The 72,089-nt window shown below is 35.8% G+C and overlaps 3 protein-coding genes across 4 annotated transcripts; 1 reads left to right on the top strand and 2 right to left on the bottom strand.

Moving 5' to 3' along the window:
• Window positions 1-231: 231 nt before the first annotated feature.
• GNPNAT1 (glucosamine-phosphate N-acetyltransferase 1) lies at window positions 232-12,282 on the top strand. Of its 2 annotated transcripts, XM_069464924.1 has the most exons (7): window positions 232-427; window positions 731-893; window positions 5,190-5,357; window positions 6,050-6,112; window positions 8,356-8,483; window positions 9,384-9,445; window positions 11,381-12,282. In XM_069464924.1, exons 3-7 carry the CDS (start codon window positions 5,204-5,206, stop codon window positions 11,526-11,528), a joined length of 555 nt encoding a protein of 184 aa, XP_069321025.1. In that variant the 5' UTR covers window positions 232-427; window positions 731-893; window positions 5,190-5,203; the 3' UTR covers window positions 11,529-12,282. The 2 variants fall into 2 exon arrangements, with proteins under 2 accessions (XP_069321025.1, XP_069321024.1); XM_069464923.1 differs by lacking the exon at window positions 731-893.
• Window positions 12,283-17,497: 5,215 nt separating this feature from the next.
• STYX (serine/threonine/tyrosine interacting protein) lies at window positions 17,498-49,183 on the bottom strand. Its single transcript, XM_069464921.1, has 11 exons — window positions 49,058-49,183; window positions 38,303-38,335; window positions 36,904-36,957; window positions 33,390-33,487; window positions 31,434-31,494; window positions 31,000-31,036; window positions 30,544-30,583; window positions 30,405-30,455; window positions 29,279-29,351; window positions 19,782-19,875; window positions 17,498-17,788 (listed from the first exon to the last, which is right to left on the bottom strand). The coding sequence occupies exons 1-11, from the start codon at window positions 49,112-49,114 to the stop codon at window positions 17,715-17,717; spliced, it is 672 nt and encodes a 223-aa protein (XP_069321022.1). The 5' UTR covers window positions 49,115-49,183; the 3' UTR covers window positions 17,498-17,714.
• Window positions 49,184-50,677: 1,494 nt separating this feature from the next.
• PSMC6 (proteasome 26S subunit, ATPase 6) lies at window positions 50,678-71,788 on the bottom strand. Its single transcript, XM_069464920.1, has 14 exons — window positions 71,671-71,788; window positions 70,582-70,661; window positions 70,449-70,488; window positions 70,184-70,236; window positions 67,184-67,251; window positions 66,838-66,952; window positions 64,694-64,781; window positions 62,480-62,541; window positions 62,275-62,398; window positions 61,859-61,920; window positions 59,571-59,691; window positions 59,359-59,439; window positions 54,732-54,803; window positions 50,678-51,771 (listed from the first exon to the last, which is right to left on the bottom strand). Exons 1-14 carry the CDS (start codon window positions 71,753-71,755, stop codon window positions 51,653-51,655), a joined length of 1,170 nt encoding a protein of 389 aa, XP_069321021.1. The 5' UTR covers window positions 71,756-71,788; the 3' UTR covers window positions 50,678-51,652.
• Window positions 71,789-72,089: the final 301 nt, after the last annotated feature.

Genomic DNA, 72,089 nt, shown 5'->3' with positions numbered 1-72,089 from the left:
AAAGGCCGCGGGGACGCAGCAGGCGGCGCAGGGCAGGGGCAGCCCGAGTGCAGGGCGGGGGCAGGGCGAGCGCAGGAGGAGGGAGGGGGCTGGTCCCGAGCCCCGCCCCGCTCCGCGCGCGGACACCGCCTCAGGCCCCGCCCCTCGCTCTCGGGCGCGGGCGGGTGCGCCTCCGCCTCGGCCTCGGCCTCGGCCTCGGCCTCGGCCTCCGCCCCCAGCCGCAAGCGGCGCCCGGCGTGAGCCGGCAGGGGCGGGTTGGAAGGCGTCGGAGCTGCCACGTCTGGGCCGCGGTTCCCCACTGTGGCGCTGAAGGTGGAGGAGGAGGTGGGGCTGGCGCTGAAGCCGGATCCGGATCCGGTGCCGTGCACACCGGTGGGGGAGAGTCCGACGCGCCTGGCGAGGAGCGCCGACTGCGGGGCCTCCGCGGGTGAGGAGGGGCCGGGTGTCCTGGGGTCCGCGGTGGGCCTGCCTTCAGGTTTATCAAACAGGTGTTTCGGCTGCCGCGAGCGAGGCGGGCTAGGCCCCCGGGGGTGCTGTTGGAGAAGGCGGGCATTCACCTTCTCCAGCCGGGTGCACATGGGGGTGCAGAGCGCGGTTCCGAGCAAGTTGAACGGACTCGGCGCTTGGAGCAGAGGTTAAGGATGACGGCCGGCGGTCCTGCCGTGCGGGGCTCTTGGCCTGGCGAGGCAGGAGCAGGGATTGGGATCGAAACTAACTCTTCGCTCACCAGGCTTCGGCGTGGGAGATGGAGACAGTTGCTCGCGGTCTCTGCAGCCATCCCTTGTGAAGGGGCACGAATGCCTCGGGCCTGCCTTTCCGGGGCGCATCCCACGGTGGTCGGGAGCCGCTGAGGACACGCTGCTGCTCCGCAGAGCACCTTCCACACCGGCTAGGTCGGGGCTTTCCCCGGGGTATGGAGGGACATCCTTTGTCTCTTTTCCCTGGGCTTCTACCCCTAGAAACACCGAGTACTGTACTCTGATTTCTGTTTTAAGAGCTGTTTTATGTAAGCCAAACTCTTTAAAAAATTTCATACGAAATTGAACGGGCGATTATGGGATTCATTTTGTTAGGATAATCACTCACGAACGAATCGTAGAGTGAATTTCAAGATATTTAGATTTATTTAGGCAGGATTCGCTGAATGGGGGATACAGAGCTACCTGTCTGGTACGATGATGTCAAGAGTGGCACCTATTGAGTATAGTCATCTAGGGCTCAAGATGGGAAAACGGCGTAAGAGGATTCTACTCCCACTTCACTCATTTGCTGTGTTACCTTGGGGCACGTCTTGGAAGTTCCATGTGCTCCAGCTTCCTCATTGCCACACTGGGAATAATGCTCAGATTGTAGAGATCAGGTAAACTACCAGAAAATACTTTTGAAAACTCGTGGAATCGCATAACTTAATAAATGTGGCCAGGCCTGTTAAAACCATTGATGAAGGAAATGTTCTTTAGCTTCAAAATGTAGTCAAATTATTATTGAAATGTGTATAAAGGAACCCTAATGTTTCAAATAGCAGGAGTTCCCACCTCCCCCAGTCGCCATGTACTGAAGTAGGATGCCTGAGAAGCTCTTGAGACATACGTAAGGCAGTTTAGATTTGGCCTTAGATTATGTTTTTTTAAATTTGTATAAGGACTTTTAAATCTTTATCTCCAGTGTCTATTACTTGTTGCTCTCAATTGCTTGCTTCTAGCAACAGCTTCTCCCCATTTGTATTTGAATTTGATAAAGAGGCTGGGAGAATTGTGTCTAAAAAATACTCAATCGAGTGAAAATCTCATGAGGTAACTAGTAAAAATGAGTTTGGTGTATGGTTCTTGTGGTAACACTTATATGGCAGTTTGGGAATCTTTTTTTGTCTAGATTTTCTGAAATGTGACTTACAGGTGGGTCTTATAAAATTTGTTATTCATTCACTAGGCATTTATTGGGCTAGGGTTAGGCATATATGAACCCTCTAATTGCATGTTAATTTAGCAGTTGAACAGAAAAGCTTCTTGAGGAATATTAAGGAGGGTTAGAGTTTACTTTTTAAAGTTAATCTAAAAACTTTTAAAGTTAATCTAAAAACTAAAAAGAAGACCCCAATGATGAGATTGAGCTTAAAACAACTGTGCATTTTATTTGCGGACATTTCCTAGTTTTGTAATATCCGAGGCACCTTAAGATGCTAAAATATTTCTTTTGTAAGCCAAACAATTACTTATTTGGTTCTTTACTGAAAGTCTTTGGAATTTTGTATCCACTCACATCTTGCTTTTATCTTGCCTGGCATGTTAGTTTGGCACCAGCAGAATTTTACTATTTGAGGACAGAATGAGATAAAGTGAGTCTTAAATGTGGCTCTGTTTTGCAAAATAGTTTATAAAAATTTTGATATTAATTTCTGATTGCCTGGTTAATAAGAGTCTTATTTCTCTTCAGAATGCTTTGTTTAATGCATTTTGGCTACTGTGAAATTCCCGTTTTCCAAATATAGGCTCCAAATGCTGCTCTTGACTAAATTTTTAACCCTTATACCCCAATAAAGTAGGGAATTTATCCACACTAGTGTTATCTTCAGTGCATCTTCAGTTAAGAGCACAGAGTCATACTGGCTAGCAGGACTGGCTACATAATTTGTGGTAATCCAGATTAACGTGCAGGGCTCTTTGTTAAAAAATTATTAATAATTTCAAAGCAGTGGCAGCAGAGTATTAAACTAAGTACCAGGTCCTGTCCAACTGCACAGGTCCAGTTCCTGTGAAGCTGGCCCTGTTGCTTCATTTTGAATCCTAACTCTGTTCCTAACTGACATTGTAACCATGGGCAAGTTATTATGCCTGCTTCCTTGTCTGTAAAATAATACATAATAAATAATGATACACCTTTCATTGTATTTTTAAGAGTTAACAAATATATTCAATAAATGCTAGCCAATATTAATTTTTATGATCATTGATGTTATAAGGCCATCTGGTTAAAGAAAAGTACAGGAAAATCTTAGTATTTACTGGTTAAAATCCATTAGTTAAAGGCTTCATAATCCTAATTCTTCTCCTGTGTACCTCTCCCCTCTCTCACGAAAATTATTAACCCTATTTTGTGTGTTTTCTAGACTACGTTCTGTAAACTCAAGCATCTTTATAGGAAAAAGGAATCTAGTTTAAATTTTGTTAATGTTCATCTAAACTCCCTTTTGAGCTTTCCTTAAACTTTGTGTTTACAATTATATGTTAAATAGCATGATCAAAATGCTTAAATAATATGCTGCTTTGAGGAACTTACATTTTTAATATTTTCTGGCTTCTGCATTTAAAATGTATACATTTTACTTTATTCATAAATATTTAGCCTGTTTATCTGCATACCTGAAAAAACAATGTCATTACCCACCTTTCATATGAGATTACTAACACTAAAATGCATGCATTAAAATTAACCTATTAAAAAACTGTTTTGAATGGATGGTAAACTTGTTAAATTTGATATGAATGATTAATCATCACAATTTATATCCTTTCATTAATGTTTTTAGAAGCAGGAATAGAGCTTTGTAGCACAATTTGCTCTGAATCCTTTTTGAGGGGAAAAAACTCAGTATTCTACATAATAAACTATGTTTTTATTCTTTCCTATCCAAGAATGCTAACTTTTGGTTTAACATAAACACAAAAGATAACCTGCCGTTCTTCTTGTAGTCCCTGTACCCAGCACAGTGCCTGATTCATGAATTAATTTAAAGGTGAAAAAAATTAACAAGAACTTATAAACTTGAATTTTAAATGTATCGCTAACTAGAATATATCTTGTACTTGCAGTATGCCAGGCACTGTTAAGTGCTTGCTTATATACAGTAGTTCATTTCATCCTTCCAATAATTTCATTTCTACTTTACAAACGAGGAAACAAGATTCTAAGAGCTTAATTACTTTATCACACGGTTGACCTTTGAACACCAGGTCTGACACCAAAGCTCATGCTCTTTCCATGCCTAGGTTTACATCCGGGCTCCACTAATTTTGTGACCTTGGGCAAGGTACTTAACATCTCTGTGCCTGCATTTCCTCATCAGTTAAAATGGAGATAACAATCACGCCTACCCTGTAGGATTGAAGTGAATATATTAGTAAAGCTCTTTGAACAGTGCCTGGCACATAATAAGCACCAAACAAGTGTAAACTTCTATTACTACACCACACTACCTTCCCAAAGCTTATACTATATTACAGCATTACTTATGTAGTTACATAAGATTACACAGGCAGAAATTTAATCTACCTTTAAGGAAAAGTTAAGAATGTTTACCCTAAAGCATATTAAAGTGGGACCAATTGGGAGTTAGGTTATGGGGCAAGTTGTTCTGTCATTAAAATATAGTTTCTTTAACTGGGTATAAGAATAGAAATGAAAGCTGGAGGCTGCTTACGGTCTAATACAGGTTGAGCATCCCTACTCTGAAAATCTGAAATGCTCCAAAATTTGAAACTTTTTTTGAGTGCTAATAAAATGTCACAAGTCGAAAATTCCGTACCAGACCTTATGTACAGACTTTGTTTCATCAACAAAATTATTTAAAATATAGGGTGTCCCAAAAGTTGCCATATGTAGGAAAAATGGGAAATTGTAGCTAAATGTAACTTTACAAGATATTGATTACAAAATTTTACAAAATTTTTCTTTTGGAGACTTTTGGGACACCCTGTAGTATATAAAATTACCTTCAGGACTGGGCACGGTGGCTCATGCGTGTAATCCTAGCACTCTGGGAGGCTGAGGCCAGAGGATCACTTGAGGCCAGAAGTTCAAGACCAACCTGAGCAACAGACCCCGTCTCTACAAAAATTAGCTAGGCGTGGTGGTGTGTGCCTGTAGTCCCACCAGACTGAGGTGGGAGGATCGCTTGAGCCCAGGAGTTTGAGGTTGCAGTGAGTTACAGTGACACCACTGCACTCTAGCCTGGGCAACAGAATGAGACTCTATCTCAAAAAATATAAATAAAAATAAAAAAAGTTTAAAACTTATTAATTTCATTTAGTCACAATCTGTAGTGGCATTTGACGTTAGACTCAGGATAAAGTAAAATATCTTTTATATCTGTTAAAGAATGCTTCTGATTGCATAGTTAAGAAATTAACTTTCTCACAAATCGTAATAATTTTCCTAATTAAAATGCCTTAACATTTCAAATTTTATTTTAGATCTTACCAGAAAGATGAAACCTGATGAAACTCCTATGTTTGACCCGAGTCTGCTCAAAGAAGTGGACTGGAGTCAGAATACAGCTACGTTTTCTCCAGCCATTTCCCCAACCCATCCTGGAGAAGGCTTGGTTTTGAGGCCACTTTGTACTGCTGACTTAAATAGAGGTATGGTCTCACTTTACTTTACCAATCTTGACTAGAACTATTGTGAGCTAGCCTTCCATTTTTTCCATAAACATTATGATGCTAATTTTAAAAAAATATTTAACTTTTGGACTTTTTTGTACTTAATTTTTAAAGTGACCAGGACACTCAATTCCAATGTGTATATGCCATGCTAAGACCAAATATTACTGTAAATATTTAAAATGACTTAAATATAAAAACCACTCCTTCCTAATTAAGCCAAAAAGGCTTCTCATAAAAATTGTATCCTCAACAATGTTATTTATACTTTATTTCACAAGTAATACATTTGGTCATAGTGAGAAACTTAAAAAGTAAAACCAAATCACATATTTGGGAAAATTTGGCATCCTTTGCATTGAATTTAATGCAAAGTACACTGAAAAATGCATGCGCTGGTTCTGTAAATATTGTATATTAAGGTCAGCACTTTTCCACAAATCTTAGGCAGGGAAAAGCACTGGCAAAACCTATTATTCTTTGTTATATGTAGTGATTATAGAAAGAGCAGGTTTTAGTTTAACCTTTTTTAATAATAATTTAAAAAGATGATTATGGAAAGTTCTTTAAAAATAACTGCCCAGAATCCCACCAGCTTAGCATAGTGCTTCTGTTCATATTCTGTCTTCCTTTTGCTCTTCTCGTGACTTGAAATTTGTTTCTCAAACTAGGTTTTTTTAAGGTACTGGGTCAGCTGACAGAGACGGGAGTTGTCAACCCTGAACAATTTATGAGTAAGTACTATAGCCTCTTTCCTGAATGAAAAAAAAGGGGGAAACAAGAAGTGCTTGTGTTTTTGTGGAAGTTATTCAAATAACAGATTAGCTCTTTTCTTATTTAAATGTTTAATGTGGCTGAGTTGTTCTAGAATCCAAATGTAGTGATAACCTTGTTTGGCAAAACACCTGACTACTTTAGATAACTACTATAGCATAGGACCTAGGTGGCAGCTCTATAGATTTTTTTGTCTTTATTGTAGTACAGGCAGTCCCCAGGCTATGGATGACCCAACTTACAGCGTTCTGTTCTTATGAACAGGCTCCACATAAGGATAATTTTTAATTAATTAACAATTTAGGAACTATAATAGTTTCTTCTGCCCATGTAAACAAATCCACATGGCATACACGGTTTGTTGGCACAGCATCTGTACACTAGTGGCTCAGTCTCATTGTTTATAGTGTGCCTTACACATAGCATCACTTTTATCTTAATTTTTTATTCAATTTTGTGAGTCTGTGTTTACCCTTACGACCATGCTTCCAGTCCACTGCAAGTCCAGGTAAGCCTGCATCGAAGAGAAAGGTGATTACAATGGAAACGGAAGTAAAAGTAATTAAGGATTCAGAGAAAGGCCAGATGCCATCATTCATTGGGAAAGCATTAGGCCTTAATTGCTCAGCTATCAGAACAATTATAAATGGAACATGTGAAAGGCAGTGCCCCAATGAAAGCAGCAGTTATTACTAAGCAGCATAGTGGATTAAGTATTGAAGTAGAAAGATTATTACTGATTTGGTTAGAAGATCAAAATAAGTGTAACAATCCTATTAGCCTAGCATTGATGCAACATTAGGTGTTAACCTTTAATATTCTTTTTTGAAATTCCTCCTATCTCCCATCTAAACTTTTTGTATGAGTTTGTTTTTGTGTTGTTTGAATTAAAGAGCACAATCATTTCTGTAACTTATTATTACAGTATACGGGTATTAGTCTTATTACAGTACTAACTGAGCCATTATGGTTTTGTTATTACTATTACTACCTTACATGTGCTGTTCATTAGGAATCTGAGTTACATACAACATATTTTATCTTTAACCCAGGGACTGCCTGTATTTCCTTTCATGTGGATAGCGCTAGTTTATTCACAGAAATTTCATCACAAAATCAAAAATGTAAGAATATATATTTTAAATTTTTGGTTCATTATAAATTTTAAGGTTAGCAGGTATCTTTGTGTTAGTCCAACCCCCCTTTTGTAGACGTATGAATGAGAAAATGGGAATCCAGAGAGATCCAGTGACTTACCCAAGATCACAAGTAGTTATTGGTAAGGAAAGGACTGAAACCTTCCTAACTCCATTCAGCGCTCTAACACTGCCTTTTCTTGTTTTCTGTAATTCTTCATTTCCTTTCATAGGTAGTTTTGTTTAGCACCCTGACCCTCCTGAGAATGAAGACCACATTCCCTGATTCACATTATTTTCCTTCATTGAACTTATTTCTTCTTTCTACTTATCTAGAATGACACTCTGGAAATGAGAGACTATTCAGCTCAGTTTTTATTCCTGAATTCCTCCATTATGCGTATCAGATTAGATGAGAAACCATGTTATTTCAGCACTATAAGTATTCAAAATCAATTTAAGGGGAAAGTATCTTTGCTCCTATTTGCTATGTGACTTTGGAAAAAAATTTTCACCTCCCTTGCAATGGACTTTCAAAGCAAACAAAAACGGTGATTGTTTCTAAAGAGCAAGCCATGTAATCATGAAACACTTGCTATCACAAAGGGAAGACTGAAAACTATACCAAAAGACTAGAAATTACAGAATGGTGCCATGTAAACATGCTCTTGTTAAAATTTGCCAAGTTTTTGTTTTATTTGAATGTTTGTTGAGTGTAAAGTTTAAAGAAATCTATTTAATAATAGAGAAATTGGAGTTTTCAGTCATTCGTCATAGAAATGGCAACATCTACAATTTACTGATAAGTGCTGTTCATCTGAAATCACTGTATTAGTCTTTACTTTGCTAGCAGGTATTTTAAATGTATGGACTATATTCTAATTGATACCGATTGCTGATATTTCAGTCCTTTTTAGTAATGTAGTATTTTCTTTAAAAATGGAAAGTAATTATGGTAAAATAACTTTAAATATTCAATAATTAAGTCAGTTAATCCTAATATTTTTCTAGTACCTAATAAAGTTGAACGTTCACTAGGTAACACTTTTGTTTTCCAATTTCCACAGAATCTTTTGAGCATATGAAGAAATCTGGGGATTACTATGTTACAGTTGTAGAAGATGTGACTCTAGGACAGATTGTTGCTACGGCAACTCTGATAATAGAACATAAATTTATCCATTCCTGTGCTAAGGTATGTACTCACATTTACTCTTACGAGTAAAATGGACAGGTGTTTTCTGGCAAAACTGATTTTGCATTAGACAAATCTATTTTCTCACTGCTTTTCATTGCTTCTTAGAAATCCTTTAGTAATAGGCATTTTTCCCAGTGTGTTCTGAGAGCTTTCAGGAAGAAAATGTATTAATAGTATGAATTGTTTGCTAAAATTGTTCTGTAAGGTGTTAGATTTGAGAAACCATGTGGTATCATGCAATGTAGCAGTAATGTATAGAATCCCCAATGTTATTTTTTCAAAAACAATACTTTGAATGTACTGCATTAGCACAAATTTTTAGCCACTTTCAAGTAGTAAAATGGTTCAGAATACCATGTTCTGTTGCAATTGTGATACTTCTAATGCTTGTAGCACCCTTTCACCCCTCAAGAACTCACATGGAATAGTAAACAACAAAACCCCTTAGGTCAACCAATAAGAACAAGATAGGAACACTTGGAATGTGTTCTGTAAGGCTTATTGATTTTGGTGGGGTTTCTGTACTAGAAATTAATAAATTTTATTTGGATGTCTGAAATAACTTGGCATGAAAGAAGGAGCAGAATGAGAGATGTACTATATTCATGACAAGATTACATTTTGGTGATGTGGATTTTGGCATTTGCTTTAAATCAATGGGGTGGGGAGGTTGGGGACATAACCAAAACAAGATCAGGCCACAAGTTGATTCGTTATACTAGTTCCTCTAATGAGTAAAAAGGTGGTTTTGTTTTTTTGCCTTTTGGTTTTTGTGAAGTTCAAGGTTACAAAAAACATACTTATTTCTTTTTAATCAATAAATTCTTATGAAATCCCTTGTTTTAGCTAAAACTAAAACTAGATGCTTAGTCCTTTAAACCTTGTAAATATTTTCAGAGAGGAAGAGTAGAAGATGTTGTCGTTAGTGATGAATGCAGAGGAAAGCAGCTTGGCAAACTGTAAGTAGGCAGAAACAAGGTAACCCTGGATAAATTATATTTCTTACCAAGATAACTTGTTTTAAAAAGTTTTCCTGTTTGAGGTTCTTTTTGGGTTTCATTAATTTGGAACCCATTCTCACTCTATAACTTAGACTGAATTTAATGAATAAATAATGATAATTGGAACCATACTCCTTTCTAGATAGTAATGTCTAGTAGTATTCTTACACTAGTAGGAAACAAACTTTTGGGCTAGTCAGGTGATTTGCCTCAATTTCTGTCATATTTAAAAACAAAGGAAATACTCAACTATTACAGAATAGTCTGTGGTCTTGTTTAGAAATGTATACTGAAACAGGCTTCACTGTATAAGCCTCTATACATTTCTCTAACTCTTTAAATGTAAAAGCTTATTGCCTATTATCTTTAAATGTAAAAGCTTATTGTCTCACTCTGTTGCTCAGGCTAGAGTGCCATAGCGTCAGCCTAGCTCACAACTCACACACCTCAAACTCTCTGGGCTCAAGCAATCCTCTTGCCTCAGCCTCCTGAGTAGCAGGGACTACAGGCATGTGCCACCATGCCCGGCTAATTTTTTCTATATATATTTGTAGTTGTCCATATAATTTCTATTCTTAGTAGAGACAGGGTCTCGCTCTTGCTCAGGCTGGTCTCGAACTCCTGGGCTCAAATGATCCACCCGCCTCGGCCTCCCAGAGTGCTGGGATTACAGGTGTGAGCCACCACACTCGGCCTATTACTGCTTTTTAGTATTATCTCTTCTGAGGTTTAAGGAATTCACTCAATAAATATTAAGCACCTGCTATGTACTAGACACTACCCTAGGTAATTTGGAATATATTATCACATACAACAGACTAATTTTTGGTATTCTAGTCCATTTAACTTCGTCATACCTTTTATAATTTTGTAACTTCAATCAATATCTTGTATTTCCAAAATGACATTTTTCAGTCTATTCAAACATGAGAAAATCCTTCAAATTTTTGTAGAACTTTCATAGTTTTTATACTCTAAGGCAGTTAGAACCACATCTTTATACTGGGCTTGGATTCTTTAGGGATTAGTAAAGATGTATACTTTTTTGCTTTGTTTCCACTTCATATTAATAGACCAATCTTGAGTTAATCTGATACTTTCACAAATATTAAAGTAGCTTTAAAAATAAAAAAAAAGGTATTATGTATCCATTTTATGTGGGAATGTTGACTGCTCCTAAGTAGTTTAAATAGATTTAGGATAAAGACCTTTCACAAAATAATTTTGGCAATATTTTTAATTAAATTAATTGAGACAGGGTCTTGCTCTGTCACCTGGATTAGAGTGCCATGGCATCAGCCTAACTCATATAGCAACCTCAAACTCCTGGGCTCAAGTGATCTTTCTGCCTCAGCCTCCCCAGTAGCTGGGACTACAGGCACACACCACCACACCCAGCTAATTTTTTTCTATTTTTAGTAGAGACGCTGTCTCACTCTTGCTCAGGCTGGTCTCAAACTCCTGACCTCAAGCCATCTTCTGGCCTTGGCCTTCCAGAGTGCTAGGATTACAAGCGTGAGCCACCGTGCCCAGCCTGGCAATATTTTTTTAAAGGTTGTGTTAATACGAATGTAGTAGTGTTACATGAATCTTAGTGTTAACATGAATCTTAAAATTTAGTTTTAAAGAGGGTTTGGGGTGAGTTTAGTATTTATCCTATTTAATAAAATGCTAGAGATTACTAAAATATATTTGAAACCAAATAAAAGTGCTTTGGGGATTTAAATGATTATCAGTTACAATTTGAATATTTAAATGAATGCAGTGGGAAAGGCCATAATCTAAACCGATTGTTAAAAAAAAACTGAAGTTTTAAGACATGAATTCATAGTTATAAAATCCATTTTTATTAATATATGTTGTCTTCCCACCCTCCCCTTTTTAAAATTTCAGGCTATTATCAACCCTTACTTTGCTAAGCAAGAAACTGAACTGTTATAAGATTACTCTTGAATGTCTACCACAAAATGTTGGTTTCTATAAAAAGTTTGGATATACAGTATCTGAAGAAAACTACATGTGTCGGAGGTTTCTAAAGTAAAAATATTTTAAGAAAGAAAACTGTCAAAGGCGCTAATGCTACAAGGCTATCCTTTTCCTAGAGTTAAAATATTCTGTTGCTGCAACCCAGTGACCTCCATAAATACCGGACTGAAGAAAACATTGTAATACTGCAAGTATGACATTTAGAAGATTACTTGGGCTAGTGGGACATTCTGTGAGTTTAGATTACAAATGATTATTATAAAGGGGATGATTTTTAACCAAAGGAATATATTTTTAACTTGAATCTTTTCTTGCATTGTATTTTTCTAAATTCTGGCTTCATTTCTTGGTAGTCAAAGAGTATGGGTAGTAAAGAGTTATATGTCTGCTATTTGTACTGCTTGTTTAAAAAAGTATATGTTGAATAAGGCTGTTTCTTATAACATGCATAAAATTAAATATTTTTGTTTCAAAGAAACAGATCTAAATACACTTAGGGGCATATCATTTCCCACATAATAGTTATATATTCCCACTAATAGATAAATTAGTTATTACACCTGAATATAGTACAGTCCAGTATTTGTTGATCCTAACTTGGGCAAACAACCTCGTGAGAAGAAGAAATGAAAATAACTTATAAAATGTGACAAGATTCATAGTAAAATAATTGAAATGTTTTTCTGAATGTTTACATAGTTCTAGGTAGATAAAGTACTACCTGTCTTCTCTGTGAAATATAATTACCATTAAAAATACCTAAGAGCAATTATAATGGGACATCTAAGGTACTTTTTAATAGTGAATTAGTAAATCTCGACATATGTATTTCTACTCTCATTTCTCTTTCATAAGTACCTGAAGCCTGTCTTCTGAGTAATATCTTTATGAAAATGGAATATTATAAAATTGAGTGGAATACAGTGTTTAAAAGTGTATCATACTGTATTTTTCACATTCTTAAAATGATGATGGAAGCTTTTCTTTTTAATGTGATCATAATGGTACTATTATTCTGGTCATTATCCTGTTTTGATTTTATTTATTTTAATTATTTTTAAAGTTGAAGAATCACACTTTAAGTTCTAATCTTTTCCATTCCATGTTACAATAAACCTGTTCATGTGATGAATAGTCTTTTGTTAGAATCCTCTCTGTGCTTTTCTTGAATTTTCTGTTGAACTATTAAGTCATGGTTCATAAAATTTGAGTTTTGTATTCTGTGTAAAGTAAACTTAGAAAGTAAAGACCATGTGTTTAGCATCGCTTGGACTCACACCACCACAACTGGATTTTAGATTTCTCTCCATGCAGTCAGCTAAAGTAAAGCTGGCTTTCCAAAACAATCGAAAATCCTTTACCAATAGTGCACGAATCTGCTTATGACCTGTGCAGATGAACTGATCTCTCTCCACTGAAAGCAACAAAGCTAGTTATGTCTTTTCAGGAGCCTTACAACATTGGCAGACAGTAGTTTCTTAGGTAAATTTTGCTAATAAAAAATCCATGTTAAAAAACAGGCCTGGGGCCAGGCCCAGTGGCTCATAACCTGTAATCCCCGTGCGGAGGCTGAGGCAGGAGGATCACTTGAGGACAGGAGTTCCAGACCAGCCTGGGCAACATAGCAAGAACCTGTCTCTACAAAAACAACTTAAAAATTAGCTGGGCGTGGTAGTACACACCTGTAGTGCTAGCTACTCGGGAGGCTAAAACAGGAGGATTCTGTGAGCCCAGGATTTTGGGGTTACAGTGAGCTGTGATCATGTCACTGCATTCCACCCTTGGTGACAAAGGAGACCCTGTCTCTTAAAAAAAAAAACCTAGTAAAAGGCAAAATTAAATGCTCTATTACATTTCTTACTGCTGAACAGTTTGAAGTAGAATTGTCTATAAGGTTGGTATTCAATAAATCCCTTTAAATAATGTTCTTAAGGTCTTCTCTTAAATCCGCCAGAAGGAAATTGTTATAGGTAGGGTTTAGTAAATAAAAATTGTGTCATCGAAGACAATAGTGATCTGTATTTAGCTTTAGTTTAATAAGAGTATATTTATGATTTCCTAAGCCCTATTGTGAGTAAACCTCAGCATGAAAAAATGCTGTATAAAACACTTAATACATGAAGTATATTCACCACATTTTTGAGCATTCTTTGCTAATGAAAAGGATAGTGAAGTGGCAGTTGTGATTTTTTTTTTTTTGTGTCCCATGTTTTGTGTATTTGTACTTCATTGACCGTAAGATGCACAATAACATCTCTGAAACCTGGATGCATTTTATGATCAATGCCTTGTCATAGTTTCGTTAGCAACATTTTGCCCTTTAGTGGTACCTAAAATAATGATGTAGTTGTGATGAAACCTTAGCGTTATTTGATGAAGCACTGATTATAGGTAGGCTGAGGGGGGAAAATGGTACTGTAAAAGCAAGAAGTATTTTGTTAATGGGCTGGATGGAAGCTGTTCTATGGATGACCTACTCTTTCCTTCAGAATTCTCTCACCTCCAACTACAACTTGCTCAACTAATCCTTAAAAATACTTGAGCTGGAATTTGAGGCTTTCATGGACTATTGACCATAATTTTCTGTGTCTGTGTGACCAAAGGGCTTTGGAGAATACTCTTAAGTACTTTTCAATATCCAGTGTTTACTCACCCTTCTTAACCTGTGGGAGTAAAATTGGGTTACTTTTATCTGGAAGGTTAACAATCTAAGTAAAGAAGTTCTGAGGCATAAGCAGTATGAAAGAGCTTTTCAATCTTTTTGAGGTATAATGGCACAACAGTTTTAATACAACCACCAATCTTCACAAAATAATTTTAATACTTTGTGCCTGGGCTAGCAGCATCTTGCACTGTGACATTCCTATACATACATAAGCATTTTATCCAAGTACAAATGTTAAAAGCAGAGTAACTTAAGCAATTGCCTATACAAAGGTAAATAGACACTATAGTTATTTTTCATCTTGAATCATTTTTGCTGCATAGTAAATTGCAATTACATGTCAGTATAATGTTACTGATCTATAGAATACACTTTGAACTGTGAGGTATGGCAACTCCCTATGAGAGAGAGCTAACATGTAAACCTGAATATTGAGTGATTTTTTTTTTTTTTAGCTGCCACAGATGGGAAAAAAAAACAAAACAACAAAAAAATCCAGCATTCAAAGACTCTAGAAACAAAAATCTTTTAGTAATTCTCAGCTATTTCCTATCATTTCCTTATTGGACCATTGTTGGATGGACAAAAAAGTAAATACTGAAGTGAAGCTATGTTTGTTATGGGATTATGGATTAAACCAGTTATTTAAAAAAAAAAATCCGCCAGGTAACTGCTCATTTACTTTACATCAAGTTGAGATCCTGATATATACATCTCAACTTTATAATTCAAGAGTTCAGTTAAATACTTCTAATTCACTTGAATTACCACGGTAATAAGACAATTAGAAACCTTATATTTTCTTAAAAAGGACATGCTTAACATTTTTCTGACATTACTTCTAAACTCAGATGAAGCACAAAATCCTCCCAAAATGAATATTCTGCTCTAAAAGTTAAGTGGTTGAGAGGTGGGAGCAAAAGCTATCATTGTTTAACACTTCCAACATAGGGCAGATACAAAAAAACAAAGGTAACTGCTGTTTAAACATCTAATTGATAACAAATTAACACGAACCAATGAACTCAAATAAGAAGGTAAGAACACTGCCATTCCAGTTTAAGTATTTTCAATATTTAAGTTTCATACTTTCAAAAGAGGACAGTAATGCAGTTTCCCTATGTTTTGATGTAATTCCACTTTAACTTCTGTGCCCAGATTACATATTTAATGTTAAAATTGGGTGGTCACTCACATTATTCAAATACTCGAGAAAATAAATCATGATTGCTTAAATTTATCATGGTTATCTATCACAAAACATCAATGGAAATAAAGGAATCACAGAAATGGAAAGGCTATCAGGAGAACTAGTTGAACATAGATCCAAGAAAAAACAAGTCTGCAATGTTCTTATATGAAAGAATAAACCTCATGTTTTGTCCACATTAATATTGTATTCTAGATGATGACAGTCCTTTTTTCTAGTGTTTGTGAGAGACTATCTTTAATAAACAGTGCTGGGCAGGCACTTTTGTGACAACATAAATATTATAGTGGTTAGAAAAGGTGGAAAATTACCAGCTATAAAATAATACTGATAACCAAATATGTATTTTTGACCATACTAGAAGATATGTTTATGAAACTTATCAAAAAAAATCTTAACTGCCTCATTTTTAAAACCTAAATTCACTATTAGGATGGTTCTTTTAAACTGAGTTTATGCTGAATGAAGCATCACAGATTATTAGATTATAAGATCTTTGCTGACCTATCCAATAGTGATCTATATACAGGAAAGCTGTGTTATCTGGTAACTTTACCAACTGGAATTTTTGAACACTCAATACAAATCTTGACTCCACAAGACCACTGTACACCAGATGACCTATTCACACAACAGAATACCAGACCACAATGGGATTAACAATGTTTTCAGGGTGCTAAGAGAAGGGAAGGGAAATCAGAAGAGGAATACCACCTGGGTCAACAGTAATTAACTCTTAATTAACAGCAATTTTAATTTTCACTCTCCCATATGTTGGATAAAAAAGCTTTTACTATATTACTACATCATAGGGAGGAATGCAAAGCAAGTAACTTGGTGTAATAGGTTACTTTGCATAGTGCCTCTTGGTGACCAAGGGAATGTATAGAAATCATTCCCATCAGTAAAGCACCTCAAGAGAGGACTGAGAAAAGTGAGATACAAAGGAGTTTTGTTTGTGCTACTCTAAAGTCATCAACTATAAAAAGTTTAAAACACTCTTCTCTTCCCTCACATCTTACTTAAAATAGCAAAAATGTTTCTCTTAGAACAATTTTTATACATATAAATAAAAACATGGAGAACCAAAGATCCATAAAGTGACTTCGCTAAAGAAAATTATGGGGGAAGTTTGGATTAACTGACTGTAAAGAACTGATTAAAATGCTAATTGAAAGTACACTAGAGTCTCCCACAATCACTTTCCCCAATAATTATGCATGTTCAAAGAAAAGCTTCTGTCTGAACTGGAACAATCTCACAGAATCATGAAGACAATAAAAAATGGAGTAAATGTGTTCCATATTCCAAATAATTTACTGAAGTCTCTTCAAGCCTCATACTTTCAGTTAACTAGTTTATGGTTTAACAAGAAATTACAGAAAAATATTAAGATCTTTTCACTGTTCTATATACTAATTTAGAGATCATGAGGATTTGATTATTATTATTTTTTTAAATGATGCAAGGCACTTTTCTTTTTTGGGCTTCATTTAGAAAAAAATTAGTGCTACATTGGTCTATTATATTCTATTTAGAACCATTTTGGACACAAGAAAAAAGAGCTGGTCAACACTGAAAAGAACAAATACAACATTTGGCTGTTACCACAAAACAAAAACAAAACAAAACAAAAAGGAAAGTCACTTGAAAATCTATCACTATTCTTGTTTTAAAAGCAAAACACATTCCTTTTATCATTAAAACTTGGTGGTTTTTTCTATAGAATAAACAAATTAGGAAGGTAACAGGAAGCAGTAATTAGACCATGTTAAACTAGAGATAGTTGGGTAGTGTCATGATTTAAAGATCATTAAGGGGTCAAGAAGTTTAAAAAACAAACACTAAAAAAGAAATGTGGCAGATTCCTGCATTTTGTTAATGTTTCTGTAAGAGGCTCCATCATAAAACTGAACTGTAAAATTATTTTTAAAATGTTATAGAACAAAAAATGAATTTTTAGCAAACCTTAGGAAATTCTTGTTATAAATTACCCAAACTTTATAAACAAATCCCCTCTAACTTGCATTTTGTTTAAAGTAATAACTTTATATCATACAAATAAATTTCAAGTATGAAAAGTGCATTATTGCAATAATACCTCTTTGCAAATCCAAAATTCTTGGTTTATAATAAAACTTGTAAAGTGTTTTTTTTAAAAAGGAAAAAGGAGTATAACCATCAGTGCCATCTATTGCAGAAGTCCAACATCTTAAAATGTTGCTTAACAAGTTGCAGAGAAACATGTCTGGAAGCAACATATAATTGAAAAGAAACTACTTGTTTTTACCATTTTACATTATTATTGTCTCTAGTATTTTCTCCTTCCCAAATAGAAATTCACACTCTATAATTTTGCTCTTCGGTCAGCCATTTTGTGCAGTCGCCACTTGCATATTTCCAAAATCATCATCTTCTTCATGTGTTCTCTTCAAACTGCCTAAAAGTTATTGCATGAAGATAACATAAAATGGAAACTTAAATAAATTCATGTTAGAATGTTACAGCCAGTAAAAATTTGTTTTTCATGATGTGATACCATATAAACACTATGAAAATTCCCTGACTGAATTTATAGCAAACTTAAGTAAATTGTTTTGTTATAAATTACCTGAATAGGCTTTTTCTTCATGATAGGATATATTTTCCCTCCTGACAATTAAGTATGCCTTACGTACTGCATATAATAAACAATTTTTAAAATAGACCCTTTAAAGTGATGATACATCAATGTTTGGTTACTAAGTTTGTGCTTTTTAGGCACCATAAACATGTGACTTAGGACATAAGATTTAAGAAATGAATCATATTTATATGATTTTTTGCAGATATAATTATCTTTTTGCTTTCATAGATACTACTATGAGGAGTAGCTGAAAATACTTTTCCACTGAAGCTGTGGTTTTTATGACCAACAAGTCTAGGGTTGGAAGGCACATACTAGAGGAAGAGATTTGCTTTTATCTACTCTTCACATCCAGAGTCTGCTAAATACAGAAATTTCCTACATAGAATCAAAACTATCCCTATATGCCCAACAGTTATAATCAAGAAATTTGAGTCTCAATGGAAGAAAACTTTAGGGAACAGTTAAACCAGCAGAGGATCTGCTATGTGTTTTGCCTAACAATGGCATGGCCTTAAATTTGTGCCCTAAATATCGTGTTAAATCATGGTAATAATGTTAATTCAGAGGGCAGATTCTAACATTAAGCTGATATTTCACTGTAAGATTAATAAGGATAAAAATGTAATGTCAATACAAAGGGTAAGTTGGAAGAAAATATCCTGGCCATTAAGCTAAGTCCAGATGCTGTGATTAAGTTTCAGATGAAGTGCTGTGCTTCTATGGGAACTCCAAATGACTTGGAGTTGGAGGAGAGCACGTTAATCATGTTTTCCTGAGATGACGACATCTGAAGCAAGAATAGGGAAACCGAATGTGATGCATTTTAGGTGGAGAAAAGAAGATACACACAGGAAACCAGCAGTAGGTTCGGCTTTCTGGAGTACAGATTTAAAGAGAAACAATAAGAGACAGAAATTGAAAAATCAGAAAGGCCTTTATCACCTCTGGCTTTCTATATATTTTCTTCTGTAGGAATGAAGACACTGACAAAGGAAAAAGATATCATTATTGGAAATATCTTTCATGAAAATAAGTCTGGCCACAATGTCCAGAACAGACCAAATAGCAAGAATTTGGAAAGAAGTCCAATCTGGATCTGAACTAGATTAAGGTTACCACTAAAAAAGGGAAGGAATTTTAAAGATGCTGATGAAACAGACCCTATTGGATTTGGAAAGTAATTAGACAGAGGTGGCAAAGACAAGAAAAGAGTCAATGATAACTAGGAAGTTCAGAGTGAGGGATTAATACATAGCTTTCAGTATAGGCAGTACAGTATGTGGAAAGAATTCTATACTTTTGGATAAGATCACCTGTCCTCAATTTCCAGGTCAACACTAACTAGTGTTAACTTTGAAAATGAGGTGGTTGGGATACTTCTGAAATAACAAAGGAGGGGAGAAAGGATTGAAATATTCATGGCAAGAGAAAAACAGAGGTAGTTCACATCAGTCACCCTACTGACCTTGAAACATATTTTCATTTATTAACCACCCTTTATTTTTAGTAAGATCACCTAAGTGTGTGTTTGGGGTGCCTTCTCCAGACTCCTCCTAGTATGTTACAGCTATACTACTTAAGAGACTTAAAATTACACCAAGAAGATATCTGATCTTCCAACCAGCATATTCTAATTGATGAGGCACAATTTACAGTGGTATACACACAGCAAAAGCTCATTATAATACACATTTATTCATCATAAAATTAATCCTTTTGAAATTATCTTATTTTAATTCAATAGCTTACCAAAAGTTGTCTAAACAATTAAAATAAACTTTCTCCAAAAAGAAAAAATCCTTACCCGTGGTTCCAGAATGAACAGATAAAGACCTTTCTATCTGGAGTGGTGACATCATCTGTATTGTTAATTTTGCTAGGTAGATGGCTTCATATTCCTAAAAAAGATTATAATTAACTTGAATATACATTTACATTCTTGGATACCCAGCAATTAATGTGTACATTATTGGTATTCTTAGTTTACAATGAAAAATCTGGTGCCACACGTTGTAAGAGAAATGGAAGTTTAAAATTTCTACCTCATATTAGTAATTTCACAACTATCAATAACTATAAATCAAGTCAGGCCAACAGCTTGCACTAGGGTTATCGCACATTGAACTGCCAGTCAGTATGTGTCCTATGCCACTGGGGCACTAACTATAATGATCTCTGACTTCATCTGTTAAAAAAAATAAATAAATAAAAACAACCAAAAACCAAAACTGGCAATATCAGTAGTCCTCTGCTTCCAGTTAAAGATGGAGGAATAAAGGCATTTTTGTTCCTCTCCCCTTTCTGCAAACAAGGAAAACATTTGATGCAACTAGGAAACATCCAAGTAAGGAAGTGATTACCACCATGGGTTAGGATAGTGGTTATTATTACAAAAGGAGAGAGTTGTACTTGGAAGGGGCATCAAAAGGACGTTTAGGGTACTGGTAAACATCTAATTTCTTGACCTGGGTGATGGTTGCATGGATGTTTATTTACATTTTATGCATTTTTCTATGTGTATTATATTCCACAATAAAATTTTCAAAAAATGGAACCATGTGATGAGGCACAGAAGATGCCTGTCTCTGAAGGTATCAGACAGAGCAGGTACAGTTCATAGTTCTCTAAAAAAGGTGGCAGACCTAAGATAAAACCAAGCCCTTTCATAGTATGATAAAGTCAGGAAGTATGAGTGGGCTATAGGAGGAGGCAGGGCATACTAAGGAAAACATAAACACCCACCTGACAGTTTTGCAAGAAGCAGCTTGTAAGTATAGTAAAGTGGAGAAGAAACTGGGTTGCTTGTAGCCAAGCATCAACTGATCTTGGATAGCTAAAAGTAAAGGCTAAACCAGTAATTCTAGTCTGGCTATACAGAAGAATCACCTGAGGCACTTTAAAATCTATATACCCAGGCTCCACACTCACTGATTTTCATTAAGGATTTCTCAGGTGACACAAATGTGTATCCAGTGTTTATCAATTTAAACAAAACAAAGCTGTGACATAAGGTGCTCTACTTCTTACTGAGAGAGTCATGCCACCAGAGAAGACTGGGAAAATTCAAGCTATCTCCTTCCCCAACCATTCCTCTGGCCCCTTCCCTACAACTTTTTTCTTGAGCAAAAAGCTAATCTAAAAAGAATAACTCCAGTTCAAAGATGAACAATAACCAGAAAGGAACCAGTGTAGGTCTTAATCAAAGTTTTTGCAAGGAAAATAAAGAAAAGCTATATTATAACCAAAAGGCATAAATGACACATCATCAAAATTATACCATGAAGCAGATAAAAATTATAAACCAATCAAAGCAAATATGGCTATTATGGGACTGGTGTGCATCCCCTCAAAATTCATATGTTCAAGTTCTACCCCTCAATGTGTTGGTATTAAGTGATGGACAGGGCCTTTGGGAGGTAATATGGTTAGATGAGGTCATAAAGGTAGAACCCCCATGATGGATTGGTATCCTTATAAGATATAAGGATACTATGCACCCCAGCCCCCTTGTGAGGACACAGCAAGAAGGCAGCAATCTTCAGCCAGAAAAGCCCTCACCAGGAAATGAATCAGCTAGCACACTGATTTTGGACTTTCCAGCTTCCAGAACTGAGAAATAAATGTGATTCTTAAACCACCCACTCTGGTATTTTGTTATGGCAGCCTGAGTTGCCTAAGCCAATGGCATTTCTGAAATGAGTTCAAAGAAGAGATAAAAGGACTCATGGAAGAAATATGACAACAGAAGTAGATGACATATCAACTATCTATGCTCAACAAAGAAATGGAAGAGAAAAAAATACAAAGCCACGGAAATAATGAATAGTAGAATCAACAAAGAAAATAAACTATACCATGCAGTTCTGGGAAAATATTAATTTCTCTTTTTCTTCTGGATTTTTCCAATTTGCATACAGATAGGCTATACTCTTCCATCCTAGAAAACAGACTCTAAACCCTAGTTCTCTCTCTCATTACTATTTCTGTTTTTCCCTTCAAAGCAAAATTCCTAGAATTGCCTATCCTTCCTGCTCGAATTCCCTTCTTCCCATTTTTTCCTTGAACTCTCTGCAATTATGCTTATCCTCTCTGCTTCAAAAACCCTGTCAAGGACACCAGTGACCTCATGGTCATAATGTAATGTCAATTCTAAGCCCTTATATAACCCGTTAACAACCTTTGACACAGTGGATCACTCCCTTCCTTCTTCAACACTTTCATTTGAAAAACATCCTAGACACCGAACCTTCCTGATTTGCTTCCTACCTCATTGGCCACTCCTTTTCAGTCTCCTCTGCTAATTCTTCATCTCCCCAATCTCTACATGTTTGAGTAAACTAAGGTTGATGTGGTGGCTCACGCCTGTAATCCTAGCACTCTGGGAGGCCGAGGCGGGAGGAGAGCTTGAGCTCAGGAGTTCGAGATCAGCCTGAGCAAGAATAAGAACCCTTCTCTACCAAAAATAGAAAAAAATTAGCCAAGCATGGTGATGTGTGCCAGTAGTACCAGCTACTTGGGAGGCTGAGGCAGGAGGATTGCTTCAGCCCAGGAGTTTGAGGTTGCTGTGAGCTAGGCTGATGCCACAGCACTCTAGCCTGGGTGACAGAGTGAGACTCTGTCTCAAAAAAAAAAAAAAAGAATATATATATATATATATATATATATATATATATGCGCGCGCGCGCACACACACACGTATTTTTTAAAATTCTTCTCTATCCACATTCCTCTAGTGATCTCACCCAGTCTCCCACTTACATGCAGCTGCCTATTCTAACAGCCCTCCTAACCTTAACATAAACAAAACTGAATTCTTTGATTTTACCCCTCATTCAGCTTTCTCCATATCAGTAAGTAGCAACTTCTCTTCCAATTGTTCAGATTAAAAGGCTTAGACTCATCCTTATTTCCTCCCTTTCAGAAACAACATCCAACCCAAAGGCAAATCCTATCATCTATACCTTCAAATAAACCAAGAACCTGATCTCTTCTCACCTCTTCCCCTGCTACCACTTTGGTTTAAACCAATATTTTCTCCTCACTGGATTATTCCAACAGCCTCCTAACTAGTCTGCTTACTTTTGCCCTTGCCCCCAGTTCTCCCAATAGTTTACACTCACATACTAGTCAGGATGATCTTTTTATAAGAAGTCATTCTCTACTTACAATAAAAGTGAAAGGCTTTATGTAGAATGGCCCATAAAGGCCTACAGATGTGGCCCCTTACCTCTCAGATCTCATCCTCTACATCCCATTTGCTTACTTTGCTAGAGACACACTGACCTTTTCACAATTCCTTGAAAACACTACGTATACTACTACCTCAAGGCACTTGCACTTATTATTCCTCTACCTAGAATGCTTGCCCCCAAATATGTGCATTTCTTCAGGTCTTTGCTCAAATACCACTTTCTCAGTAAGGACTTTTCTCATCACCTCTTTATTTTTTTTTTTTTTTTTTTTTTTTTTTTGAGACAGAGTCTCACTCTGTTGCCCAGGCTAGAGTGAGTGCCGTGGCGTCAGCCTAGCTCACAGCAACCTCAAACTCCTGAGCTCAAGCGATCCTCCTGTCTCAGCCTCCCGAGTAGCTGGGACTACAGGCATGCACCACCATGCCCGGCTAATTTTTTCTATATATATTTTTAGCTGTCCATATAATTTCTTTCTATTTTTAGTAGAGATGGGGTCTCGCTCTTGCTCAGGCTGGTCTCGAACTCCTGAGCTCAAAGGATCCGCCCACCTCGGCCTCCCAGAGTGCTAGGATTACAGGCGTGAGCCACCGCGCCCGGCCCTCATCACCTCTTTAAAATGCAGTTCTTGTCCCACCCTCCTTACATAGCCTTATTTTTCTTGGACTCAATTATATCTGACCTAAAACATTTGACTTGTTGTCTGATTCTCCCACTAAAATAAGGTTCATGAGGTCAGGGATTTCTGTCTGCTTTACTGCCAGTGCCTAAAACAGTGCCAAATAAATGTTTGATAAAACAATGCAGCATGAGACATGAAAGACAAACTTGAGAAAAATCAAGCAGAAAGAAAAAAGAACAAAGTTGGAAATAATTACAGAGAAAACAGCAGATATGGAAGGTGAAATGGAACCAACATAAACTATATTGGGGGAGGGGACAAAATATGAATCAGGACAACAACAAAAATGACAAATACATAAGAGAAGAAAATTTTCCTGAAATAAAGGAAGGCTTGAATCTAAGTGGCAAGGACACACTATGACTCAGAAAAACTGATACAGAGCAATCAACAAGATATGTCTTGATAAAACATCTTATGTTCACCTATACAACCACCTCTCTCTGCTCCAAGTCAAGTAACCTAAGAAGGAAAATTTTAAAAATTGGTCTGTCCCCAGACTTCTCTAAAACAGTATTTAACATCAGGTCTGTGTCCAAAGCCATCAGGGAAAAAGTATTAAAATGTATTAATCTAGCCAACTGTCATTCAAACATAAGGGCAACATGGAAGTGATTTTTGAACTTCAAAGAAAAGAAAAAACAAACATAAGGGCAACAGAAAAATATTTCCCAATATGCAAAGACTTAGGGAATATTGTTTCCATGAACTATTCTTGAAAATAACATCCAAAGACATTCCAAGAGTTGAGCAAAGAAGCTGGGAATTGGTTGAATCCTATTAAACGTATAACTAAGGATAAACAACTAGAGAATATGGTTGTAGAATATTTTATACTATAATAATGTAGAAAAGGTATAATTTTGAGAAATATAGGCGGTAGTATAAGTAGATGATTCTATACTGGTCAAAACTATTTAAAACTTAAATAACAAGAGGCACAGTATTTAAATATTTATAAAGGTATAGCAGTGGAGGGGAGGGAGAAAAGTAGAGGTATATAAGTTTTCATTTTTTCATAGTAGAGAATCAACTGCTATTTACATGTGATAAGAAACAAACATTGAAACATATATAAAGTTATAACTGCATCCATTAGAACTAAAAATAATTTAAAACCTTAAAAATTATCAAAACAACAAAAACATTATCAAGAATGCAAACTATAGCAAAAGGTTTAAAAAAGGATGCATTTGAAACAGAAACCATAATACAAAATCAAATGGTGGACAAAAGCCTATCTGTCATTTTCAGTAAGTCAAAGTGGGATAAATTCACCTATTAGAGAAAAGGTGGTATTGGATCAGATAGCAAAACTTTACCATAGGCCATATTTAAGAAATGCATCTAAAACAAAGTGATTTAGAAAGGCTGAAAGAAAAGGAATGAGGAAACAGGCAAATGCAAGCAAACAAAAAAGTAGGGTTCACGATAGTATTAAACAAGGTTATTGCAAGGTAAAATAATTGAAACCGAAAACGGTACAACTAAAATGAAGACCTAACTTGAGGTTTTATGTACCAAATAATAAATACATCAACAAAATTGTCAAAAAAAAAAAAAAAGAGTGAATAAAAAACAAACACAATATAGTAATAGATTTCAATTCACCTCTCTCAGCCCAAGACAGATCAAGTGGACAAATATATCGAACTTTATCCCCTGAAAACAGAGAATAAATCTTCTTTTCAAATGCCCATGAAATTCATAAAGACAACTATATATTAGACCACAAAGGAAACTTCAAAAAATTCAAGAAGTATCAGAACCATTGTGATTAAAATTTAATAAAACTAAGTACAAACAAAAATAGTAATTAAAAACTCCATCATCTATATATACAGTTAAAAAAATCTCTTCAACACATTAGATAAAAATAAAATGAAAACCAAAATCACAGAATATCAAGCTATAACAGTAAAAATAATGCATATCAAAATCTGTAGCATATGACTAATGCAATGCTAAGAGGATGATTCAGTCTTGAATTCTTCAATGAATGAAAAAAAAAAACTGTTTCCAACTCAGGAAATTCATGAAACAACAGCAGCAGTAGCAACAACAACAAATCCCAAGGAAAGCACCAAGCAAGCAGAAATTTGAATACAGAAAAATGACATGAACCAGCTAGATTTAAAAAAAAAAAAGAAGAAAGCACACAAAATCAGAAACAAGAATGGAAAAATAACCATGGAACCAGAAGATACTAAAATACAAGATATTATTTTCCTACATAGATATTAAATCTATGTAGAATTCTTATGAATGATTATACAGAAGATTATAAAATCATCCAAAGTGACCTGAGGAGTATCAGAAAATCAAACCAACCAACCAAATGAATAAAGCTGTCGGAGAATTGGTCCACTTTTAAAATGTATGAATGAATGAAATAACTGAATTAAATAAAAACATTAAGTTCAGATGTTTTCACAGGTGCTGTATACTCAAGCATCAAGAAACAGACACTCCAATCTAATTTAATTTCTTCCAGGGCACAAAAGAAAGGAGAGCTTCCATTTTAAATATGAAAATGCTGTGATAGATACTAAAACCAAAGAAGGGTAGTACAGAAAAAAAAATTACAAACCAGTATCATTTATTAAACTGATTCCAAAATCCTGAAAAAAACATTAGCAAACAGAATCCTGCAACAACCAAAAGGATGATTCAATATTAGAAAATCTAATATGTGATCCAATAATTCAACTTAGCATATTAATGGCTCAAAGGAGTAAAGCTAGTCATTCCATAAACACTTTTTTTTTTTAAAAAGGCAAAAATCAGTATCTGTTTCTGATAAAAACTCTTAACAGAGGAATAAATAGCTACAAATACACAACCCTCCGCCCCCTCCAACACTAGAAGCATTGGCATTAAAATCAAGAATAAGGGGGCGTGGTGGTGTATGGCTACAGCTCCTAGCTACTCCAGAGGCTAAGGCAGGAGGACTGCTTGAGCCCAAGAGTTCAAGTCCAGCCTGGGCAACATAGCAAGATCTTGTCTCTCCAAAAAAAAAAATTATGAGCACTATCACCAGTATTACTTATCCTTGTTCTGATACAATGAACATCCAATGAAAAAGAAGTAAAAATTAAATTGGACTCCAAGGTGGCAAAATCATCATGATTTGAAATGAGATGAAAAGATAATCAACTGAAAAATTTTTTAGAATCAATTAAGAGTTGAGTACATTTGCAACTGAAAACTTAATAAAAATTAATAGCTTTCCTACATATAAATAACCATGTAGAAAACATACTGGAAGAAAATACAATTTTACTTATAATGGGAATAAAAGAAAATACCTAGGAATAAACTTCATAAGAGATGCTTATGTTCATACAAAGAAAACTTCAAAATTCTAAAGGGCACAGACGTTGACCTGAATAAATGAAACAATCTCAGAACACTAAAAACTTAAAGGTGTCAATTCCTTCTGAACTATAAACGTAGAGACAATATTATTAAAAATGCCTATAAGACTCTTTCCAATAAAGTTCACATCAGAAAATAACTGTAGGAACTCTTCAGGAAGATTCTAGAACATTCATGAGGGGATCTTGAGCCATAAAATAAATTATTTATGTAAAATTACAGTATTTTAAACTGATCCAGATGCAGCAATAAACAGATCAATGGAACAGAATACAAAGTCCAGAAGTAGACCCAAACAAAGATCAGAATTTTGGTATATAATAAAAGTGGTATTTCAGGCCAGGTGCTGTGGCTCAGGACCGTACTCATAGTACTCTGGGAGGCCAAGGCAGGAGGATTGCTTGAAGTCAGGAGTTCAAGACCAGCCTTAGCAAGAGTGAGACCTTATCTCTACAAAAAATACAAAAATTAGCTGGGCGTGGTGGTGTGCACCTGTAGTCCCAGCTACTGGGGAGGCTGAGGCAGGAAGATCACTTGAGCCCAGGAGTTTGAGGTTGTAGTGAGCTATGATGCTACTGCACTCTAGCCAGGGTGACAGACTAAGACTCTGTCTCCAAAAAAAAAAAAAAAAAAGTATTTCAAATCAGTGGGCTACCAATAGATTTCCTTAACATACAAAGAGCTCTTACAAACCAGTGAGAAAATGACCAACAGCTTGATAGAAAAATAGGCAAAGAACACCAACAAACAATTCACAGAAAAATAAATACAAATAACCCACATGTGGGAAAGGACGTCCAAACTTATTCAATCAACAGGAAGCAAATTAAATCATAAGGAATTGCCACTTTTACCATCATGACAGCAATGATCAAAAAATTTGGTGAATGATTTTTGGCTACTGGTATTGATTAGGGTAGGAGGAAACAGTCATTCCTTGTTTCCTGATGGTGTAAATTTACACTATTTCACCATTTTAGAAGCAATTTAGAAACATCTATCAAATTTCAAATGTACTCTAACCCAGCAATTCCACCATAATCAATTATTTTACAGGTATACTCACACATGTACGCAAAGACGTATCTATCAGGATATTTTTCCACTATGTTTATAATCATGAAGGGTAAAAATAAACTTAAGATCCTTAAATAAGGAATGGGTTGTACAAAATCGTGATGCATATGTATTCTACAAATATTAAGCAGGTAGAGTATATGAGCTGTTATAGAATGATCTTCAAGATATACTGTTCGAGACCAGCCTGAGCAAGAGCGAGACCCCATCTCTACTAAAAATAGAAAGAAATTATCTGGTCAACTAAAATATATAGGAAAAAAAATAGCCGGGCATGGTGGCACATGCCTGTAGTCCCAGCTACTCAGGAGGCTGAGGCAGTAGGATCGCTTAAGCCCAGGAGTCTGAGGTTGCTGTGAGTTAGGCTGACGTCACGGCACTCACTCTAGCCCGGGCAACAGAGCGAGACTCTGTCTCAAAAAAAAAAGTAAATTAAATACTTAATTTTGGTAACTGAAACCCATTGTGCAAGCTCTTGATTATGTGAACTTTATTCCTGCATAAGTGGATGTAATTAGCTAGAGCACATTGTTCAGCCTGTGATTTTCTCTCTTAAAAAATACTGAATACCTGGTCTAATCAGATTAATTCAGAGGTTTATGTTGTTGTTTTATTCAGTATGTCTGCCAAGCATCAACAAAATTTGAAATAATATAGGAAAGATAAACATAGATAATAGAAAAAGCTGCCATGTTTAGTATACTTAAATGCTCTCTGTCATCCTCTGTATGAGCAAAATGGAGAAAATTTAGAAATTTCTAATTATTTTACTTAAGGTTTAACAATGTGCCTTTAACCCTTTCTTCCTTGCCAATGGCAGCTTTTAAAAGAATACTTTTAAGTAGAGACGTAAACCTGAATAAAGAATCAAATTAGATTATGGCAATTTTAAGTAAATTCTATACCTAAATTACATGGACAAAAGATCTTAAGTAACTTTCTGACTGTCTTAAAGAGGAAGAAAAGTGAAGTTACCTGAAGTTGATGGACAAATCCAATATTAGGATTAATACAAAATCTTCTTTCTTGAACATAAGCAAATGCCTCTCTTAAAACAGGAAGAGAAAAAATTAATCTGATGGCATTGTTTCATGAACTAAGTTTCCCAGAATTTACCTAGAGTAAGAACTTATCTAAAAATTTACCTAAAACAGGAAGGCACAATCATACAGCTTATTAACAGTAGTGAGTTGTAGTAGAAAAAGTATGGTCAGACTAAATAATCACAGTCCCTCTGCTCACAAGCTGTGTGTCCTACGGGAACTTGCTCACCTTCTCTAAACTTTATTTTTCTTATTTATTTTCACTATTATTACTAACAAGATTCCAAATAATAAAGAGAATATATAAAACGTGAAGTCCATCAATGCATGTTAAATCTTTTTTTCAATTAAATAAAGCATTTGTAGTCAATTAATATTCCTTTAAGAACTGACACTTTTAAGCAAAATTTTCTGTTACAATTTAAACATAAAGCGGGAGCGAAATACAAAGAGTTGTGAACGATTACTACAAGATTTTTAACAGGTACAAGGCAAACTGAGGAAGGAAATACCATACACTAACCAGGTTTCTGTTTTGTTTTGGGGCAAAAATCTCATGATCTTCCCCTTTAAAAATCTATGTAGTATATTTGGAAAAGATGATTTTTGATAACAAAGACTACCTTAAACTGTGAATAGATGCTACAAACAATTCCTAGGTAATTTTTCATTCAACTGTTGTTAAAGGAGAGCATAACAAATTAGCCTTTTAAAAAATGCAAACACTAACACTTATGTGCAAGTGTTTTTAAACTCAGAACCAATTCCCTTGTGGTTAATCCACCTATAATGGGTTAATCCATCTATGTTACCTTGGCTTCTCAAAATAACAAATTAGCACTAGCTCCATAAAACCACAAAAATATTAGCCTAAGCAGATATATACAGATAGATGAATTAGGTTAAGAGAATAACCATGGGATAGAGGGTCTGCCTAATCAAGAATGACTACATGAAAAAATCAGGGGACTATTAACTTCAGACTCCCAAGCCATTTCTATTAAGTTTCATTTTAACGAGAATTTAAATTGTGGCCAGGTTTTAGAGTACTTTCTTACCTGTACTTCATTCCAAACGTTTCCATAATATATGCAATAACAAATGCAGCACTAAAGAGGGAGAAAAAATTTTTAGAAAAAACCAGAAAGCACAACTCATTAATTAAATGTTAGAGAAAGATTATCTCTAACTCCATACCTTCTGGAGATCCCTGCATTTCCATGCACAAGAACTTTTCCTGAAAAACAGTAAAGTTATTCTGATAGAAAAACACCTGAGTCAGCAGCTGAAATACAGCAAAACCACCTATCATAGTAAAATAAATCTTTTGTTATTTTACATTATGTACATACCAATTGGATATCTATTAATTTTCAAACTTTTATAATTTATTTTTGTTAACTGTGTGGAGAACACAACAGACTTTTAGATTAAAGAAATTTAAAGCTCACAGAGAATTTGAAAACAGTTCTATAGGGATATTTAAGAAAGCTTATCCAAATGAAACAAGTAATTGGGAAAATACAAATTTGGGTGTAGTCTAACATATAATTATAACTTCCACATCCTGGATTTAAGACAAATACCAACTAAAAACTTAACAAATAATCTCCTAAAAATAAACATTAGCTAAGTAAAGAAAATATCATTTACCTCCAGTATGTAAGCTCTCATCAATAAATTCTTTACTCTGAAGGCAAAAGACAACGTGTTACAATAAAACATGCAGATTACCGTCAGCATAAAATACATAAGGAATCAAAATGAAATCCATTAAGAACAATTTCCATCTAATTTATATGTATAAAAATTATCTTAATTCAAGAATTTACAAAATGCTACAAATGGAATTATTATAAGTAAAAAAAAATTATACAGGGGCTAAAATTTAATTCAAATCTAATAAAGTCAATGTGTCATTTCTAAAATTTCTGGAGATCATAAAAATATTTTCTACAAATAATTTTCTTTAAAAAACAATCACACAATTTTCAGTCATAACAAAGTAAAAGTGGTAAGTTTTAGAACGGACAATTAAGATGTTAAATCATAAATTTAAATGATATTTTTAAAATACTGATACCTACCATAGGGAAAAAACGTATTATATTTTCAACTGGATTATCGGCAATATCCAAGACTAAATATCTGAAAATAGAATATTTTGTGATAAGCACACTTTAAATAAAACTATTTATAAAAAAATTAACTTTGAATATTTCTTCATAACCATGAAAAGAATGCAAAACAACATTCAAAATATCATATTCCCAAGAACTGGGTCATAGATTTTATACTGCTTGAAGGAATATAACCTTAAACATTGAAAGCCTTAAACAACATGTTAGCATCTCTGATATTTTAGTATAAAACAATCCATATAGTTAGAAAAAAAAAAAAAACCCACAAGCAGGAACAAAACTTTCCTCTAGATCAGAGTGGACCTAAAAAAAGACAAAAAGTACCCCTAATGGTTACCGTTTTTTTATTTCTACCAATTTCCCTAAGACCAGGAAATTGTTCTTTAAGTGGTCCTGTGACCCCTTCTCATAACCCTACAGAGGACATTTCAGAGAAAACACAAAGGCTGAATTAGAAGGAGCTAATAAAAACAGAAGGCACTACTGATGGAACTGTTCATGAGTCAAAGATTCACTGTTTGAACTAATCTTTAGTAAAGAAAAAAACAGCTAAGAGAACACCTAAGTTGAAATTTTATACCTCAAAAAACATTTAAAATAAGGCATTATTAATATGCTAGGCTTATTTTATTTTGTGAAAAACTTCAATTTCTAACCTAAGACCACCTGTTTATTAACACAACTGTAGGTAATTAACTCAGTTATGAAATCAGTTAAGGTCAATTTTGCTTTAAAAATTACAGTTCTTCAATGATCATTTAGGTGTTAACAACTTCAAAAAAATTCAGGGCTTAATACAGAGAAGGTGAAGCTCAGTATCTGAGGTAAATCCAATGTTTAACCCATATGAATTCTGACAAAAAACTGTATCCTAAAGTGATTTGAGTAGCCCTGTTGTACACAACAATGTTTCAGAGAAAAAAAAAAGTTAACTCAGAGTCAAACTAAAATATTTTAATGCATGCCATTTTCCATGTCAAGAACTTCTAGTAGAACTATCAATCTATAAGAAGTTAGTATTTTTAAGTCTAAGCAGAAATGGTTCTTCTATCAGGATAAGGAACCTGTTCAAGGAACATTTGGTTAATGTCAAATTAAAACTACATACGACACCATTTTTAATCCATCAGACTTGGAAAAATATTAAATACTTTATAATTCTGTCTTGGAGAAATATCAAAGGAAAAGTCACTTTCACACACTCGATAGAGGGAATGGAAACTGATACAACTCACTGAAGGGCAATTTGCAACATCTACCAAAATTTAAAATGCTCATATTCTTAGATCCAGAAATTCTATTTCTACAAATTTATCCTATCAATATACCCATATATGAATTAAACAACATGTACAGGGATAGTCATTATATGCTACATATACTAATAAAAGTCTGGAAACAATGTAAATGTCCAACAATAGAGTGACTAAATTTTAGTATAGTCATACAATGGATTATGATACAACTCAAAAAGAATAAAGCAGCTTTATCTAAGTACTGATATGAAGCAATATCCAAAAAATACAATGTAAAAAAGCCAGTGTAAAAAAAGGAAAGTTATCTATAAGACTATGCTCATATATATAACGTAACATTGGAAGGATACTCAATAAAGGGGTAACAGTATTTGACTCGAGGGAGAGAAACTGAATATCTAGGGGATAGGAATACGGAAACCTACTTTTCTGTATATTCTTTTGAACCCTTAGAATTCTACATTATGAGAATGAATTATTTAAATATTTTAAACAAAATTTATTTTAAAAATTATGTACTGGATGACTCATCTTTACAAACTAGATTTGTACCAAAGAAAGTCTCATGGTATAAAACCTGAAATAAAACTTCATTAAATCTTTGCTACCCTTAACATATTTTATAAGTCATAGCGATAATTCTTACCTAAATAATTGTTGAAAGTTTGGTTTAATAAAGTTTGCTTCAATATTTTGTCGTATGCATATTATATGGGTTATTCCATGTTTCTGTAGTATAGGTAGCTGTGAAAAAAAAAAGAAAAGTAAAAAGGGGAGGGGCAATATAAAACACCATCATACTGTAACACAGATGTTTAAAAATATACAAACTCACATTTGAGCCTTAAATCCAGAGTATTAAAATTAAAGCTAATTTTATGATAACATACCTGAAGTGATCAGCAAGATATTTCAATGATTCAAGATTAATACACTAAATGTCTTCAAAAGGTTAACAGGAACACTTTACATCTATGATTTTAGAGCTTCATAGGACCTTTATGTACGGTGTTTGGCATAGAGTTTGGGACACACAGCAAGTGTTTAGTAAATGGTAGTCATATACATTGACTGCAACCTTTATTCTTCAGAGGGGACCACTAAAACACAACACAGTTACCTTACCAAATACTCGAACATCACTGACCTAGTTAACAGCAAGACCCGAGCCCAAATCTCTAAACTACTCCCCATTTCCCCCAGTATACATTTTCTATTACAAGCCAGAGTTAATTTATATAATTCACAGAGTCTAATTAACCCTTCACCATTTAAAAATTCTTCTGAAGTGTGAAAATGGCAACTCCAATGACATTATATTCTATTCAAGGTTGCGTCCCACTTATCAGAAATGCTTGGGACTAGATGGAACCAGAAGTGTCTTAGATTTCAGACTTTGAAATATTTATATATACATAATGAGATATCTTGGGGATGGGAACCAAGTTTAAACACAAAATTCACTATGACATCATGTCAGCATTTACAAAGTTTCAGATTTTGGAGAATTTCAGATTTTCGTATTAGGGATACTCAACCTACATTGCTTTTGGCTGTATACTTAAAAGCAATTTAACATGACAATTCTAGACATTACCAAGTAATAAATTTTTATGTGCAAGTGAGTATAGGTTTCAGTGAGTTTATAGATGACATGTTATTTTACTAGCTAGAACGTTAAATTCCATGACAGTTAAGGTTTCTGTTCAAGATTCATAGTAAGTATGTGCAATATATGTAACATAGGTTCAAATTAAGTATCAAGTATATGTCACATAGTTAAGTTGTTCAATACATTAAGTAACAAATCATGCTGACATGAGAAATCAGAGTAACAGTGAATTGCCTATGCCTCCTTCAGTTTATAATTCTATATATTTAATTCCCACTTTCTGCATTAAATAGCCCAGAACAATAGTACTAATAATTCATGAGAGAAGTAAAAAATAATTTGTGTTATGAATTGAATGTTTGTGTTACCCCAAAGTCATATGCTGAAGCCCTTATCCACAAGATGTAATGGTATTAAGAGGTGGGGCCTTCGGGAGCTAATTAATTTTAGATGAGGTCATGAGGATTAGTACTTTATAAGAAGAAAGAGAAAAGAACTTGCTCTCTTTGCCATGTGAGGTTACAGCAAGGCTGCAGGGGTATGGAAGCCAGGAAGAGGCCCTCATCAGAACCAGACTATGCTGACACCCTGATCTTCCTAACCTCCAGAACTGAGAGAAATAAGTGTCTGTTATTTTCAGACACCCAGTCTAGGATATTTTGTTACAGCAGCCTGAGCTGACTGAGACAATACAGTCTTCGAAAGTATTAAATGTTGATTTTTGCAACAAATTTTCTTATGTCAGCATAGTTTACAGTTCAATTATCTTTGTATTTCTTGAATACATTCTGAGTTAGGGAAAGTGAGGTACACATTTGGTAGGATTAATCATTAAACAATCTTCTATATTTACATTTATGGTGACCTTCAAAATGAATTCAACATTCATTCCTTGGTTTACATTTGATTAGTGGATTTGTTTATATAAAGCAAATTATGTCCTTACCTTGTATCTACAAACGGTTGAAAAATTTTACAAAAAGATATAATTCACTAGTTACCAAGAGCCAAAATTTGTCCCTGTTGAATAAACTGTATTTGAATGTAATAAAAGATATGCTTAAGTCAGCTGGGCACAGTGGCTCAGCCTGTAATCCCAGCAATTTAGGAGGCCCAGACAGGAAGATCGCTTGAGTCCACAAATTTGAGACCAGACTGGGCAACATACCAAGACCCTGTCTCTAAAAAAAATAACAAAAACTAGCCAGGAGCACTGTGCACCTAAAGGCCCAGCTACTTGGGAAGCTGAGGCAGGAGGATCATCTGAGCCTAGGAGTTTAAGGTTGCAGTGAACTATGATTGTGCCACTATATTTTAGCCTGGGCAAGACCTTATCTCTTAAAGAAAAAAAGAGTTATGTTTACGTAAGTGAATCTTCAAAAAGGAGTTTATTCACTTAGGTTTCTTTATCTCCATTATTTTATTTCTTTTTGGATGATGGTATCTATAATTACCTGCACTGTCCTTTCCCTAGCACAATTTTACCAACTCGCTGTATTTCCAACTTAGCTGTAGGTCATCAAAATGACCAGGGTTACTCTTGGTCATGCCTCAACAGTCAAAAAACCTTCTAGTTTCAAGATGAATGTTCTTTTCAAAACTCCTAATCTCCTAAACTTCATAAGAACATAGAGATAGCATATTATTACTTAAATATACTAACTCCTAAATAGGCAAAGTATTAAAAAAGACATTTGTGATACAATGTTTGACACTGTAACTCAAAGAGAATTAGTAGTATTGTCATAATTCATAGAGCTGAATGCTTTAGAAGTGGCAAGAACATTGCTCTACATACTAAAATGTAATCTACCCATTTTAACTGAAAAAGTCTATTACAGTTTGACTACATAGGACATCAATACAGGCTGAATATCCGTTCTCTGAAATGCTTGGGACCAGAAGTGTTTTGGCTTTTGGAATATTTGCATTATACTTAATGGTTGAGCATCCCTAATATATAAATCTGAAATCCGAAATGCTCTAGAGCATTTCTTTTGAGTGGAGCATTTCAGATTTCAGATTAGGGATGCTGAAGCTGTATAGTACAATGCTTTCCAACCTGGAGCACCCAGTCCTCTAAAGTCTAGAAAACCAGAAATAAGATGAATCATTTTCAATTAAAAAACACAACCTCTTGACCCTTGATAAAGAATGGTTAACTAAAATGTTAAAAGTCCTTATTTTGCAACTTTAACTGTATCTCATTTTGTTCCAAAGCTATGATTAGCAATTATAGATGTCTAATGTTTCAGAGAGTAAATAAATTATTAAAGGTCAAATGTTTGGTAAATCTTTCAAACACATGCATTTCATGAAAAGAATAAAACATAAAACCTTATTTGTGATTTGTGCTGAAACACTTAAGAACCATGGGTCCAATAAAATTGGGAAAGAGGAAGGTACTACAGAGTGACAGATACTATTAACATATAGTATTTCTGGATGTTTCCTTAAATAAAACTCTTTATTACTATTAATAAAAAACTTATCCAAGAAAACTTGGTTAATAAAGTCTCTCTTGGTAAACCTAACCTAAAGTTCATACCTTGCTTTTCATAGCAGAAGAATATGGGCCTAAGAACAATCCAGGTAAAATTTCCTAGGAAAAAAATGAGATATTTACCATCAGCAATTTAAATCTATACAAAGTATGTACCATACAATTGAATTTGTGGGGGTGTTTTCATAGTTGTTATGATAATTTGCTTAAAAGTTTGTTATTTAGGGAGCATTTCCTAGCCACACTGAGCAAATGATTTGGAAGAGAAATACAGATGTGCCTTTATAATATCAAATGAGACATCCCAAGTTTAAATATAGTTCTGAAAAAGTCAGATATTTGAACTTCCACAGTGCTTTTTGTAAGAAGTTTGGGTAGAATTAGTACATTGAATTATTGCCTTTTAGATTAATAAAACCTCTCTAATTTTACTTCTATTCTCTGCTATCATCTAGAAACAAAATAGGCATAAAAGAAATCATCCCTTTGGAATTACACAAGACCTATTCAGCCAAAACAAAAGCAGTACAAGACAGAACAGGATTAGAGTTATTACCTACAGTTAACAGAAGCAAACTCTTATTGCAAGGTAAAAAGTCCAATATCAAACATTTGCCTGTTGATGAAGTTTCAATAATTTAAATTAAATACCTTCTAAATGCTCAATTCTCATTTATTCTATGTAAAATCAATATAGAAAGCTTTCAGTCTGGATATATCATACTCTAGATACTAATATAATAGTGTAATTTTGTAGTTTAGTTCTATGAGACATCATAATTATTTGTGTATAGGACTGATTTCTCCCACCAGCTTCTTGTGGGCAAAAATTACATTTTACTCATCTTTCATTCCTCATAGTACCAAGTTATAATGCCTTATGGGTAGGTACTCACATATCTTTAAAAAGTGAATTTGCATTAAGAGAGAAAGATAACAGATTTTTAGAAGTAAAGGTATTCCTAAGAATGAGACATTGCTTACTCCTGGGGCTAGCACAGTTGACTGTAAACGGTTAAGAAATGAAAAAGAAAACAAACTGCTATTAGGGTTAGCTACCATTTTAATTCATTCCAAACTGCAAGCATTCAACTCAGTCTTCTGGGCAACTTAATTATGGAAGTTGATTGGAAATCAGACACAAAAATGAACAACTATTTAAATGTCTGATCTGCTATACAGTCAACTCTCCTAAACTTATCTAAGCTAGACAAAGAAAGCAAACTGCTTTCAAAAGGAATAGATATAGTATCCAATTTTTCAGATGAAGAAAAAGAAAGTGACTCATTTGGCACATACACATATTACCATGTTCCTCGTTCTAATCTATTTCCCATCTTTTTAAGATCTAAGGTTAACTTCAAATAATTAAAATACCTGACTAATATTTGTTTAATAATGACAATAATACAGGCTGGCTTGAACAAACAAAAGGTTTTCATACCTGCATCTCTCGTCTCATAGGGTAGGTCCATTCCTTAAAAACAGAAGGAAAGCATGATAAAAGTAAATAACATTATAAAAAATATCCTCCAATTAAAGGCTAAAGAGATGACATACAAGTATGTGAATTTTTTAAAATTACGTTATACTTTAAGAACGTTATATAAAAATGATTTGGTGGGCTTCACAAACACCTGAAAATTTAAGTGACAGGAAAGAAAGATTAAGGTTTTCATTAAATAACCGGGCTTCCAGAATTACTATTATGTTACTTCATGCAATGGATGAAATAGCTCATTAATCTTTAAAAAAGATATTCCAGAAGATTCTCCCAAACTGATCCTTTAAATCAGAAATGTCAAATAGACTTTTTTGTTGTTCATGCCAACTGTAATCAACTGGCAGTAGATACCCAAACACTGTGTGGAGCAAGACTCAGGATGAAAACAATGTCTGATCAATGAGCAATATCTACAATATATGAAGAACGGTATTTGATAGGTATTTGCCATCCCTGACCTAAAAAAGCCAAATGCTTACCAGAGAGCCTTTCCCATGTCTCACTTGGTCTGTCTAGTTCAATTCCCTTCACACCAATCACAAAAGAGAATTTTGCCTTTGTAATGCAGACCAATATAAAGAAGTTGGAAAATAATGCAAAATACCAATGGCAAAGACAGAAAATATAAATGTTAGCAAAAGATAAAAGCAGTTATAGCGAACTGAAATGAAGAATCAAATATAGTACGGATGTCCTCATTTGTAAATGGATCGCATTCCAAAAGTTTCTAAGTTGGTTGCTTAAAACTCAGAATTATTAATGGTAATTAGGTTTCCAAAGCAGTCTGAAAAAGTTTTTTTTTTTTTTTTTTTTTTGAGACAGAGTCTCACTCTGTTGCCCAGGCTAGAGTGCCATGGCGTCAGCCTAGCTCACAGCAACCTCAAACTCCTGGGCTCAAGCAATCCTCCTGCCTCAGCCTCCCGAGTAGCTGGGACTACAGGCATGCGCCACCATGCCCGGCTAATTTTTTATATATATTTTTAGCTGTTCATATAATTTCTTTCTATTTTTTTAGTAGAGACAGGGTCTCGCTCTTGCTCAGGCTGGTCTCGAACTCCTGAGCTCAAACAATCCGCCTGCCTCGGCCTCCCAGAGTGCTAGGATTACAGGCGTGAGCCACCGCGCCCGGCCTGAAAAAGGTTTTTTTTTTTTTTTTAACCCTTTATTTTGAAATAATTCTAGGATTGTACATAAAAATTGTAAAAACAGTAGAAGGAATTCCATTTACCCAAGTTAGAAAAGTATTTTTAACACAGAAGGTAGAAATGATACACATCTGTAATGAAAAGAGAGAACAATACTCCTACAATGACAGTCAGTAGTTTTTTTTAATAAGAGAAATAGAAAACATTTTTAATCTTGAAAATAAGATTTACTCAGCAATGTAGTAGAAGTAGAGTATAAATGCATTTGTGAACAAGAGAGTGAAAAAAAATCCCCAGATAAACATACACCGCCCCATCCACGAAAAAATACCGAGCAATTAAACAAAGGATGTCCTGAGAGGATCTGCTAATCTTTCATGGCCCTAAATTTCTGTCTGTGTTTTTGTAATGGAAGTATTAAAAAAGAGGTGGTAAACTGCCTAACTCTGAATATAGAGCTCAATGAATTGTTACAAATGTGTACACCTACATAATCACCACCCATATCAAGATTTCTATCATCCCCAAAAGTTCCCTCATGCCTCTTTCTCAGTCAATACCCCATTCTTCAGAGGTGACCACTGACTTCTATCACTACAGATTAGTCTTGCCTATTCTTGAATATCATACAGATGGTCACGCAGCAGTACTATTTTATGTCTGGCTTCTTTCACTCAACTTAATGTCTGTGAGATTCATCCATGTTGTTATCAGCAGTTTGTTCCTTTTTATTGCTGTTCAGCATACCACTGCATGAATATTCCACAATTTACTAATCCTCCCACTGGCAGAGATTTAAGTAGCTTCTCGTTTTAGGCAATTATGAATTAAGGTACTACGAAAATTCTTTTACATGCTCTTTGGTGGATATACGCATTCATTTCTCTGAACCACAGGTATTAAATGAAATTTATGGAAAGCCATTGTTTTGGAATGAGCTCCTGCACTAGGCCCAACAGATCACATATATGACACCAGGATGCAGTCACTCATGCTTAGTATCACGTAATCAAACTGAACTTTGAAATGGGCCAATTTTTGGAAAGAAAAAAAAAAAAAGATTCACAGGAACCAATCAGAAGGGGATCCAGTTAACCTGAAGTGGCACAATAAGGAAGTCTTCTCTGTTTAACCCTATAAGGAAAGTAACTTTGCAATGACCTATCTACTTTTTTCCCCGTTTCTGCTTTCTTTAGCCATTTTCTGTGTGTAAAGCCAATCTCCCCTGCTCAGCTCACTGAAGTGCATTTTCTAAATCTTATGAGATGCTGTCCAATTCACGAATCACTAATAAAAGCCAGTTTGATCTTCAAGCTAAACATGTCGTAATTTTGTCTTGACACAGAATAGGTCTATGTCTGGCTTTACTGGACACTGCCAAGTTTTCCAAAACCATTTTACACTCCCACCAGCAAAGTATGGGGGTTCTAATTGTTCCACATCCTCACCATGGCCTTATTTTAAATGGTAATATACTTGAAAGATGTAAGATAAAGCCTAGGATCTACTCAAAGTGGGAAATCAGATCAAGACCAAAAAGCTGGGACCCCAAAAGGCAACATCTTCAGTAAAGAGAAGAAAACAAACAAACCATCACATCCCATAGAAGTGAGTACTTTTGCTTTTCTTAGTTTTGGCTTTGAGTAGAAGGTGGCAATAGTGGTGGAGTGGGGTCTTCCTAACCACAGTATGGCATCCACTCAAGTTTGGGGTTAGAATTCAATTACTTTTGTAATTGAGGCCAAGCGAGAATTTAATGTCAAGTTGTCCTGGGTAGGCAGTGTCCCTGCATTCTTGGGAGAAGCAAATGCAACTCTTTCTGGAAAAATACACCCTAAACCCACACCAGAAATAATTCATACAAATAAAGTCCAATGAGTTCACAGTCAAAAATCGATTTTAAAAACGAAAAGGAATGAGCCACCACAGGAAGAAGCAACTGAACCACACTTACAAAGACTGCAGATATTATAAGTAATAATAAAAAGTATAAATCATTTGAAGAAATGAGAATATCAAAGTATAACCAAGGACTAAGAAACTGATTTTTGAGTGCCAAATAGAATATGCAGAAATGAAAAGTGTAACTGAAATTAAAAATCAGCAGATAAGTTAAACAGAAAACAGGACATAAGTAAAGAATTTATGAACTAGAAAAATGGAACTGAAGAAATTATCTAAATTCTGAGTTAGAAAATCTGAGCAGTTCATAGACACAAAAGATAGAGTAACATCTACAGAATCTAAGTTCCAGATGAATAAAGAGAAAATAAGGCAGAGATAATTTTACTAAAGATATGAGAATTTTCCAACACTGGTTAAAGATTCTAAAAGCCTCAGTTTCTGGCAGCCCAATAAATCCCAAGCAGGATAAGGGAAAGAAATACACAGGGAATCAGTGAAACAGTAACACACCAAACACAAAAAGAATTTCTTTTTTCAGACAAAAAGCAAATAGAACAATAAAAAAGAACGGAGTCCAGAAGAACTATACATATGCAGTCAATTTTTGTGAAACTCACCAAGATAATTCAATGGAGAAAGAAAAGGCTTTTCAACAATTGGTCCTAGAACAACTGGACAGAGGTTTAGAAAGTAAGATGAATCTTGATCCTGATCCCACATACAAGTTCTATATGGTCACAAACTTTCACGAACATATGAACATAAATACAAAAATGATAAAACAACCAGAAGAAAACACAGGAGAATATCTTTGCAATCTTAAGAAAAACAAAGATTTCTTAGCAAGGGCCCAAAAGACTTAATCAAAAAAGACTTGACTAAGTATAAAGGAGAAAAAAATTGATAAATTAAATTTCATCATAATAAAAAACTTCTGCTCAACAACATACACTACTAAGAAAATGAAAAAGCAAACCAGAATGGAAGAAAACATTTGTTAATTTACACAACCAACAAAAGACTTGTATCGAAAATACATAAATAATTTCTTTAAATCAATAATAAAATGACAAAAGACCCAATTTTTAAAAAATAGGCAAAAAATTAAGCAGACATCTCTTACCATAGTAGATATATAAACAGTGCTAATTAGCACATGAAAGAAAAGGTATTCAACATCATTAGTCATTAGGGAAATGCAAATTAAAACCACAACAAAATACCACTACACACCCATCAGAATGGTTAAAGACTGACAACACCAAATGCTGGTGAGGATGTGGGAGCAACTGGGATTCTCATACACTGCTAGTGAAATGTAAAACGAAATATTAAACATATACCTACCCTATTATCTAGCAATTCCACTCCCAGGCTTTACCAAAAATAAATGTAAATAAATATCCACAAAAAGACTTGTACATGAGTATTTACAGCAGCTTTATTCATCATAACCTTAAATAACATGAAAGATGGTCTTGGGGTATGAGTGTGTATGTGGAAGATAGATTTAATTATAAAAGTGAAAAGCAAGTTGTATAGCAGAAGAGAATGAAAAAATATTCCTATTCACAAGACAGATAAGCATGCAGACTTCCTTAGGGAACATTAGGATTTGCTGTAGTAACTATAGATCCTTTGAAACTCAAAAAGCTTTCTCACAGAAAATTTCATTTGGAACTATTCCTGGTGCTATCATCAGATCCTGACTTAGAGTCCACCCTCTTTGTTACTCTAACCCCAATTACTACTTATATAACCTTAAACCTGCCCTGTCTACGAATCCTGCTAACGCTTGGATCAAGATTTTATGTCATTCATGCTCATAGTCTTGCTCTCTCAGATATCCATCTATCTGAACATGTGTCTAATAACCAAGTCTTGCCTCTATCACACTCATTCTTAATCTCACTCAGCCTGCTCATGCTGCTCTTAAACTCCATCACTTTAGAGACTGCAGTATTAATGGGGGAATCCCCATATAATCACCAATGATATATTATAAATAAGTTAACTATTGTAGCTAATTAGTAGAATCAATTTCCCAAACTTTATTTATTAGCCAAGCAGCTCAACCATATTTACCAAACCAAAGCAAGCCAGGTAAACCAAAATCAACATAGCTGGAAGGTACCATATATTAAAACATCCTTCAGAATCTCTCCTCCTTTCTCATAAAATGCAGTTACATGATCTATAAAATTGCATTTGGATAGGAAAAAATGTTACAAAAATGTTCGAAGACCCTAAAATAAATGCATCAATGAAGGATATACTGTAACCATTAGATAAAATAAAAACTTAATTCTTATCATCAGATGGATCAGGTGGATTGAAACATGAACTTTTAGAAATACAGTAGTCCCCAATTATCCATGGGAGACACATTCCAAGATGTTCAGTGGACCTCTGAAACCGTGGGTAGTACTCAATCCTCTATCTACAACACTAAGATAGAATACAAATTTTATATAGGTGGGGGGTTGAGGGGGGAATCATGAGAATACTATACCTGAGCTGAAACAAATCACAAAATAGAAAAATCAGTATTAGAGTTTCTCTATAAATAAGTCTTTTTCCTTTGATTCCCATACCTAGCTCAACTTCTGCTTAAACCAAAGGAGGAAAGGAGATTTTTTTCACTCAAATAAAAATAGAGGGCTAGGAGGTCAGGGGAATGGAGAAGCAGAAGCGCATTCAAGTAAGACACTTCTAAATTACTGACTTTAAAACCTGGCTGCGCATTAGAATTGTTTGGCTCCATTCAACACCAGGCTCCACTCAGACAAATTAAAACAGAATCGGCACCAGTAAAGCCCCGGTATGGGTATTTTTTAAAAGCTCCTTGGGTGAGTCTACTCTACAGTCAGGCTTAAAAAGCACCATTCTAAATAAAGGATCTAGGAGAAGGATCCTCAGACAGAGATATTAAGTCATTCTTACCTTTAATTCTGTACTATGAGAACCAAAAGAGAAAGGAAAATGGAAAGGGTAACATTTAAGTTGCTAAACTGCAATTGAAATAAATTACATTTCACTTTCTATCTGAAGAGAACACATTAATTTTTGAATTATAAAATCAATACCCCTAGCTATACAAATAATCTGCTTAAAAACTGATACTATAAATTGTTCTTTTTTACTTCCTCACAACTAAAAAACTACTGTTATCTTGCCTCAAGTAAAACCAATCAAGATTCTTTCACTAATTGAACAAACATTTAAGTTTATGGTATATTCCAGACACTGCGTTAAATAAAAGAAACAGTGGCAAATAAGACAGGAACTAATTGGTGACTAAGCTCCTTATGAAAGGTTCAAGCTACAATGGAAAATAAACAATGACCAAAAATTATAAGTATGATAACCATTATAAAGGTAGGTATAAAAGTATCAAGTGCTACAGTACCTGGTGAACTGAACTAGTCCGGAGGACAAGGAGAGGAGCAGGAAGAGTTGGCAAAATCAGGGAAAACTTCTCTGAAGAAATTTTGCCTAAACTGAAAACTAACCCAAGAGTAAGTCATTAATTAGGTGAGTGCAAGGGAAGTGCTGGCAGCCATGGCTGGAGAAAACAGCAAATGCAAAGGCCCTGAGGTGGGGAGGAAATTAAAGCATTCCAGGAACAGAGAGAAGATGAATATGGATAGGGCTTACACAGAAATGAGCGAGGGGAAGAGTAGCTCACAATGAAGTTAGAGAGGTAGACAGATGCCAGATCACACAGGACCTTGGAGATGATGTTAAGAGTTTGAAGATCATCCTGACAACAATGGGAAATTATGGAAAACTTTTAAACAAAGGAGTGACAATCTTTTTGCAAACTGACTGATCTGCACTAAATTTTTGTTAGCACTCTCCTATATAAAGAATGCCCTGACCAGTATTTCAAGAAACTTGGAAGTAATATTTTTATAGAGGTGCTAGAATCATCATAGCCTGATCATATTAATCATTAAAAGCGATCACTAAAATCTACTTGAATTTCATTTTTACTAAAGCAAGATTTGGACTGTAATTTGTCTTTCCATGTAGTACTTCCTGTGTGGAAGAAACAATGCTGGTCGATCACCCTAACTACATTAAGACCATTTGACACTTTATGTATCTCGCTGGAAATAAGAAAATTAACATTCTGTTTTATTAGTCAGTTTATTATGAGTTACTATATGCACCTATTTAATACTTTAAAATTACATAACTATGTAACTATTTATGTGGCCCCTATTTAGAATTTTATCACCTGGAAAGCACCCTCTATCTGTGGAAATGCTCCCATGGTTTTAGTGGGAGGGCTGTCAATAATAAACTTTACCTCTCTAGCCAAGGAATGAGGGATGTGACCTAGACTGGGCCCCTCACTGTATTCACTGTTTCCTGGCTATAGTGATGGATCCAAAGTGTGGTCACATGACCTAAATTGGGCCAATCCCCTAGATTTTAAATACTGAACCTAGGAGAGCGGTACTTTTATTCCTTGGTAAATAAGCTCTACAAGGGCCCTAGAGCAGCTGATGGCTAACCTCCACATCTTGGAGAAGCCAGAGACAAAGGAGAGACCCTGAGAGAAAGTGGAGACAAGTACTTATGACAGGCAGTTCTGATGCATTGTAATACCTGAGTCTAGTCAAGTTCTTGAGACTAGCTGCACCGCTACTTTTCTGGATTTACTTACTTCCAGTTCTTTTTTTTTTCTTCCTTAAGCTAGTCTGAGCTGGTTTTGTTACATGTAACCAAAAGAGACCAAATGTCCAATGCTATGAAATACAGAATGAATTGGCTTTCAGTAAACAGTACTTGCATCATTATCAATTATGCTTTAAGCATTACTTCTGTCCCTGAGATACAATGTGAAATATATATATGGTTTTTGTCCCCAGTTTCTGTCACAGTCCTCTAAAATGCTTGGAATTTCCTGAATAATAGGAGTGTCTTTCATTATTTATATAAGCCACTTTTGAGCATAAGTGAGTTTATACTAATGAAGAGTAGGGCCAATCACCAAGATGACCATGGGATTAGAGGGCTGGAACTTTTAGCCAGATGCACACCCGCTGACCTCTGTAGAAAGCAGGGTGGGGTGGGAGGGGCTGGACATTAAGCTCAGAAACTCTTCAGCAAGACTTGATAAACTTCTGTATTGCTGAACTCCTAGAGTGCCAGAATGGTGGTATACCCCTTCCTCCATACCCTGCCCTATTCATCTCTTCCTTCTGTTCATCTGCATCTTTTGTAATATTCTTTATAATAAACCGGTAAATGTATTTCCCTGAGTCCTGTGGGCTATCCTAGCAAATTAACTGAACCTAAGGAGAGGGTAGTGGGAACGCTGATTTACAGTCAGTAGGACAGAAGTATAAGTGACAAGCTACTACTTGTGAATAGCATCTGAAGTGGGGGGCAGTCTCGTGGGACTGAACCATGAATCTGTGGTATCTTCAGGTAGATAAATATCAGAACTGAATTGAACTGAATCATAGGACACCCAGCTGGTGTCTGCTAGAGAATTGCTTGGTATGTGGGGAAAAACCCACACACATTGGCACCGTAGAGAAACAGAATGTACTTTCAACAGTCCCACAAGGAAAAGATGACACTTATACTACCAGCAAGAATTTATAATTTTTCAAGGATAAGACATACAAAATTATATACACAATAAAAGATTAAATGCAAAGTCTGAAAAAATTTTAAACTAGAACTTTTAAGGTCAGGCCAGAAAAGAATTGAGGTGTACTAAAAAAACAATGAATTAGGCATCAGGAGGCCAAGGTCCTCCTGGGTTTTGTGCTATTGTGTTGCCTTGGCATATAACTATTCTAAGGTACAATTTCTTCACCTGGAATGTGGGAATGCCCTACAGTATTTGTAAGGATGCTTGTGGTGCTGACATTAATGAATCACTTTTTTGAGGATATCAAAGCATATCCCACTTCATTCACATTATTGTATGTTAAAGTGTAAACCATTTTTCTAACTAGCATAAATACCACCTGTTTTCTTATTTAAGAGTCTATTCTTAAAACATATCCAATTTCAGGCCGGGCGCGGTGGCTCACGCCTGTAATCCTAGCACTCTGGGAGGCCGAGGCGGGTGGATCGCTCGAGGTCAGGAGTTCGAGACCAGCCTGAGCAAGAGCGAGACCCCGTCTCTACTAAAAATAGAAAGAAATTATATGGACAACTAAAAATCTATACAGAAAAAATTAGCCGGGCATAGTGGCGCATGCCTGTAGTCCCAGCTACTCGGGAGGCTGAGGCAGTAGGATCGCTTAAGCCCAGGAGTTTGAGGTTGCTGTGAGCTAAGCTGATGCCACGGCACTCACTCTAGCCTGGACAACAAAGTGAGACTCTGTCTCAACAAAAAAAAAAAAAAAAAAAAACATATCCAATTTCAAGCATCACTACCACAAACAAGGGAGCCCTCCAACTAAAAAATGTGGCCCAGGACAGTGGCTCAATGCCTGTAATCCCAGCACTCTGGGAGGCTGACTAAGCTGGGAGGATTGCTTGAGGCCTGGGCAACACAGTGAGACTCCGTTTCTTCAAAAAATTTTAAAACTTATTCCAGCATGGAATGCACCTGTAGTCCCAGCTACTTGAAAGGCTGAGGTGGGAAGATTGCTTAAGCTCAGGAGTTTGAGGCTGCAGTGAGGTATGATCACGCCACTGCACTCTAGCCTGAGGGTCAGAGTAAGACCCTATCTCAAAATAAATAAATAAATAGAAATTTTTAAAAAGCGTGAACCCCAATGAAAGCATTCAATAGAATGAATATTTGGAATAAAGCGGTCTCCCAAAATTAAGGCTTTATCTTCCCAATTACTTTTAAGATATTTAAAATGAGAAATTTTAGCTTGCTTTCTTGATCCTCCTAAAGCATAACTGAGTATTCTTGTCCTATTACTAATTTAGCCTCCAGAAAACTCTAACTTAGTAGTCTGCACTACCATAAATTATCTTAAACTAGCAATAGATGAAAAAAAAAAATTCCAATAGAAACGTTAGGCAGAGAAATAAGATGGAGTAAAAGAGCCCTGAATTAGAAATCAGGAGACCAAAGTATAAAGAATTTTACTCTCGATACTAAGTTTCCTTCAAAGGGCAAGATTTCTGATTAAAGTTTTCAGATTCAAATGAACTGGCTTTGAGGCATTTTATTCTCCTGGTCATAGCTCTGCCTAAAAACAAAAAACTTCAGGAAACTTTTCGAAGATGCACTTCCAAACTTACTTCAGGCCTGGGGTCTATTCCACATGTGGGGCCATGAGTTCCACAAGTGAATTGTTGACACCAAAGATATTCCTCAAACTGAGATTAAAAACAACTTTACCCTCGTACTGCTTTGGCAATAAAACGGGAACTTTATTCCAAGTCAGTCCTAGACGCCGAGACTAAGGGTTAAGGGATAGCTTTTTCTCATCTAATCAAATTTCAGTACACCAGTCCCTGCCCTTCAGCCTGGGTCTCGAGAGGAAGAGGATCTCAGAGTCGGAGTCAACTGCTCTGCCCGAGAGGTCCCGGGATGCCCTCAGGAGGTAGGGCTCCTATGCAGTTGGAGGCTGCGACGGTTGGGGCCTGGGGTCGCCCCTCGGCCGGAGCCACAAGGGGAGGCCTGTGCGTGGCAGTCATGGGACAGACTCACCTCAGCGTCTTCTTTGCACTGTGGAAGGGAAGGGAACTCCAGCTTCACGTCCTCCATGGTCCCGGCCCGAAGGCTGGTGGGTGGGGTGGGAGGGTGTTATCCCGCCGACTCGACCCTCGGGCTGGCAGTGGCGGCGAAAGGAAGGAGGGCCCGTGGAGCAGTGGGTTGACAAACGGGCGGCGAGCTTACAACTAACACACGCAGACGAGAGGGTCCCAGCGACCCCAGTGGCGGCGACGGCGACAGCGAGGAAGAGGAGGGTTGGGAGTCTTACACCCGGCCGCCATGCCGCTGCCGTCTCCTCCCCCTGAGTCTCCGCGCCCCCCAGGCAGCCCAGGATCCGGCACAAGCACGAGCCCTACAACCGCCTCCCCTCCTTCCTCCCGTCCCCTTCACCCACGCCGCCCCAGCCAATCCCAGCCCACGCTCGCCTTCGGCCCGCCCTCCGCCGCCGCCAGGTGTCAGCGCGCCGCCGCCCTGCTCCGCCCCTTCACGAGAGCGCAGACGCAGGGGGCGGGGCCTCGGAGGCGCCTCGGCCAGAGCTCGCCCAGAGAGGAGGAGGAGGAGGCGGGGCTGCGTTGGGGGTGAACGAGGGTAGGGCCTGGGAAAGGCAGCTCTGCGCTTTCCAGACAGGACGTAGATCCCTTCTTTAGTCCGAGAACAAACGGGCAAAACACCCTACCCACCAGAAACTGGCATCCAAAAGGAAAGCTATATAGTTTCTCCCCTCTCAGAATTCTGCGCGATCTGTGGTGAGGTTATAACCAGAAGAGTAATAAATGAAGAGTTCTGTTTAAAATTACGTTGTGCTACACAGAAAATAATTAAACAGTTCAATACTTTAAAAATTCTTAAAGATATTTTAGGAATATGACAACTAAGTTTAGATTAACTAGAAAAAATCCCAAGAAAAGGGCAAATTTAAAAAGTCATCAGATGGGAAACTGATACCTCACTCTCAGTAAATTGTAGCTGATACCCTAAGGTGTTTCCTGTTAATTCTGAGTTTATTAATATTTCAATATAATATTTACATGGCTTTGAATGTCTTTTAAAGGGAGTTAACACTACATTGTCAATAAAAGTTAGGAATATACTCTCTGGGCCTAGAAAGAAACTATTATCCTTTTAAACAGATGAGGAAACTCAAGCTTAGAAATGGAAGAACCCACACTAATAAGATTTGTCCACCAAACCGATTCTTTAAAGTACTGCCAGCATAAAAGTAAAAGGCAAGACAGTCACTCATTAAACGTAAGTTACAATGGATAAAAGGGAAAGGATCACATATTTTAGACCTACCCCTACATTCTTTTTTATATTGTTATATTACACAACGCACTGCCCACACATAGAACTGTTTTAATAATATTAGATGGCCAACTTAAGTGCTGCATTTTCTCTATCACTATTTTAATTGTTTTTCACCTTTTAAAATTACAAAACACATATTACTCTAGTGAGTTTTTAATTTAAAGAATGATTGTGTAATTAACCAGCTTTGTATGTGTAATTAACATATTTTTGGTTTTTTAGGTCTATGAAACTGAAGTTGAGTGTGTTTTAACAGTGCCTTTAATAAGATAATGTCAATTGATGCCCAATGACGATTCCCTTACATAATTTGTTAAAGCTCTTACTGCCACATGACACGAGAAAGAATTGTGTATAGGTAACAGAAATTTTGTTTTGAACATTTCTGACATCAACATCCCCTATATCATACACTGTTAGCCAGGTACCTATATAGTTTGTGGATGAGCTTGGGAAATAATAAATTTCCTGAAATTATAGCATATGCAAAATTGTGCTGTGAGAATTTTTCCTGGAAGAGGGTCCAGACCTCAACATTCTCCAAAGGGACCTATTATCTCACATAAATCAAGAAAACCAAGTCACATTTATGAGCAAATATTACTTTTAACAATAATCTAGAAAAAGTTATGGATGTGCATGTATTTTTTCAATTAGCGATCAAATCATGTAATAGTTAAGAATATAAAAATAGTTTCTGGAAGGAAGAGTATATATAGACATACCTCACACATTCATGTTATGTATAACAAGATAATTTTATGAACACCAGTGTGTGTACTATTTCAAAATAAAATTCAAAAACCTATAATCTAAATACAACTTCATCCGGGTCATCAAATAGTTTACTAAGTGAAGAACCTAGAGGACCATAGTAAAGGTACTTTTAGAAAAGACAAGAATATATGTATGTAGGAGAACTGAAACAGATTTTATTCAACTTTTTAGGATGAGGAAAACAAATGATATAAAATAAGTCATAAGAAATGCTCTCTTATACTACCATCTCAAACCATCTTCAATGTTTTACAAATGCTCACACAGCAAATACGAAAAGCTTCAACACACTCTTCTTTTGTAACTTCTGCTGCAATAAATGCAACGTTAAACATACAAATTTCTTCTGTACCAATTTTAAGAGTTGAATTACTAATTTTTATGATGTTACTCATATTTTTATTCATACACCTTTAATGAGATCAGTGCCAATACATACATTATTTTCTTTATTTTTACAGTAAGCCAAGTCTGTCATGCAGCCATCAAAAACCTTACAGTAAATTACACAGGTTTGTAGTCCAATTTAGACTCTAGCTTCTTAGAATCAGCCACTTTTCTGACTGCTTTCATGAAGTCTTCCTGTACTACAAAATCATGATCAGCACGAATTGCAAACATACCTATGGAGAATAAAACAACATGATTGCTAAATATCACATGTAAATGATATGTTCATTATAAGAAAACAAAATAATATAATTCTATGGAGTAAATGTGAAGAAGCCTAGATTTACTTCTGAGCCAGTAGTTCTAATTTGTTAAAAACCACTATCTTTGTTCAATTAATTCCCATAGCTATGATGATTATTTTCACATGAGACAATTATCTGAATATTTTAAATATGGCTTCAATAGTCCTTATATCTAATGGTCACTCTTAATAAAAACAAAAATCAAAAACCAAAGGAAATGAAAACTACTAATAACACAGACACATTTTAAGTGGTAGTTTTTTAACACTATAGGCAGCGATTGCCTAGAAAAAGGAAGCACATTTATAAGAAAAAACAAAAGACCTCCAGTAAGTTTGAAAGCTGTTCTTTCTTAATAATCAAAGGCTTAGAGAATAGGAAATTATAGAAAGACAACAGTGGGCTTTAGCAAAAATCAGAGCCAGTATTCATGTATTAAAATTTACCTTACTTATGTATGTATGAATATTTTTATGAGATTCATATTCAAGTATCACAACTCAATTTTTTCTTTAAAATTTTTGACAAGTTACTTGTCAAATACTATTTGACAAAGGGATAAAAGTTGATTGTAGTTTTTTTCTTTTTAACATTAGTTATGTCAGGGATACAGGTCCCGAGATAATCCTAATTCTTGGTAAACTAAAACTGGATAGGTATCACTACCTATAACACTAACATTACACAAATTCTAATACTTCCATTGAGGATCTGCTTGTACTGAATCTTCGCTTACATAAAATGAGGGAGTTGGAATAGATGATTTCAAGGGTTACTTCCTATACTTCCTTTCTAGATTTCTGTATAAGAAAACCTTCTATATTGTCCCAGAAGTCAGGTGAATGGAAATGACTTGATTTTTTTAACAATGAAATTTCAAAACTTGTTTAGAAAGCTACAGCTAAACTAGGTAAATTATTTTTGTCAACCTTGTGCATATGACTATTTCCAAATCACTGTTTAGTGAAGGTATAAATCTGCAAAAGAGATGCACTTTAATCCAAAAAGGAAGACAATGTCGGTACCTGAATGGAATGGGCAACCATAGTTGAATCAAGAGTATTTTGACTCATAGAAAGATACGTTAACAAAAAAGGGTTGAAGTCCAGTAAAAAGAAAACCAAACAAGAATTTCAGTATGTCTCCAGATGTGAATGTCCCACCCAGTTAAAAAGCTAAAATTTTAATCCACACAGAAGTTATAGCTCATTATTGGAAATAAGATAAATTTTTTTAAATATGTGGGGAAAAAAGTATATCTTAATTTGATATCATAAGCCTTTAAGATTACAGCACTGCTTTTGTTTGGATTCCAATTTCATGAAAGCAATATTCTGATAATAATTTGGTCTGGTTTTGATTTTGGAAAGAGAATGACAATAAATTACTACAAGTAGTTCAAGCTATATGGTAAGTTTATATCTTAATAGTTTTGTTATCAATAAGCCTCTGTGAGCATGATTTACCCTGATTTGTACTGACAGAGTCTCTAGATGTGCAGATCTTTTTGACATAGACACTGAGTCACAGTGTACCCATGAAGAGACTCCTATTGAGAGGCCACGCCTAAGCAGCCTCTTTAAACACTGCCTATTGAATTTACAGGAAATGTCAGAATAAGGCTAAACATGATATGAAAAGAGGAAATCACTTATTGTAATTTTTTTTTTTTTTTTTTTTTTTTGAGACAGAGTCTCTCTCTGTTGCCCAGGGTAGAGTGAGTGCCGTGGCATCAGCCTAGCTCACAGCAACCTCAAACTCCTGAGCTCAATGGATCCTCCTGTCTCAGCCTCCCGAGTAGCTGGGACTACAGGCATGCACCACCATGCCCGGCTAATTTTTTCTATATATATTTTTAGCTGTCCATATAATTTCTTTCTATTTTTAGTAGAGATGGGGTCTCGCTCTTGCTCAGGCTGGTCTCGAACTCCTGAGCTCAAACGATCCGCCCACCTCGGCCTCCCAGAGTGCTAGGATTACAGGCGTGAGCCACCGCGCCCGGCCAATATTTTTAAAAAAATCTACAACCTATGAAGTCTGTAACTATAAAAACTACTGTAAAAATTTATATTTTCGATTTTAAGATTCTGTATGGAAAAAGAAAACTAAACAACTCTAGGTAGGGTATTAAAGCTACTTGGTACCAGAAATAAAAATAGTATCACACAATTTTTACACACAATCCAGATGTAAAAAAAAAAAAATAGTATCACATAGCAAAAAAAAAAAAAAAAAAAATTAGTATCACACAATCCATGGAGAGAACTGTATTTAAAAACTACTACATTTTACACAAATTGCATGATCATATAATTCATTTGAAATCAATTTTTCAAAGTTTATTGCTCACAGACTAGTATTAGAAAACATACACTTTCCATTTGCAGCAGACACCTCTGGTGCTGGCCCATTCTAATTCCAGCCACAGGTAAGGTAGACAGTTCTGTACAGACTCGGACTTACTTCAGGGGGCCAGTGTTCTATCACATGCTTCTCTCTTCTACATTCTGCTAAGTATCCAGAACTGCAAAGGAGTTAACACTACCAAGGGCAAATCTCATCCAATGGGAGATGAGTGCTGATAAATAAATGTTCCAGTCTCCCATCTTTCAGCTGGGTAATCTTGGAAGGCACTCTGTATATTTCTCTGAGGTCTCTTCAAAATCTAACCCCTCTTGCCTACAGTTACCTCAATGGTACACCCTAGTATCAGCTTTCCCTCTTTCCATCTCTCTTGTCCTGTATTCTCTTGCTTCCTAGAATCAGTTCTCCAAAAAACAGCATACAACCAAATCTTTGCAAGGCCCAGGATCTGCTTTTAGACAAAAACAGTTTAAGCAAATTTAAAAAATTAAAATCAATAATAAAACTGTACTTTAAACCCTTACCTGCTTCAGTACAAACATTTCTCAGGTCTGCTCCATTAAAGCCATCAGAAAGCTTCACAATTGCTTCATAATCTATTTAGAAAAAATAAATAAATACTGGAAATTAGTAAAAACATTAGATCTTGTCTTGCTTTATGCCCACATGGAAAATTTAAACTGAAGAGCTTGCTTTGAATTTGATCAGCTAAGCATCACCTCTGTTAACATTCTACAATATTAACAAGCCAAAACTAAGACCAGTAAACCAGCACCAAACAGAAAGAGACATACCTCTGAAACTTTAAAATCAGAAAATATCATCAAGATCTTTAAGCATCTTAACCTATATTTTACCTAGTGAAACAGCTATGCACGTGTGAACTTCAGAAACCTGTCAAGCTATGACTCTTACTAAAACTATAACCAAATCTTTAATTTTAATAAACCTATAACATTCAAAACCAATTATGATAATGGAATTTATTTTAATAATATAAGCCAAATATAAAATATACCAAAATGTAATCAAAAATAATTTTATCAAATGGAATTTTGAAATGCCACAGCAGGCATTGGCTAGCTTTTCTGGTTTCTGTGCAAGCTTCAAGTGGTGAAGTATCATCAGATCTATGAAAATAGCAATAGACAAACAATCTTTCTATCCACTCACATGGCAGACATGAATAGAAGAGCTGTAGGTTTAAGGTAGTAGTCATGGAGTAGATACGGAATAGGAAGAGAAATAAGAGAGCATAGACTACTACAATGTGAATAACTCTGATGATATGCTCTTTGTCAGGCAATATAGGGTATGTCAATCACTATTTGAAATCATATTCATTAATTAGTTTTTACTCAGGTTCAAGTTCAGTGTAAGCTTCCTGAGAACAATTCCCAAGGCTAGCACAGTATCTGGCACCTAGCAAGAACTCACATTTGTGGAAGAAAACTATAAAGTAACATCCTTTTTTCAGTTTAGTCTTTCCAGTTCCAACCTCTTTCCTAAGAGCAATGAGACAGTGAGAGAAGATAATCAACTTTTTTTTGAGACAGAGTGTCGCTCTGTCGCTTGGGCTAGAGTGCCATGGTGTCAGCCTACCTCACAGCAACTTCAAACTCCTGGGCTCAAGCTATCCTCCTGCCTCAGCCTCCCAAGTAGCTGGGACTACAGGTGTGAGCCACCATACCCAGCTAATTTTTTCTATTTTTAGTAGAGATGGGGTTTCACTCTTGCTCAGGGCTCAGGCTGGTCTCGAACTCCTGAGCTCAAGTGATCCTCCTGCCTTGGCCTCCCAGAGTGCTAGGATTATAGGCATGAGCCACCTTGCCAGGCCAATAATCAATTATTTGTAATTATCTAGAACCATTAACTTCTAAAGGGTTTTTAAAGCTGCCTGGCAATTATGCTAGATTATCCTAGTCCAGAGGTCAGCAAACCTTTTATGTAAAAGGCTAGATAGTAAATATTGTACGCTTTGCAGTCCATATGGTCTCAGTCAAAACTACTCAACTCTGCCGTTCTGGTGGGAAAGCGGCCATAGACAATTACATGAATGAACGGGCATGGCTGGGTTACAACAAACTTTGTTTACAAATACAGAAGGTAGGTAGAATTTGGCTCACAAGCCATGGTTTGCAGGCCTCTACCCTAGGTCCAATCTCTCCATTTCCATAGATGACTATTTTATACCTTCTCCTCTGTCCTCATTTGTCTAACAATACTTCCTTATCTTCACTCTGAACCTGCATTCAATTTTACTGAGAAAATAGAAGCATTCAATAGAACACTATACAAGTTCCTACACTATCTGAGAAGTTGTCATCATCAACATCTATATATTCTGTCTTTCCTCCATTCTCATAAATGAAAATATGCATATAGCAGTATATAGACAGGGCCAACCCCTCTTCAGGGAAAGGGCATTATCAATTTCTCTCTCTTCTACATCATTCCCAGCAGGATAAAAAAAAAAAATGTTGTAAATTCTTTCTTGAAGAAAACTCTGCCAAATCCTCTTGTCTCCATTTCCTTTACATTTCTTCTCTGTACCTTCCGCAGAACTCCTTAAAAGAAATGTCTAAACTCAATGCCTCTCCTCCCAATCTCTCTGAAACACATGTGAAATAGGCTTTTAGCCCCACCACTTCAAAGAAATTAATTTTGACAAGGTTACCAATGACCTCCACAGAGTTATATCCAAAAGTCTACTCTTGGAACTCTTTTTATCTAACCTACTGATAGCATTTGACATGGAAGTCCCTCCTTAAGAAACTTTCTTCATTTATCTTCCAGGACATAATCAACTCCCGGTTTTACCCCTACCTCTGTGACTGTAACTTCAGACTCCTTTGATGTTTTCTCATATCGGCTTCTCAATGTTTGAATTACTTATTTTTTTTTTTAAGTTTTTGGCACTGTATTTATTGAATATTTAAATTAACAATTTCCAACTGATTTTGAGCAAAGTATAACCAAAATTTGGAAGATATGTCACAAAAAAATTCAGTGTGTTCGAATTACCTAAGCTCAGTCTTTGACTCTCTTGTCTATCCACATTTACCCACTTGGAAATCTCATCTAATTGTAAGACTTTAAAAAACATTTTTATGCTGATATTTTCCACATTTATGTCTCCTAGCATAGACTGTCTCAATGGACTAGAGATACATACTGAATTACCAATCAACATCTTTACGTGGGTACTTAATTGGTATATCCAATTTAACATATCCAAAACCAAATTCCTTATTCTCCCTTTAAAACCTAACCTTTCTAGTTGTCTCAATTTTAATTGATGGCAACTCCATCTTTCCAGTTGCTTGGCCCAAAAAGCTAAGTCTTCCTTGGTTTATTTCTTTAGTTCACACCCCACATCCAATTGATTAGCAAGTCCTGTACAACTTTCAAAATATATCCAGAATCTCATTATTTTAAGACTTTGTCAATTATACCTCAATAAAGCTGGGGTGAGAGGAGAGACTTTGCTATCACCTTTAACCATGTCACCATCACCTTTTCCCTGGATTACTGTAATAATCTCCTAGCCGATTCTCCTGCTTCTATCCTTGTCCCTCTACATTTTAATCTCAGCACTCAGCCAGCATAATCTTAAATAAATTCTGAAATATTTATAGAGAAAATGATATGATGCCTGGGATTTTCTTTTTTAAAAATCTAGAGAAAACGTAAGAGGAGGTAGATGAAACAAGATTGGGCAAAAATTCATAATTACTAAAGCAGGATGGTCATCAGTAAAAAGTATCTGAATATTCCTTCATATGTTGTTTTGATTGTTCCTAAATGTACACATTAAAAACTAAAATTTTTTAAATTAAAAAGCCAAAAAAATCAAACCTTCAAATTAATCTAAACATATATTATACTAATAACTACACAGAAAGAAAAATTAATATAAGTAAATTCTTAGGACATGGTACTCTGGCAGTACAATCTTTTAAAAAATAATATAATTATTAAAGCTGGGGGACAAGTACATTGGGATCAGAAGTTCATTATACTTTTACCTCTACTTTTATGTGTTTCTAATTTTCTACAATAAAAAGTTAAAGATATCAAAAAGTAAGATCCAGGCTGGGCGCGGTGGCTCACGCCTGTAATCCTAGCACTCTGGGAGGCCAAGGCGGGTGGATCGCTCGAGGTCAGGAGTTCGAGACCAGCCTGAGCAAGAGCGAGACCCCGTCTCTACTAAAAATAGAAAGAAATTATCTGGCCAACTAAAATATATATAGAAAAAAAATTAGCTGGGCATGGTGGCGCATGCCTTAGTCCCAGCTACTCGGGAGGCTGAGGCAGTAGGATTGCTTAAGCCCAGAAGTTTGAGGTTGCTGTGAGCTAGGCTGACACGCCAAGGCACTCACTCTAGCCAGGGCAACAAAGCGACACTCTGTCTCAAAAAAAAAAAAAAAAAAAAAAAAAAGGTAAGATCCTGTCATTCCTCTGCTCATCATCCTCCAATGGCATCAATATCACTAAAAGTTAAATTCCAAGTTCTTACACCCTGACCTCTGTAATGCTCTACACAATCTGGTCTCTATTATCTCTGTGACTTCACCTGCTACTATTGTTCCACTTATTCTACCACAGACACCGTGGCCTCTTTTCTGCTCCCCGAATGTGCCAGGCACACACCTGCTTCAGGGCTTTCTTACTTGCTGCTCCCGCATTCATGAAATGATTTTGCCCCCATATCCATGTCTAGTTCCTTCACCTTTTCAAGTCACTGCTTAAAATCACCTTGGTAAGGCCTTCCCTGTGCTTACCCCCTCCCTCATTTAAAAATGTACATACTCATGCCTGCTGTTGGCAATTCCTAATACCTGTTTCTTGCTTTATTTTTCTCTGTAGCATTTATTACCATTTAATATACTTTATATTTTACTTACTTCATCTGCCTTTCCTAATAAGAATGTAAGTTCTCGAACGGCAGCAATTTGTTTCATCCACTGCTGTATCCCCGAGCCCTTACAACAGTTTCTAGCACACAGTAGATGCTCAATAAATATTGGCTGATTTAAAACTGCTATGTTTGCTGAATTTAAAACCAGATTCAGTAGACCATCAGCAATATCCAACAGTTTTGCTTCATTTACCAAACGTAAATACATATAAAATAGATTACTTTCTTACCTATTTCACCATGTTTTGTAATGGGACCTGCATGGATTTTCAATATGTCTAATCTTGCTTGTTCATTTGGCAAATCAATATCTGAAAATAAAAAAATTATTTTATTGTCCAATTTTGTTTTGTTTTTAAGTAGGGGGTGGGGGGACGTGTGAAAAGAGAAATGGGGACATAGAAAAAGGGAAATGGATAGCAGACAAAGAACCTTAACTCACGTATTTTTCTATCTAATCTTCCTGGACGCAGCAAAGCAGGATCCAGTGTATCTGGTCTGTTTGTAGCCATGATCATTTTAACTCTATGCAGAGTATCAAATCCATCCATTTGATTCAGTAACTAAGAATATTAAAAATCCACAGATAGACTTTTACAAAACATCCTAACCATTAAAAAATACCACACACCTTTTTTTAAGAACGAAGAAGTAAAAGCAAGAAGCACCCACCTTTTATATGCCTAATACTGTGAAATTTTTGCCTGCAGATAGATACGTGACCTTCAGAAGACTCATTTGACAGAATTCTACTTTTTTCTCTCCCTAATATAAAGGGATATACTTACACCCTCAAAGTTGTGAGCTAGATTATATACCTTTTTATAGCTATGTATTACCTTTTCATAGCTACTAAGTAGTTCTAATAAATCTGAAGGCTTCCATCACATTAAGAATTATGAAACTAAACTATGTGGATCTGATTTCCAACACCCATAATTTTTTTCATAGAACTATTTTTTAAAACAAAAAGAGGCCGGGCGCGGTGGCTCACGCCTGTAATCCTAGCACTCTGGGAGGCCGAGGTGGGCGGATCGTTTGAGCTCAGGAGTTCGAGACCAGCCTGAGCAAGAGCGAGACCCCATCTCTACTAAAAATAGAAAGAAATTATATGGACAGCTAAAAATATATATAGAAAAAATTAGCCGGGCATGGTGGTGCATGCCTGTAGTCCCAGCTACTCGGGAGGCTGAGACAGGAGGATCGCTTAAGCCCAGGAGTTTGAGGTTGCTGTGAGCTAGGCTGACGCCACGGCACTCACTCTAGCCTGGGCAACAGAGTGAGACTCTGTCTCAAAAAAAAAAAAAAAAAAAAAAACAACAAAAAGAATAAAATCCAATGTATAATAAAGTGCTTATGATATGTCAGACATAACATTTACATTAGAATAAATGGATACAAAGATTTTTCTACATGGCTGGGCACAGTGGCTCATGCCTGTAATCCTAGTACTGTGGGAGGCCAAGGCGGGAGGATTGCTTGAGGTCCAGAGTTTGAGACCAGCCTGAGCAAGAGGGAGACCCCGTCTCTACCAAAAATAGAAAAATTAGCCCGGAACTACTAAAACTAGAAAAAATTAGCTGGGCGTGGTGGTGTTCTCCTGTAGTCCCAGCTACTCCGGAGGGCTGAGATAGGAGGATTGCTTGAGCCCAGGAGTTTGAGGTTGCTGTGAGCCAGGCTAATGCCATGGCACTCTAGCCTGGGCAACAGAGTGTGACTGTCTCCAAAAAAAAAAAAAAGGATTTTCCTACAAATTTGATAATATACCTATAAAATATCTTTTTAAATAATTCTACTGCACCTAGAAATACTAAAAGACAGCAAACACATTTCCTTCAATTCCTCAAGTTTTCTTGAATAAATGGTGAAAAACCTTACTGCATTCAACAAACTCTCTAAATTATAGCTAGCCTGACTAAAATATAGCATGTCTGTTAGTTGATGACATATCAATTACATGAATAAAACTAGTATTTGTGTTGTTTTAAAACACCTCAGTTTAAGGTTTCTAAGAGACTTTACAAATCTAACTTTAAAATACTGTTTATCCTTTTGAACAGATCAGCATAATTTATGAAAAGAGATTTTCAAATACCCCTAATGAAAAAGAATTTGACACTATATTATCTATGCTACCTAGTTTCTATCTGAAGTGAAGAAAATATATTTGGAAACTTGCCAACACTTTCACAGACTCTGGAGTAGGGAGAGGAAAAAATGGGGAAAGACTGAATATACACTCTTCCATTCCATTATTTATCTTCTTCAGTCATCAAAACCATTTTAGTTGCCTCAGTGTCAGCAATAAGAGAGGAAAGAGTGATTTTTGAACAGCCTCATACGTAATTTTACTCATTTATTGCCAAAAGTCTTAATATGTCTGTTACTCATAAAATGTCTTAATAAAACAAAAGATCACATTCATAATATAAGAAGTTCAATATATAATTTAAATATCAATTTAAATCTCTGAATGGCTGATCTTCTCAAGAAACACAGAATAGTACAGATGTACAACAAATGGACTTTTGTACATACCCTTATATTCTAGCAGCCATATTCTTACTAGAGATTGTAGTATAGAAACATGTTCATTCCTGTCAATATTCTCAAATTTCACATTTAATTCTTCATTTAAAATGTACATATTTTGACCTTCAAATATGCAATGTTCGGTTCTTCATTTCATAAACACTGGTTTCTTCATACACCCCCTTTACCAAATATTACCTCCATTAAAGTTCTCTGAATCTCTCTGTCAGCCGAAGTACCCTCAGAAAACCGACGACCACCTAAAATAGATTTGGAAATTTACATGCATTACTCTTTTCCTCTATAAGTACCGTTTAAAAAAAAACAGAATGCAATAGTGTCTGTGGTTAAAAATACTAAAATGAAAATACTAAAAATTATATTGACAAAATTAGAACTGATTTTGGTGTAACACTTCTCATTTTGTCAATGTCAAAGCTTATTTATTAAAATTGACTAAATTTTCTAAGAATCCTTTAAAAGTAACATCCAATTCATTGTGCTATCTATCTAACATGTCACAATTACAGTTTAAGATAGGAGAAAAATTCTTTTAGATTTTAAAAAAATTTCCCAACTTTTTAAGAACAAATTTTAAAACACGTTATTCTTACCAATAGCATCTATTTCATCCATAAAAATGATGCACGGCTGATGGTCCCTGGCATAATTAAACATTTCTCTGATCAAACGAGCACTTTCACCAATGTACTTGTCTACAATAGAACTAGATACAACCTGAGAAAAAACATTAAGGTAAATATAACACAATTCAAATAAAATTTAATTTCAACAAGCATAAAAGAATCATTCCTTTACCTTTAAGAAATTACAGTCCAGCTGGCTAGCAACAGCTCGTGCCAAGAGTGTTTTTCCTGTACCTAGGAATGACAAAAGAAGTCCTAATTAGATGGAAAGTAAAACAAAATTTCAAAAGCCTTTTAAGAATGTAATCCTTTAGCTAGTAAGTTTTCCAACATGAAAGCTAAATCCTAAATACTATTTTCTTTTTTTTTTTTTGGTAAGCCAGTCAAATTTAGCAGTGGGGGGTTGTATACCAACTTTAGTGGCACTGATGTTAATAAGCCCTAATTACCTACTACCACTGGACCAGCACTACACAGAATTTTCATTTAAAATTCCAAAGCACTTCTACTCTCAATATTAAAATTTTATTCAAAATATCCCTTGTTATTTTACTTTTTAAACTTTATTTTATTTATTTTTTAGAGATGGGGTCTTGCTATATTGCCCAGGCTAGTCCCAAACTCCTGGCTTAAAGAGATTCTCCTGCCTCAGCCTCCCAGGTAGCTGGGATTTACAGGCTCAAGCCACTGCACCTGGCTAGAATTTATTTTATTTTTAATTGACAAATAATAAATGTGTATATTTATAGGGTAAAATGCAATGTTATAATACATGTATATATTGTGGAATGATTAAATCAGGCAGATTAACATATCTATCACCTCACATACTTATCATTACTTTGTGGTGAGAACATTTAAAACCTATTTTTAGTAATTCTGAAATATCTAATACATTATTAATTATAGACACCATGCTGTGCAATGAATCACTAGAACTTAGTCCCCCTGTCAAAGTGAACTTTGTACCCTTTGACTAACATCTCCCCTTTCCCATCCACCACCACAACCACTCCCACCCCACAGCCTCTGGTAACTACTATTCTTTTCTTGGTTTCTATGAGTTCAACTTTTTTTAGATTCTACATGTAAGTGAGATTATGCAGTATCTGTCCTTCTGTGCCTGGCTTATTTCACTTAGCATAATATCTTCTAAATTCATCCATGTTATCACAAATTACAAAATTTAATTTCTTTTTAAAAGCCGAATAGTATTACATTGTGTATATGTACATTTTCTTTATTCGTTCATCCACTGATGTGTACTTAGCTTGTTTCCATATCTTGGCTATAGTGAATAATGCTACAATAATCATAGAAATGCAGATATCTCTTTGAAACACTGATTTCAATTTCTCTGGATACATACTCAGAAGTGGGATTCCTGGATCATATATGGTAATTCTATTTCTAGTTTTTTGAGGAACTGCCATACCTTCTTCCAAAATGGCTATACTTAATTTAAATCCCCACTAACAGTGTACAAGGTTCCCTTTTCACCACATCCTTGCCAACACTTATCTTTCATCTTTTTGATAGTAGCTATTCTAACAGATGTGAGGTGATATTTCATTGCCTTGTAATTCTATTTTAGTCACACTGAACACAGAACTTTAAAAATATATCAAACCCTACTTAACAACATGGACTCTGATAGAAAATTCTGTTACCAAAATAGTTTTCCATAAAAAGCAACTAATTCAGCTGGCAACTCAAGTAACTGCACATGTACTTTTCCTAACAACAACTGTCTTATTCAATGTCAGCGTTAAGTACTTTATATGTATTTTCAACTTCATCACACAGAGCACAAAGTATTATTCGAGGATAAAGATTTAATAAAATAATTTTACTGTTTCACCAAGGACATTTTAAAGTGAAAGTGGCCTTTTTTTTTTTTTACACTGAAAGTATGTGGCAGTCAAGAACACAGTGGTTACTAGTACTGTTTCATGCCACTGACAACTGATTCACGCTATGGTGAGAGCAGTTTTACTCACATTGCTTTTGTACCATCAGCACAGATGTCAGCTCAGTGAAAGAGCCTAATACCATCGTAGTATTATGAAAGTAATTTTGACCTTGCAGATTCAATGAAAGCATCTCAGGAACACCCAGACATCTGTGAACCACATTTTGAGGACTACTGCTCTACAATCATGGGCATGTTAAGATATATATAACCATGAGGTACACATACACTAAGCATGCCCAAGGTAACCGCAGACATACATCTCCCATTCCATTTTTACTCTGAATGGAGCAGAGGTTGGAACTGCCCACATTAAATTTCCATCTTATTTTTTTTATGCCTTCATTCATTCATTTCATTTCAACTGGAATCCATTCATTTCAATAGGTGGGGTAGAAATAATTCAATACCAACCTGGTGGTCCATATAACAAACAGCCTTTTGGAGGTATTATTCCTACACGCTGGAATAATTCTGGGTTTGTAAGAGGTAATTCTATTACCTAGAAAAGAAGTTCCAAGTTTCTTAAAAAGTTAGTAAAGATTTTTCATGTACTTGCACGTAGCTTAAGTCAAATATCAACATAGGTGTACACATCATAATTCATAATAGATCTAGACTTCCATGCTATGTAAAACCATTTACATTAAAGATTTTTCTTCAGGTAAATTTGAGATCTCTTAAAACTAAAAAATTTTGGCCAGGAGCAGTGGTTCACACCTGTAATCTAGCACCTTGGGAGGCTAAGGAGGGAGGATCACTTGAGGTCAGGAGTTCAAGACCAGCCTGAGAAAAACAAGACTCCATCTCTACAAAGTATTTAAAAAATTAGCCATGTGTAGTGGTGCACATCTGTAGTCCCAGGCACTCGGGAGGTTGAGGTGGGAGGATCACTTGAGCCCAGGAGTTTGAGGTTGCAGTGAGCTATGACAACACCTTGGCACTCTGGCCCAGGCAACAGAGTAAGACCCTGTCTCAAAAAAAAAAAAAAAATCTAAAAAATGTTAAGTAACATTTATTTTAACAAACTACACACTTGATTAGGGTGGTTACACAGATGTACAATTTGTCAAAACATATTTAAATTGTACACTTATAATCTGTGCATTTATTGGATATAAATTATACCAATGAAAAAGTACACTATAAAATAGTCAAGTAAAAAAAAAAACAAACCTCAAGAGCTATACTAATGTCATTTGAGAATATAATACAAAATAATTATAAAATGTGGAATGGATTTAATAAATTATAGCTGCCACTAAGAGAAAAGGTATACAAAATTTTCATCTTTTGGCATTTTGCCAGAGTAGCCTTAAAAGAACAATATTTTCTGCTCTCAATGTTCTACCAAGACTGACTCAAGGAAAGAAAAGGGAAGAATAGAAAAATTGAGAATCTGATGGTCCAATTTATTCTCAGTACCAGTAACTTGAGAGATAAATTTCTATTCAATAGTTGTGTCCATAACGTATGATTGTGATAAGCCAGAAGTGTGAGAAATCAATATTTTGAAGTATCTGCAGATAGAAAAGGGTACTGGCATATGTGTGTGTGATTTTTTCTGCTTCTCTGGTTGATGCAGGAAACCACTGTGGAAAGCAAGTTTTCACAGTTCTGTGAAGCACGTGTACTTCCTTTGTCGTCTTTTCACTAAATATAAGGTGAGAATAGGCTTTTATTTTTACACTTAGGCCAGTGCTTCCACAGGTATTGTATTAATAAAAGAAAAATTTGACAAATTTTGTAATCACCAGGAATGCTTACTTAAATGCCAATGCCTGGGCCCACCCCCAATCTACTTCATTGAAACCATTCAGAGGGCCTAGTAATCTGTATTTTTAAGTGTTCCAGAAAAATTAATAAGCTAAAGCCTGAGAACTACTGGTTTAGGGCTTAAATCAGATGATGTAAGATGTTCCAACTATTCCCATTCATTCCTAAGTATTTCCAGACTAAATTAAAACGAAATCAACAGGATAATGTAATTTGCTTTACAATAATAGTTAAGAAGGTATCTGTGCTGGGAAGCAAAGCAATTCCGATTTGATTCTCTACCTAAAAGCTTAAAAGATTTAAGGCACTCCTAAAGCCAGTATTTTTCTTGAATGGCAGCAAACACCTTTACCAAAATAAAATATTTAAGGTGCAAGTAACTTACTTTACTGTAAGGGTAGGAAGCTAATTATTAATGGGGTTATCAGAAAAACTACAAAACAAAACTTATTCAAATGTGCTCTGACCCAAGTAATCTATTATGATAATCCAAACCACAGATGGCAAGGGTATCAGATTATATCAATTAGTCTTAGTTTTTGCCCCCTTCTTTGGCACAAAAAGAGCAGGATTTTTCTAATACCAATTTATCTCCAAATTAACAAACACTAATAATTTTCATAGCCAGAAACTGACTGCTATTATTCCCTTAGCAAGAGTATTAAATCCGTAATATTCAGTAACTACTATTTGTACAAAAAGTAATTTTTCATTCTGTTTCTCCTTTCAGGCATCCTATAACTGGTACTGTTTTTATGAGGAAAAAAGCACACAGTACCAACCTCTCTTAATTCCCTGATCTGTTCTGATAGTCCTCCAATCTCAGAATAAGAAACATTCCCAGGGTCCTCATGAGACATGTTGTAAACCAGTGGATCCACCTCTCTTGGCAAATATCTGGAATGAAAAAGTATGTATTTTCTTTCAAAAGATATATTTTCTCTCAGCCTACAGAGTATAAATATAAATGACTTGCTTATGCAAGTGCTTTATAAAGACATGTTTAAATTAATTAGAAACCAGTAAAAGGGAAAAGTGTCAAAATGTTCAGTGATCTCAAGAATATGTTTTGGATAAACTCTCCTCTCTGTGAAGATAAAGGTAAACTAATTAGAACAAGAAACTCACCTCATGATAGTTAGCGTAGTCATGTCCAAAGCAACCCTTGTTCCTGGCTTCAGCTTACTTTTGTCAAGCTAGTTTTGTAAAACAAAAGGTATTACATAAACTTTAAAAAGGGGAATAAGTCTCTAAGAAGAGCTTAATATTTAGAAGCCAAATACTCATTTTTACCCCTCAGAGACAACACAAATATCAGATTATAAACTCCATGCTAATAGGATGGTTATAAAGGTAGTAAAGTTATTTCTGTCTGCCACTTAAAAGAATTCCCTTTTGCACAATCTCAGTGTGAAATGTGAAATCATTAATACACAAAGTTTGAGCCTTGTTTTTGAAGAAGGAATGGGCTTTGGTATTTTACTTTCAAAGGCTCACTATTTAATATAGTTTTGCTCATTATTTTCATTCAAGCTCTGTAGTGCAGTGACTTTGGGAATTGGTACCAAAGTATTTATGGAAAAATGCACAGTGAACATTGGGAAGAAAGGGAGAACATTTTAAAGGTGTGCTCATTAGATTTATTTTGAAAACTACAGCTTTTGGGAAGAATGTATGTTACATGACTGTAGGAGATTAGGGGGAAATGCATTATTTACCCTTAGAGATGGTTATTAAAATGCTTAGGGAAAAAACCCCCCAAACCCCAGCAATTCATGCCTTTGCTACACGCCAGCCACTACGCTAAGCAAATTACGTATTAAGCTGAACCATGCTAAATAATTTATTGTCATATCTAAACCTGGTAACTTATTTGGCTAGAATCTTGCCAAAAGATTCACTTCACCCTCAGTATGTTACTTTTCAAAGATAAAGTTACTTTTTGATAGTTTAAAAAACTGCTTGCCAATATGATTTCAAAATCATATAAACATTACTGACCACTTTTCACAGGCTTTTACAAAGAACTCCAAATTTAGGATTTAGTGCCAATTAAAAATGAAGTGGGCCGGGCGCAGTGGCTCATGCCTGTAATCCTAGCACTCTGGGAGGCCGAGGTGGGCGGATTGTTTGAGCTCAGGAGTTTGAGACCAGCCTGAGCAAGAGCGAGACCCCGTCTCTACTAAAAATAGAAAGAAAGTATATGGACAGCTAAAAATATATATAGAAAAATTAGCTGGGGATGGTGGCGCATGCCTGTAGTCCCAGCTACTCGGGAGGCTGAGGCAGGAGGATTGCTTAAGCCCAGGGGTTTGAGGTTGCTGTGAGCTAGGCTGATCCCATGGCACTCTAGCCTGGGCAACAGAGTGAGACTCTGTCTCAAAACAAAAAAAAAAAAAAAAAGAAGTGAAAGGAGGCAAAACACTAGATTTAATATAATGGATTAAGGTAAAAAAAAAAAAAATGCCAGTAAGTGAGGTTACTTGGAAAAAGAGAGATAGAGAAATCAACATGAAGCTATTTCAACATTTACACCTCTAGGAATACAAGTTGAGTATTCCTAATCCAAAAATATGAAATCCAAAATCTGAAATTTTTTGAACACCAACATGACACTCTAAGGAAATGCTCATTGAGGCATCTTGAATTTTGAAGTTTTGTTTTTCTTGTTTCTGTTTTGTAGAGACAGGGTCTAGCTGTGCTCAGGCTGGTGTTGAACCCCTGGGCTCCAGCTATCTTCCTTCCTCAGCCTCCCGGAAAGCTAGGATTACAGGTGTGACCCACCACACCCAGCCAGAATTTTGGATTTTTGGATCAAGGACACTTAACTAGTATAATGCAAATACTCCAAAATCTGAAAAAAGCCAAAATCTGAAAGGTTTCTGGCCCAATCATTTCATATACAGGATATTTAACCTACGTATATACTTTTTGGTCTTTCTAATATTTTCCAGTTTTCAAATATTCTCTTGCCCTCATACAACCATGAAATATCTCAGAAATGCCAATTTTACTTTTTTTTTTTTTTAAACCTAACAGAATAGATATGAACAAGAAATGCCAATTTTAGCATTGAAAGAGCCCTGGAAGAACATAAAAATCCCTTGTCAGATTAGACACCTGATATTTTGACCTGGAAAATGTCAACCACTTACGCACTAGGTAAAATCCTAGGATTAGATTTAGTCTTTAGTCCCTTAGTTAAATTCCACTCTACAGCTATGTTATATCAATGTTTTAAAATGTGAACCTGAATTAACAAATACTCTGAGAAAGCTCTTCCAGTGAATTTATACAAATGTTCTATCTAAAGACACTGCCTAAACAGAAGTATATAAATTGGTTTCAGACACTACTGAATGATTTGAGGCCTTTTTTTTTTTTTGGCATTTTTTATAACTGTAATATGAAATTTAGAGTTATTTCAATTTGCCTAGTCTAATCTAGATGACGTCATACAAAATTAACTTAGGCCACAGTACAGTTTACGAGTAACATTTCTGAATGTTTAAATATAAACACAGGTAAATGATAGTGTCTAACATTTTTAAGTCCTCTTACAAAAAGACATTAAAAAGATCTAACACTGGGCACGGTGGCTCACACCTGTAATCCCAACACTGTGGAAGAAGGCAAAGGAGGGAGGGTAACTTGAGGTCAAGAGTTTGAGACCAGCCTGGGCAACACAGTGATATTCCATCTCTACAGAAAAGTAAAAAATTGGCCAGACATGGTAGTGGATGCCTGTTGTCCCAACTATTCAGGAGGCTGAGGTGGAAGGATCATTTGATCACAGGAGTTCAAGGTTGCAGTGACTATAATCACACAGCTGTACTACAGCCTGGACAACGGAATAAAAAATAAATAAATAAATAGATCTATTTTCCAGTTCTAAAAATACTTGGATTTCTAAGTGGGTAAATCTGACTTATCTGCAATGCAATATAGTAGAAAATCGGGAATACAAGGAGTCAAAGTCCATGGTTTGAATTAGCTGCATCTGAACAAACCACACTTGGGAATTACAGGCATAATGCTGTAATTCTGCTTACCTCAAGAATTAGACACAATAACTTATATGAGAGTTATTTTGTCAATATAAAGCACTATACAAATGTGAAGTATTACCTGTCTACGACAACCCACAACATATCTTGGTCCATTTGTAGCTTTAACAATGACTACAAGAAAAAAATTAAAAAGCATATTGAAAAACTGAAAGTAAGAAACAAATATATCCACATCAATGGAGGGTTTCATTTTATTTCTTTCCCCCAAGAAGACAATAATTGAAAGAAAATCTAGTCTATGCAAAAATACTTTTTCCCTGCTTTACTGTTATTATTAATAGACTAACAAGCATTTCAAAAGTTGAAAAATCTAATTCACTTACATTTTTCTTCAGTTAATTGCTTAAGTACTTCACCCACAATCTAAAGGGGAAAAAAAGCATTACTTTTTTGTCAACAGCTAAAACAACAGAGCAAATTACCATCACCCCCTGCATCCCAAACTCCATTACCTACCTGCCCAACACTTTGTAGGGCCTTCAGATCATTTTCAGATTTTTCATACTGCTTGGTAAGTTCTTTTAATTGTTCCCTTACTGGAATGATATAATTTGAACATTTTTAGTTAAAGAATAATCTTAGTGCACCTAATTGGCTAAGTCTCACTTAAGTTTAGTTAAGTCTATTTTACTTTACCTAAGTTTCACATCCACTATATCAAACCACAAAAGAAATAATGCCATTTGTAATGAGCAGGCAATGTGTTTAAAAACAAAATGTTACAGAGAAAGCAGCATGTTTTTATTTTCTTGATTTGCAACACTTACTTGTTTAGGCATTTTTAAGCTACATTCTTAAAAGATATTGACACCCTGACACTTCCGAATTTGCGACTACAAATCATAATAAAAATCAGTGAGTTAGACCCTTCTTCATCCACCCACCTGAATTACTGTTTTTCTACCTTAAATAAAATCAACAAATGCAGCTCTCCACAGAATCATATGGTATGGTCTTCCTTCATTTAATTAAACCACTCAGGCTTTTCAATGAAGGTGCCTTGAAAAAAGGTTAAGTGCTCAGGAGGTAAGGCAAACTTGTATGCCTGATACAGGACAGCACGAAACGCTAGGAAACACAAGAAGGCTTATTATGACAGCTGGACCCCTTCTCTCCTAAGCTCCACGACCGGCTTTCAACTACACGAACAAGCCAACTCCCTGAGTCTCATCTCTTGCTTGAGATTCCTTGACTCAAGCCTCTTCCCCTCTCCGGGTCCCGCGACTCTACCAACACTGCCCGCCTTGCACCCCAACCTGGGAAACATCCCCGGCCCACTTCTTCCCATTCCTCTTCTAGTCCTTTTCCACTTCCATCTCAGAACCGCAGATGTTCTCTCTGTCACCGGGACTGGATTGGGCCATTTCCACACCCGAAAGGGTGCTGCTCCCCAAGCTCAGGGCCGGATGACAAAGCGCCTTGTCCCTGGACCGAGGCCTGCCCATCTCCGAGGCTCTGTTGAGGGGCTCGACCAAAGGCTTCTACTTTGTCAGAGGCAGAAGAGAGTCCAGGCAAGAGATTATGTGGAAAGAAAGGTGCACTCACACTCCTTAAGACGGCCGTCGATCTCCTTGTGCTCCAGTAGTTTCTTGCGGTAGTCCTGAAGCGCCTTATCTCTAGGGTCCGCCATGATGAGAAGCCGTCGCTCATAGGGGATGCCGGGAAAGGCCATGGCCGTCCAGGCGGGGGAAGGGGCGGGGCGAGGGCGGAGAGCCTGCCCGGAGGCGTGGGTTCATGGGCAACCCCGCCCCTTCCGGTTGGCCCCGCCTTTGTACTCCACTTCTCCGCCTGTGTATCTCGGTTCACCTAGACTACCGGCATGCACCGAGGAGTCCTCCGGCCACACTGTCCCCTGCAGGCCGAGCTGGGTATAGCGGGGCGCGGTTTTTCTGGTTTTCCCCTAAGAGCCCTCAGTATTAAGACAGGGCTGTCTGGAAACCACAAAAGGCTCTGAAATAAACTGA

This window comes from Eulemur rufifrons, chromosome 2, assembly GCF_041146395.1.
Source record: "Eulemur rufifrons isolate Redbay chromosome 2, OSU_ERuf_1, whole genome shotgun sequence".
Taxonomy (NCBI): Eukaryota; Metazoa; Chordata; class Mammalia; order Primates; family Lemuridae; genus Eulemur; species Eulemur rufifrons.
The sequence above is the reverse complement of the archived record's forward strand: the minus strand, read 5'-3'. Positions and strand labels throughout refer to the sequence as shown.

What these genes read in the sequence shown, in the direction of transcription:
- GNPNAT1 (XM_069464923.1), top strand. Translation starts at nt 5,204, where the DNA reads ATGAAACCTGATGAAACTCCTATGTTTGACCCGAGTCTGCTCAAAGAA. An exon ending in TACTGCTGACTTAAATAGAG is followed by an intron (nt 5,358 to 6,049) that starts GTATGGTCTCAC and finishes TTCTCAAACTAG; the next exon opens with GTTTTTTTAAGGTACTGGGT. An exon ending in CAACCCTGAACAATTTATGA is followed by an intron (nt 6,113 to 8,355) that starts GTAAGTACTATA and finishes CAATTTCCACAG; the next exon opens with AATCTTTTGAGCATATGAAG.
- PSMC6 (XM_069464920.1), bottom strand. Translation starts at nt 71,755, where the DNA reads ATGGCGGACCCTAGAGATAAGGCGCTTCAGGACTACCGCAAGAAACTA. An exon ending in ACTACGCTAACTATCATGAG is followed by an intron (nt 66,953 to 67,183) that starts GTGAGTTTCTTG and finishes TTTTCATTCCAG; the next exon opens with ATATTTGCCAAGAGAGGTGG. An exon ending in TTTGTTATATGGACCACCAG is followed by an intron (nt 62,542 to 64,693) that starts GTTGGTATTGAA and finishes TGTCATTCCTAG; the next exon opens with GTACAGGAAAAACACTCTTG.
- STYX (XM_069464921.1), bottom strand. Translation starts at nt 49,114, where the DNA reads ATGGAGGACGTGAAGCTGGAGTTCCCTTCCCTTCCACAGTGCAAAGAA. An exon ending in TAATACGTTTTTTCCCTATG is followed by an intron (nt 31,037 to 31,433) that starts GTAGGTATCAGT and finishes TTTTGCCTTCAG; the next exon opens with AGTAAAGAATTTATTGATGA. An exon ending in ACGTTTGGAATGAAGTACAG is followed by an intron (nt 29,352 to 30,404) that starts GTAAGAAAGTAC and finishes TCCTGTTTTAAG; the next exon opens with AGAGGCATTTGCTTATGTTC.